Raw genomic sequence first — 54,897 nt, 5'->3', positions numbered from 1 at the left:
TCGATCCTCCCTCTGTCCAGTCTGTGTCTCTGCCACGTCCTGTTCTAGGTCTCTCTCTTTGTCGCTGTTTCACTCAGCCCGTGGAACTTTGCACGCACTTGGACTGGATTCCATCTTTCACTCCCTGTGTAACTAGCAAACTCCTATTCGTCCATCAATGCCCATTTTGAATATACTCTTCCCTGAAAGCCTTACCTAATTCCCCCAAACCGAGCCCTTACTCTGCCTTTCTGGACTCCCCCTGACCCCAGTTCTTCCTCTGGTTGGGCCCTGACCCCCAACACAGCTCTGCTCACTATCCCTCCCAGAATGTCTAACCAGGCAGTTCCTTGTGAGCTGGTGCCTTACAAACCCTTTCAGCTGTGTATCTCCAGTATCTAGAACAGACCCAGAGGTTGAGCCCCACAGAGTCCACTACTCCTAGCACACATGAAGGAGCTTCATAAACACAAGCTGTATATGGAGCTAGTTACAAGGCAGGCCTGTCTTCAAAACCCAATTCTACCTCTAATCACTGGCCTGACTTTGGGCAGGTCATGTGACCACTCTGCCTCAGTTTCCCTGCCTGTAAAACAGAGATAACAAGACCTGCCTCGCAGAGTTGCAGGAGATATTATATAAGTTAACACCTGAAAGCACTTGGACTAGTAATGTATAATGTTAGCCATTGTTGTGATTCTCATTGCTTTAAAAATGTTTATTACATGTTGATTAACCATAGATAAGGAATAAGGAGCAGCAATCAGAATAAAGAACATTGCCATCATAGTGGAAGATCTCATGGGCTCCTGTGCCTCCCCCCATGGTCCCCTCCCTCTGGAGGAAGAACTATGTCAAATTTTTTCGTTCCCCTACTTTTCCTTACAGTTTTACCACATCATTATTAGCAAACAAATACACAGTTTAGGGTTTTTTGTGTCCTTGAACTTTTTTTTTTTTTTTTTTGGTCTTTTGTCTTTGTAGGTCCACACCCACGGCATATGGCAGTTCACAGGCTAGGGGTCAAATCAGAACCATAGCCGCTGGCCTATGCCACAGCCACAGCAACTCGGGATCTGAGCTGCGTCTGCAACCTACGCCACAGCTCACGGCAATGCCAGATCCTCAACCCACTGAGCAAGGCCAGAGATCAAACCCCCAACCTCATGGTTGCTAGTCAGGTTCTCAGTGGGTTAAGGATCCAGCATTGTAGTTTGCTGTGAGCTGTGGTGTAGTTTGCAGAAGCAGCTTGGATCCCATGTTGTTGTGGCTGTGGCAAAGGCTGGCAGCTGTAGCTTGTGTTCAACCCCTAGCCTGGGAACTTCCATATGCTACAGGTGTGGCCCTAAAAACAAAAGAAGGAAGGAAGGAAGGAAGGAAGGAAGGAAGGAAGGAAAGAAAGAAAGAAAGAAAGAAAGAAAGAAAGAAAGAAAGAAAGAAAGAAAGAAAGAAAGAAAGAAAGAAAGAAATAAAAGAAAGAAAGAAAGGAAGGAAGGAAGGAAGGAAGGAAGGAAGAAAGAAAGAAAGAAAGAAAGAAAGAAAGAAAGAAAGAAAGAAAGAAAGAAAGAAAGAAAGAAAGAAAGAAAGGAAAGAAAGAAAAGAAAGAAAGGAGGGAGGGAGGAAGGAAGGGAAAGAAAGAAAAAGGAAGGAAGGAAGGAAGAAGGGGAAAGGAAAGAAAAGAACAAAGGAAAGAAAAACAGAAAAAAAAAAGTAATGTAGGCTGGCACACATGAACAGGATGGCTGGATCACTGCACACCTATACATTCAGCTTCATGAAATAACATCAACTTGGTTTTGATGTGGCTCTAGCAATTTATATCCTATCAGCACCAAATAAGCATTTTGCTGTTCCATATCCTTGCCAACATTTTGAATTATCTGGGTTTTTCGAATCGTTCCAAAGTAGAGAAAGTTAAGTGGTACCTCATTTTGGTTTTGATTAGCTCTCTGATTGCTTGTGAGGTGGAACGCATTATACGATTTTTTTTGGGGGGGGGAGTTTCTTCTTAGGGTAAAATGCCTGTTATACATTTTTTAAAATGCGACTGTCTTTTCTTACTGATTTATAGTTCTTTGTCCAAATTAGATATGAATCCTTTGTTAGTTTAATGTGTTGTAAAAATCGTGTGGCTTGTTTTCATTCTATTCATGGTAACATTTTCTGAACATAAGCTCTTAATCTTTAAAATAACTTTTTTATTTTAGAAGAGTTTTAGATGTACAAAAAAGTTACAGAGGCGCAGAGCTATAAAAGGCATGGAGCATTCCTCTATATCCTTCAACCAGATTCTTTTAATTTAACATCTTACATATGGTTACAGCATACATATGTCAAAACTAAAATATTAACATTGGCACTTATTATTAATTACATTGCAGAATTTATATTTCACCAGTTTTCCCCCAGGTGTTCTCTTTCTAGTCCAGGATCCTGCACTGCATTTAGTCAACTTATTTCCTTGGTCTCCTCTTCTCTGCAAGTTTCTTAGTCTTTCCTTATTTTTCATGACCTTGATATGTTTGAAGAGTACTGGTCAAGTATTTTGGGGGAAGCTCCTTGATTTGGATTTATCTAATGTTTCTCATTATTAGACTGGGGTTATGAAGTTTTGGGGGAAGATCACAGGGATGGGGTTCCCTCCTTGTCACATCATACCAGAAGCCCCTGATATCCATATGACATCAGAGAGGATGTCAGTTTTGGTCACCTGGGTTAGGTTCTGATGCCAGCTTTATCAACTGCCAAGTTATAGTTTTTCCCTTTCCCTGCTCTGTTGTTTATAAGCAAATCACTAACCTCAGGGAACTCACCTGCTGAATGGAAGTTTCTAGGAAGCTTTTAATTTTAAATTCCTTTTTCTTATTGCTACAAAATATACATAACAAAATTTAACATTTATGTATTTTAAAGTACACAATTCAGTGGCATTTAGTATATTTGCAATGCTATGCAACCACCACTTCTACCTAGTACTTAAGCATTTCCACCTCGCCAAAAGGAACCCCAGCCCCATTAGTAGTGCCTCCCATCCATCCCCCAGCTCCTGGGAACCGCTAATCTGCTCTCTGTCTCTATGGATTTATTTATTTATTGTCTTTTTGCCATTTCTTGGGCTGCTCCCGCAGCATATGGAGGTTCCCAGGCTAGGGGTCTAATCGCCACAGCAACTTGGAATTCAAGCTGCGTCTGTGATCTACACCACAGCTCACGGCAACGCCGGATCGGCAACACCGGATCGTTAACCCACTGAGCAAGGGCAGGGACCGAACCCGCAACCTCATGGTTCCTAGTCGGATTCGTTAACCACTGCGCCACGACAGGAACTCCTGTCTCTATAGATTTAATTTTAAGTTCTTCATCTTAGTTGATATTTTCCACTGTCTTTTTTTTTTTTTTTGAGGCGTAATTGACATGCAACATTTTATTACTTTCAGATGTATAACTAATGATATTTTTTTACAGCTGCACCTGCAGCATATGGAATTTCCCAGGTTAGGGGTCTAATTGGAGCCACAGCAACACAGGATCTGAGCCACATCTGTGACCTACACTGCAGCATGTGGCAATGCCAGATCCTTAACCCACTGAGCAAGGCCAGGGATCGAACTTATATCTTCATGGACACTATGTCAAGTTTTTATCTGCTGAGCCACAATGGTAACTCCAACATAATGATTTAATATTTGTGTACATTTTGAAGTAAGTCTAGTTAACATCCGTCATTATACACACTTACAGATTTTTTTTCTTGTGATGAATACGTACTATGTCTTGTTTAAGGAATGCTTCCCTGCTCCATTATCTTAAACATACTCTCATAGCATCTTCTACATTTTTAGAGTTTTGTCATTTAGAGTTGAGCCTTGGCCTTTCTTGGAACCAATTTGGCAGTGTGGCATGAGATAAAGTCTAATTGTGGATACTCAATTGTCCAAACTCCCTTTAATGAAACTGCCACAAAACAAGTTTTGTCCATGTATGGACTTAACAGTGGACACAGACCAACCAGAATGTATGCAGTGCTGCAGGATGTCTGCCTCACCTAAGGTCCATTCTGGCCCTCTCTTCTGTCCCAGGACTATCTATCCCTAATACAAAACTTTATACTAGGCCTTGATTATCTGCTAATAATTCTAGTCCTCCCATCTTCAGGAGCTCCTGGATTATTCTTCACTTTTTTCTCAGCTTGTTGGTTTCCATGGAGAAACTCATTTGGGACTTTGATGGAAACTGCACTGAATCTACAAATCAAATAGGAGTAGAATCAGCACTTTTTCTGATAGTGACCCTTCCAAAGTGTGAATACAATGAATGTTTCTGTTTACTTATCTTTCAGTAAAGCTTACAACTTTCTCCATATATATTTCATGTCTTTTTTTTTCAGATTTATTTCTAGATGCTTTGTGTATGTGATGCCATGAAAAAAAATGTCCTTTTTAGATGACGGGTTTTTTTTGGTCTTTTTTTGTCTTTTTACCATTTCTAGGGTCGCTCCCTCGGCATATGGAGGTTCCCAGGCTAGGGGTCTAATCAGAGCTGTAGCCACCTGGCTTGGATCCTACGTTGCTATGGCTGTGGTGTAGGCCAGCAGCTACAGCTCTGATTAGACCCCTAGCCTGGGAACCACCACAGCCACAGCAACGCAGGATCTGAGCCGCGTCTGCAACCTACACCACAGCTCACAGCAACGCCAGATCCTTAACCCACTGAGAAGGCCAGGGATTGAACTCACATCCTCATGGTTCCTAGTTGGATTCGTTAACCACTGAGCCACGATGGGAACTCCGATGACATGTTTTTTAAATTACTAGTTGTAGGAGTGTAAAATGCAATTGGTTCTAGCATCCACCAAGCTTTCTCGACCTTTTGTAAATCCAGTAACTAGATCTGCAGATTCTTTGTGTTTGTTTGTTTGTTTGTTTCGCTTTTTTTTTTTAGGCTGCACCCATGGAATATGGAGGTTCCCAGGCCTAGGTGTTGAACTGGAGCTACAGATGCCGGCTTATGCCACAGCCACATCAGATCTGTGCCGTGTCTTTGACCTACACCACAGCTCAGGGCAACGCCAGACCCTTAGCCCACTGAGTGAGGCCAGGGATAAAACCTGCAACCTTATGGTTCCTAGTTGGATTCGTTTCTACTGTGCCACAACAGGAACTCTGGTGTTTTTTTGTATACAAAGATACCATTTTCGGAGTTCCCATCATGGCGCAGTGGAAATGAATCCAACTAGGAGCCATGAGATTGCAGGTTCGATCCCTGGACTTGATCAGTGGGTTAAGGATCCGGCATTGCCCTGAGCTGTGGTATAGGTTGCAGACATGGCTTGGATCTTACATTGCTATGGCTGTGGTATAGCCCAGCAACTACAGCTCCGATTAGACCCCTAGCCTGGGAACCTCCATATGCCACTGGTGCAGCCCTAAAAAGACAAAAAAAAAAAAAATCTTCAAATAAAGACACTTTCATTTCTTTCTTTCCAGTTCTTTGGCCTTTCATTTCTTTTTCCCACACAACGGCATAGGCCAGGGACTTCAGTACAATCTCAGACACCATGGTAACTGGCATCCTTGCCTTGTTTCTCATCTTAAATTATCACTAATGTTGATCATTAAATATGATATCTGCTGTAGGTTTTTATCTTTTTTCTTTTTAGGGCTGCACCTGCAGTATATGGAAGTTCCCAGGCTAGGGGTTGAATCAGAGCCGCAGCTGCTGGCCTACACCACAGCCATAGCAACGCCAGATCTAAGCTGCATCTATGACCTATGAGGCAGCTTGTGACAATGCTGGATCCTTAAACCACTGAGCGAGGCCAGGGATTGAACCTGTATCCTCATAGATACTAGTTGGGTTCTTAACCCACTGAGCCACAGCAGGAATTCCTGCTATAGGTTTTTAACAGGAAATTAAGTTAAGCTCCACTTCTATTTCCAGTGTGTTAAGGTGTTATCATGAACAAGTGGCGAACTTTAGTAAATGCATTTCCTACAGCAATTAAGACAACTATATAAGTTTTTCACCTTTAATCCATTCATGTGAATTACATTTTCTCAACATGCTTGATGGCCATTGGTCTCTCCTTTTCTCTCTCTCACCCACACCCCATCTCCCTCCTTCTGTCAAAGCTCCTGATAAATTGGTCACTCAGATCCAATTAATTTTGAAGCCCTGATGTCCCATTTCACTCCCACCAACAGCTTGGCTCATTCCAAAACTATTTATTTGAGCTACCTCATCCCTCCCTCCACCTAATTATGCCCTACTGTCTTTCTCTTGCCCTCTCTTCTCTGTGGTTCCCTCTTTCCCTGGCTCTCCTCACTATGCATCTACATTCCTGTCTTTTCCAAACTCTCTTAGACTCTCTCTCTCTTGCTCTCCATCTCTCTCGGCTTCTGATGTCTCACTTTCTCTCCACCATCCTGTGAAATCCATAGAGAAAAATTGTTCAAAGAGGGGTGATGGGAGACAGTGCACAGTGGTGAAAAGCAGGAGTTCCCATCGTGGCGCAGCAGTTGACGAACATGACTAGGATCCATGAGGACGTGGGTTCGATCCCTGGCCTCACTCCGTGCGTTGAGGATCTGGCATTGCTGTGGCTGTGGTGTAGGCCGGCAGCTGCAGCTCTGATTAGACCCCTAGCCTGGGAACCTCCACATGCCATGGGTGCAGCCTTAAAAAGACAAAAAAAAAAAAAAAAAAGACAAAAAAATACAACACACACACACACACACACACACACGTATACAGATGCCAAAAGAGACCCCACTCCCTCCCCACCAAATGCACATACACACTTCCCTCCCAGCCATCCAAGCTCCTGGCCAACCTCAGCGGACAACTCTTATTAAAACTTGCCAATCCTCTGTTCCAGGAGCAGCTATGGAGACATGTGGGCTTTGGATAAGAAAGTTCCTCCTCCACAGCATCTGCTGAGCTCAGTTTTTTAATAAGGAACGAGCGGAGCTTCTTCTAGAGTCCCAACACAGGGCAGCACTGCTTGGTCTTCAGATAAAGTCCTAATTCTTTTTGGGTACATCCAATGTTTCTGGCACTGAGCTCTATGGAGGAGACAGATATGAATCAGATGTCAATCAATTTGTTCAGCAAACGTTTGTTGGCACCATCTGGATGCTGGGATCTACTCTTGTTAACAGCTCCCAGCAAGTGACATGGTCCCTAGCATTAGAGTTGGAAACCAACAAATAAGCATGCATAGAGGAAATTTTTTAAAAATTATGATAAAAACAGGGAGGGTCCCATGATAGAGAGATGGCAGAGGAGAGGGTAATGTCTCTTAGAGGAGGCAACACATGACCTAAGACCCAAGGGAGGAGAAGGAGCCAGGCATGGGGAGAGTGGGGGCGGGCCATTTAAGATAGAGGGCAGAGCAGATGCAAAAGCCCTGAGGTAAGACTCTGCCTGGAGTTTTGGAGGGATACCAAAGAGGCTGGTGCGATTGGAGCATAGTGAGAAGCAGGGAGAAGAACAGGGGCTATGAGAAGCCTGGGGGATATGGGGAGAGGTCTGAGATGTAGAGAGAGAAAGAGACTGAGAGAGAGACTATTATGAGAGGGAGAGATGGGACCTCAGCCCTGTGGGACAGGACATAGACCCAGCAGAACCTGAGGCTCCCTGGGCATCTTGTGGCCACTAAAGACTCACCCTCACCTAGGAACTCCTACCTAGGAACGCTCTCTGATGCCCCAACTGCACTGTGCTGAGAATGGTGTCAGAACACAGTGGGCACTCCATAAATGTGAATGAGTTAGAACATGTCAGAGGGAGAGAGAGAGGGAGGGAGTGGGCAGGAGTACAATCCACATGGGATCTCCTGGCCATAGGAAGGGTTTTCCTCAAAGGCCAATGGGCAGCCATTGGAGGGCTTAAAGCAGAAGAGGGACGTGATCTGATAATAATTTTAAGAATCCCAGAGTTTCCATTGTGGCTCAACAGGTTAAGGACCTGACGCTGTCTTTGTGAGGATGAGGGTTTGATCCCTGGCCTCGCTCAATGGCTTAAGGAACCAGTGTTGCCACAGGCTGAGGTGTAGGTCGCAAATGTGGCTTGGATCCCATGTTGTGGTGTAGGCTGGCAGCTGCAGCTCCAATTTGACTCCTGGCCTGGGAACTTCCATATGCTGCCTTTGTAGCCCTAAAAAAATAAAAAATAAAAGAACCCCTCTGAGGGTACCCAGGGGAAGAGGAATGGTTAGGGCATCTAGGCCTTTTTCAGGACCCATGGGTGTACAGAGAAGTCTTGGGTTCATTCTGGAGTCTAGTGTAGAGGACCAGCCCATAATGGGCTGGACATGTGGGGTAAGGGAAAAGAAGTGATAAGAATGAGTCCAAGGTTTAGGGCCTGAACAGATAGATAGGTGATGGTGGAGCCATCCACCATGCCAATGGATCTCAGGGTGAGAAACTGGGAGCTGTGCTTTGGACTTGCTGAATGTGATGTGTTTACAGGCACCCCACATACAGTATATTTGGATATTTGAATCTAAAGTTCAGGGTAGAGGTTGGGATGGTGATACAAATAGGATTGTCATCAACATGAGGTGGGGTGTAGACACTTGGAGCCAGGGTGTAGACAGAAGTTAAAGGGCTACATGGCTTCCAGGACCAGGATGGATTTGATGTCTACCCTCCACATTTGTCCTTCTCTGTCTGACTCCAGTCCCTGTTATCAGTGAGGCAATCAATGGTACATGCATGGAATTGAGAGAGCCCTTGGGTTTGCCCTATGCTTTCATCTTCTCCCCCTGGCAGTTCTGTTGTCAGTGACCTTGTCCTGAGGACTGGGGCAGAGTGGAAGGATGGGGAGTACTGAAGTAGATGAAGTAGCACATGCATCCCACATCTGAGGTTCTCATAACAGGAGAGGAGAAGAATAATCATGTAGTTCCTAAAGACCTACTGTGTGGTTGGCAATGTGCTGCCTGTGTGACATATGCTATTTCCCTTAATCCTCTGCAACCTGAGGAGGGCACAATGCTGTGCTCATTTTATAGATAGAAACACTGAGTTCCTGAGAAACTGGAAAGACAAGGCCGAGCTATGAAGTGAGGTTGGATCAACTCATGTAATCATTTATGCATTCAACAAACAGCCTGTATCCATACCCATGTCCATGCCACATCCAAGGTCGAGGGGTCATGCCTGGAACCTGGGAGGAGGATGTAGTGCAACAGAACCCAATCTCTAAGGTCAAAGCCGGGACAAAGGAAGGGAGATGACTAAGGGGGTTCTAATTGGAATGTTGGGAAAAGCTTCCTGGAAAAAGAGAAGCTGGAGACTGAGGAGGTCTTGCTAAGAACAGCTGGGCTTGGAAGAAGAGCATTCCTAGCAGAGAGCATGGCAAGTCAAATGCTGAGGGTGGACCTTCTGATGGACCTGGCTCTCAAGCCAGCAGTGATGAAGATAAACCAATGAGGACAATCTTGGTTTATCACCTATAAAATGGGGATTAAAAAATTGTTTCCGGAGTTCCCGTCATGGCTCATTGGTTAACGAATCCGACTAGGAACCATGAGGTTGCGGATTCAATCCCTGGCCTTGCTCAGTGGGTTAAGGATCTGGCGTTGCCATGAGCTGCAGTGTAGGTTGCAGACGCGGCTCGGATCCTCCACTGCTGTGGCTCTGGCGTAGGCTGGCGGCTACAGCTCTGATTCGACCCCTAGCCTGGGAACCTCCATATGCCTCGAGAGCTGCCCTAGAAAAGGCAAAAAGTCACACACACACACGCACGCACACACGAAGAAGAAAAGGAAGGAGGCAATTGGATTGGTCAGGAGGATGAGGCTTCGAAGGGGCAAAGAAATGGGATTGGCTCAGTTAGGATGGTGGGTGGGGCTCTGGCCTCAGAGGTAGGGCTCAGCCAAAAGTCCCCAGAGTGACCTGAAGGGGGCAGCACAGGTCCAATGGGCCATTCCAAGGCTGGCGGTCACCTAGAGCTAGGGACCTTTTCTAGGGGAGTCAATTTATTTAGCAAGTGGCTGCAGTATGCCAGGCTCTGCAGAACTCTACAATGTCCACTCGTTTAATCCCCATAATTGATTTTATGGGCAGGGAAAATGAGAACAAAATTGTAAAGTCGCATACCAAAAGTCACCCAGCAGGCAAGTGACAGAGCTGAGGTTTGAACCAAAGAGTCCCACCGGGGCACGTAACCCCTACATCCTCCAATCCCCTAAAATAATAGTTAGCTTGCTTGCTTGCTTGGCAAGGCTTCCCTCTCAACAATTATTGAACCCTTCTTTACCGTATTTAAGTGCCATCTTCCCAGATTATTTCCGTTTTACAGATGAAGAAAACTGAGGCATGAAGGAATGATTCTTGGAGCTAAGGTGTTTCTGTGCCCCATATGAGAATCTCAAGTGCTTGTGAGGTACGTCCACTATTGGGACTGGATCCAGCTCAGAGGAGGGGCCATCAGGAACCCCAAGCCTCTGCCCTCTCCACCCTCCAGGTCCCTGTTGCCCCAACAAAGCTCTTTGAGGGTGCCCCAACACGGAGCTGCACCGTCATTCATGCCACCCCTCCGAGTCCTGCTTTCCCACCCCAGACTGGCTGGAGACACCATGGGCGCATACCCAGCCTGAGAAAGGGCTGAGAACACTCTACAAAGGGCCCTCGATGATGTCATCTTTGTTTTGTTTGTTTATTTGTTTTTGTTTTTGTTTTTTTTTTTTTTGCCTTTTCTAGGGCCACGGGCATATGGAGGTTCCCAGGCTAGGGGTCGAATCGGAGCTGTAGCCGCCGGCCTATGCCAGAGCCACAGCAACGCGGGATCCGAGCCGCATCTGCAACCTACATCACAGCTCACAGCAACGCCAGATCCTTAACCCACTGAGCAAGGCCAGGGATCGAAGCCGCAACCTCATGGTTCCTAGTCGGATTCGTTAACCACTGTGCCACGATGGGAACTCCCTCGGTGACGTCATCTTTGATAGATGGGAGAATGATCAGAGATGCTAAAGCATTTGCCCAAAGTGCACAGACAGTACAAGGCACAGCTGGATTCGAAACTATGCCTCTAGATTAAGTCAGGGCTGCGTCAGCCTCCCAACCCCCTCATCCCCACCCCGACCCCCAGCCCTGTGCCCAGAGCTTCCAAGAAAGACAGGGTCTTTTGAAAATGTTTGAGATCCAGACGCATACACATTCAGCCTCTAGAATGCAAAAGGGGAACAGCAAAGTCCAAATTAATTGATGTTTAGTTGTGTATAGGAGCAGGATGTCAACTTTATTGGGGTTAAAACCGATGCATCTGGAAAACAGGCCTGGGTTTGCAATGGTCTCTCTGGGAAGACCCCAGGCAGATGGCCAACAGCTGTCCACTCTAGAGAGCTGCCTGTGGCCAGTTGATTTCCAAAGCAAAATGATAAACTACAAGAATAAAGAACCACTTAGCATGTGCTGGGGCTGGTTCGCATTGGATGTGTTTTAACTCCTTTAATCCCAACAGCGCCCCTATTAGATGATGTTGTTAATGGTAAGGGTTCAAACGATGGGGAAAATTGAGTCCCAGGCCCAGGGAGGTCGAAGAGCTGGGGAGGGACACAGCTGAGATTTGAACACCACCTGGCTTGGGGTCTGCACCCTGACTCCTGTATTGTTGTCAACCTTGAGTTTCACCGCGGCCGCGTCACTAATGGGAAGGAAGATGCCAATACAATGGTGACCACTTGACTTGGTTAGGGTCTGGATGTTAGGACACAGCACCCCTGGGGGGGTCCAGACCTGGATGGTCCCCTCCAATCCCGGCCCTCCTCCCGGGACTGCAAATCACCCAAGGTGACTTGCCTCCCGCCCTGGACTTTGACGCCGGACAGGATGCACGGTCCATCCCTAACCACGCCCCAGTGGCCACCACTGATTGGACCAGGGCCTGTATAACCACTAGGACAGTCCTTCATACAGCAGCCAGCGGCCAATGAGAGGACATACTTCGGAAGCTCTGCCCACAAGACTTTTCTTGCGCGGTGATTGGCTCCCGGTCTTCCCTTCTCTTCTTGCATCCTCTATCCAGACTGGGCTTCCCTAGATGTCTTTAATTCCTCCGACACACCTAACCTGAAGGCTTTAGCACACGCTTTTCCCATTGTCAGAAACACTTCTTTCTCTCTCTTCTCCTGTATAGGCTGATTTCTCTCCTGCTTTCAGCTGAAAAACATCCCCTCCTCTGGGAAACCGTTCCTGATCTCCACGGCTGGATATCTTTGGGCACTGGGTATCCTGTGTTCTCATACCAGTTTTCTTGTTTGTTTCTCAACCAGGCAGCAAGTTATTTAGAGGCCAGGAGGAGGTCTCCGAAAACATTGTCTCCCCATTGCCTAGCGTATAGCAAGTGCTCAAGAAAGAGATGTTGACTGGAATAATTAATGAATGAGTCTGGTATGAAAGATTAGGGAGATCTCAGCCCTCACGAAACAGTATGGACACCAGCGGGGGCCTTGCCAGTGACACAGGAATCTCTGTGTCCCCCGCTTCTTGCTTATAGAAAAAGCTTTCATCTCCTAGGCCTTCCCCAAGAGCAGACTCAAGTAGTTAATGATTCGAGTGGTGGAAAAGCAGTGACAAAGGAGAAGCAGTCAAGCAGGAAAAGGAATGATCACTTAAACAATAGGTCATCCATGAAAAGAGTCAGAGAACCCCTAGCTTCTCCTTGAGGGATATGGATAACCTTCTGACACATATTCTTAAGTTGTTTTGAAGAAATTAGTGTGAGAATTAACATGTCTCTTCTATCATGGGAAATCTTGGTTACTCCATTTTGGTTTCTGCGGAGACGCCCTCCTGTGACCCCCTCCTCTTTTTCCTTTCTCCCAGCAACAGTTTGTTTCAAATTAGCCAACGGAGAATGTGCGCCCTGACCTGACCAATGGGAAGGGGACAGGTATACCACCTGCATTAGGGATAAATAGGGAGGGTCATTTCTTCTTCTCAGGCACTTTTTGAGTACCCGCGCCCTTCTTCAGAAGTAAAGAGCTTTGGAGGTCCTGTCGTGGCTCAGTGGTTAACGAATCCGACTAGGAACCATGAGGTTGCGGGTTCAATCCCTGGCCTTGCTCAGCAGGTTAAGGATCTGGCTTTGCCGTGAGCTGTGTTGTAGGTCGCAGATGCGGCTCGGATCCCACGTTGCTGTGGCTCTGGCGTAGGCCGGCAGCTACAGATCTGATTTGATCCCTAGACTGCAAACCTCCATACGCCGTGGGAGCAGCCCAAGAAAATGACAAAAAGATTAAAAAAAAAAAAAAAGTAAAGAGCCTTGTCGAGATCTCCCCTTGCCCACGTGTCTCACTTTCCCACAGTGACGATCGGAGCCATTCTCCAACATTTAGGACCCCCACAAGATGGCAACTACTGACTACAAACATACAGACCTTAAATTGGTTGAAGGAAGAAGATTCATGATTGAGCTTCCTGAAACATCACCCTGTTACCTCACCTCCAACCTAACAGAAAAGCATCCAGGAACTGGTCATGCCCTGTGCTCTTCACCCCTAAACTTGCCTTTATTTTATTTTATTTATTTATTTATTTATTTATTTATTTATTTATTATTTTGTCTTTTTGCCTTTTCTAGGGCCGCTCCTGCGGCATATGGAGGTTCCCAGGTTAGGGGTCGCATCAGAGCTGTAGCCTCCCGCCTACGCCAGAGCCACAGCAACGCAGGATCTGAGCTGCATCTGCGACCTACACCACAGCTCACGGCAATGCCAGATCCTTAACCCGCTGAGCAAGGCCAGGGATCGAACCCGCAACCTCATGGTTCCTAGTCGGATTCGTTAACCACTGAGCCACGACAGGAACTCCCCTAATGTTGTCTTTAAAAACCCTTTCCTGGAGTTCCCGAGATAGTGTCCATGAGGATGCACATTCAATCCCTTGCCTCCCTCAGTGGGTTAAGGATCTGGTGTTGCTACAAGCTGCAGCATAGGTTACAGATGCTGCATTGCTATAGCTGTGGTGTAGGATGGCAGCTGCAGCTCCAGTTCCACCACTAGCCTAGGAACTTCCATATGCCACGCATGCTGCCCCCAAAAGAAAAACAAAACAAAACAAAACAACAACCCACATCCTTTCCTGTGACCCTGCATGGCGCATACCCCTCCAACCTCCCTGGCTCCATCTCCAGGCATCTCCCTGTCACACCACCCAGTGGCTCTGAAATGGAGTTTTAACTAAAGAACAACCCCCACCCCCCTTGGCTAAGAAGGCAGCTGCAAGCCTTTCCAGCTGTGCTCATCACTATGCCACCCTTCTTGTAATAATGTAACAACTGTGTGCTCTCTGTCCAAGCCAGCAGCCCTGCTAATTAGGTACCCAGCATTGCTTATCAGTTCTGCTTCTGTAACCTTGCTTGCTCAGTCTCTTAGGGAGGAACACTGTCTGCTTGGGGTTGGGGGAGGTCCGGGATGCTTACATGGGAAAATCAAGACCTTGTAGTGTATAAAAGTTACTGAGGACAAAGACCTGGTGCTCAGACTCTGGAGGTGACTCCTCTGAGCCCGCACCGGTGCTGAATAAACCTTGCTTTTCCATATCTCTGAGTGCTGTTTGTCTCCTTCCATTGCCACAGTGTTTGCGGTTTCCGCAACATTTTGCTGCATTGGCCGGGAAGCCGACAACCGAGCTGGCTTCTTGTGCCACCGTTGTGGGGGAACTGGGGGAGGCCACGGTCACCGGCCCGGTGACAGGTGGATAGCGCACACCGGCCATTTTGCCGGATCCAGACCCTCACTCAGGCCGTGCTGGCCTTGGCCCACACCGCTTCCCGAACGGACTCAGAAAGAGAGTGGAAACAGGTTCCTGGACAGGACATCGGACTGGTGAGTGCCCCTGTGACATCTGCCTGAGTCAGGACCCACCATACGGCGGAAGGAGAAACTGATCACCTCTCAGTGACCAAAGGGTCACTCAGTCAGGGTTTGCTCCCTTGGGATTGGGAGGCTTGTCAATTCTGGTGTGTGTGTGTGTGTGTGTGTGTGTGTGTGTGTGTGTGTGTGTGTGTGTGAGTGACTGGAGAGAACGAGAGCCCATGCTCCACCGTCTTTGGACTATGGAGCCAGAGTGAGTCCTAACCTGCAGTTCCGCGGCGACCTCATACGGCTTATGGTGGCCCTCTTCGGGGGGATCCTACGTTGGGGTTTATACAGTCCCACCTATGCTAAGAGGCGCCTGAAATATCTCCTCCGGGGGAGTGGTCAGGCGGGCGAAGCGATTGTTACCTGAGGCCTTGTCCTCAATGTTTGTCTTGCGTCACAGGCACAGGGTGGGACTTCACACAATGGGTAAATTGGCTTCCAAGCCCACTGTCTTAGAGTATATGGTTAAGAATTTTAAGAAAGGATTTTCTAGAGATTATGGTGTTAAGCTGAGTCCTGGAAAACTGTGTACCCTCTGTACCCCAGAGTGGCCCTCCTTTGGTGTTGGCTGGCCTCCGGAAGGGACCTTAGATGTGTTCACAGTTACAGCAGTATATAAGGTTATAACAGGAGACCCTGGACACTCAGACCAATTTCCGTATATTGATCAATGGTTGGAAATTGCCTATTTGAGGCCCCCATGGGTTTGGTTCTGCACCACAGACCAGTGTAGGGTGCTAGTAGCCCAGTCCAAGAAGAAAACCTTGTCTCAAAAGAGGGTGCCACCTATTTATCAAGGGGAACCTGAGGACTCACCCCCTATGCCACCACCTTATGTGCTGCTGGCCCCAGCTCCAGGAGCCGAAGGTCCCCAGATGCCAGACAGCCCACCGCCTTCTGTTTCTCCTCCTCCTTCTGCTTCTGAAGTTCCGGAGGCGATATCACCCCCGCAGCAAGATTCTCCAGAACATATGAGCAGGCATCTCCGTTCAGCTCAGGGAGCAGCCACTCCAGCATTACAAATGCCCTTACGGGAGACACAGGAACCACAGCAAGACGCCCCCGATGGGACCATACAAGAGGGGGGACGTTTTTATTATTTCCAGCCCTTTTCCACTGCCAATCTCTTCAACTGGAAACACCATACTCCCTCATATTCTGAAAAGCCTCAGGTGCTGATTGATCTCTTAGAATTCGTTTTCCAGACACACTGTCCCACCTGGATAGACTGCCAGCAACTCCTTTTTACTCTATTTGACACTGAAGAGCACTGGTGAATTGTAACAGAAGCCCAAAAATGGCTTCAGGCCAATGCGGGGGGTCGAGCAGACTTGGCAAACTGGGTGAGGGAAGCCTTCCCAGAAGAAAACCCCCACTGGGACTATGACACTGAAGAAGGGAAATGTAACCTAGAGAGGTACCAGCAGGCCTTCCTACAGGGGGCGAAAGCTGGGGCTAAAAAGCCCACTAATATAGCTAAATCAGTGAGATACTACAAGAGCCGAATGAAAGCCCAGCCAAATTCTATGAGAGACTATGTGAGGCTTTCCGAACCTACACCCCTTTTGATCCCGAGGCCCCTGAGAACCAACGGATGATAAATGCTGCCTTTGTGGGACAAGCCCAATCAGATATCCATAAAAAGCTATAGCAATTAGAAGGATTTGCAGGAGAGAATGCCACTAAACTGTTGGAAATAGCCAACAAGGTTTTTATTAACCGAGACCAGGTGGCCCGCCGTGATGCAGAAAAGAGAATGAAACAAAAAGTGACTCTTCTGGCAGCCACCCTGTCAAAACCGGTGCCCCCAGTGGGACCACCCCATAGGGGACGAGGCATAAGGCCAGGGAAAAGGAGTCCCCTGGAACATGACCAATGCGCTTACTGCAAAGAAAAGGGACATTGGAAAAATGAATGCCCCAACCGTCCTGAGAAAAAGACCAAGGCCCCACCTAGCCAGTACTGATCTGAGCCATTCAGCACCAACCTGATCGGCCTAGCTGAGTCTGATCAGGGGGGACCAGGCTCTCTCCAACTGGGCCCCTGAGAGGCTATGGTCAGAATTCAAGTAGGGGGCCACCCCATAGACTTTATGGTTGACACAGGTGCCGAACTTTCTGTGGTTACACAACCTGTGGCTCCTCTCTCAGGGAAAGAAACCACCATTGTTGGGGCCACAGGTAACCAAACCCACAGGCCCTTCTGTGGTCCTTGACGATGTCGGTTAGGAGGCCATGAAGTAATACATGAATTTCTTTACCTGCCTGACTTCCCAGTCCCCCTGATGGGAAGAGACCTGCTGGCTAAAATGGGGACCATTCCCCAGAACTAGAGACTAAATACCCATTGGTTTGGGCTGAAGGAAACCCACCAGGACTGGCAAAATGCCACGCTCCTGTCTTAATTGATCTAAAACCCGGAGCTCAACTGGTAAAGCTACGGCAATACTCAATTCCCAGAGAAGCTCGACTGGGAATCCAGGTTCACCTGAATAGGCTGCTTCAGCATGGACTGTTAATAAAATGTCAGTCCCCTTGGAACACCCCTTTACTGCCCATGAAAAAACCAGGAACACAGGACTACCACCCAGTACAGGACTTGAGAGCCATAAATAAAGTAACAGTCACATTACACCCGTCTGTCCCTAACCCATATACCCTGCTAGGGCTGATCCCCTCCACTGCTGAGTGGTTTACTTGCCTGGACTTAAAAGACGCCTTTTTCTGCCTCCAGGTGGCACCTGCCAGTCAGCCCTTGTTTGTTTTTGAATGGGAAAATCCACATACAGGGACAAAGGAACAGATCACCTGGACTAGACTCCCACAAGGGTTCAAAAACTCTCCCACTCTTTTTAGCGGCGCCTTAGCTGCTGACCTGGCTGAATTTCCTGGACAAAAACTGGGCTGTGTTTTGCTACAGTATGTTGACGACCTCCTACTAGCTGGCACCACGGAGGCTCAGTGCCTAGAGGGAACAAGAGCTCTCCTTTCCCTACTGATGGAGGCAGGGTATCGGGTATCAAAGAAAAAGGCACAAATCTGCAAAAAACAAGTCAAGTATCTGGGCTTCAACATCATGCAGGGCCAACAAATGCTGGGGACTGAAAGAAAGCAGGCAGTTTGTGCCATTCCTGTCCCTACCACCCACCTGAAGGTTCGTGAGTTCCTAGGGGCAGCAGGATTCTGCCGGATATGGATCCCTGGGTTTTCAGACCTGGCCAGGCCTCTGTATGAGGCTCTAAAAGGGCAAGAAAAGGCTCCCCTTAAATGGGGACCAAGTCAGGAGACAGCGTTTCAGACAATTAAAACCAAACTCACTGAGGCTCCAGCCTTGGGACTTCCTGATGTAACTAGAGAATTTAACCTTTTTGTTCATGAGAAAAATGGGATGGCTTTGGGAGTCTTAACTCAAGAATTTGGGCCTTGGCAGAAGCCAGTGGCATATCTGTCTAAACAAATTGACTCAGTTGCTGCCGGATGTCCTCCCTGCCTCCGAGTGCTGGCAGCTATCACCTTGTTGGTAAGCGAGGCTGACAAGTTGACCCTGGGACAAAACCTCAATGTTAAAGTCCCACACTCAGTTGTAACCCTAATGGATACCAGGGGCCACCATTGGCTCACACATGCACGAATGACTCAATATCAAGGGTTACTATGTGAGAATCCATGGGTAAAACTGGAGGTTGTACGAATTCTGAACCCAGCCACTTTTCTGCCAGATGAGGCGGGGACCCAAGACCATAACTGCCTGGAGGTACTAGATGAGGTGTTTTCCAGCAGGCCTGACTTGACTGATAAACCACTCCAAAATCCTGACCTGGTTTTATATACTGATGGCAGCAGCTTTATGGAGGATGGAAAAAGGATGGCAGGATACGCTGTGGTATCTGACTTAAAAGTGATAGAAGCAGAGGTGCTTCCTCAAGGCTGGTCAGCATGGAGAGCAGAATTATGGGCCTTAATCAGAGCACTGGAACTTAGCCAAGACCAGCTAGTTAATATCTATACCGACTCACGATATGCCTTTGCAACTTTACATGTCCATGGAGCCTTATATAAAGAAAGAGGGCTCCTCACTGCTGAAGGAAAAGGAATTAAAAACCAGGCTGAAATCTTAAAGCTCCTAGAGGCAGTATGGGAACCTAAAGCAGCTGCAGTTATCCACTGTAAAGGCCACCAAAAGGGGGATGACCCAGTGACAAAAGGAAACCGTAGTGCTGATGCAGCTGCCAGACAGGCAGCTCCGGGACAACAGCCAAACCAACCTAAGGTCTTGCTGGCCCCAGAAGTGCCAGCTGTCCCCAAATATTCTCCAGAGGAAGAAAAATGGATAAGGGAGGAAGGAGGAACTAAAACTAAAATGGGATGGTGGGTCACACGGGACCACCGAGTTTACGTTCCAGAACAGCTGGCCTACAAACTAGTCCGCCAAGAACATGAGCTAACCCACATGGGAAAAACTGCCTTAGAGACCCTACTGGGCTGGTACTATCTCATTGCTTGTCTTCCTGCACTCTGCTCCTCTGTCTCCCAAAGATACATAACCTGTTTACAGAATAATGCCCGCCAGGGGCCCCAAAGACCAGCTGGGGCACAGCACTGTGGACTGTCCCCATTTGAGGATATGGAAGTGGACTTTACTGAGGTCACCCCTAGTAAGGGGTACAAATATTTACTAGTTTTTAATCTGTACTTTTTCAGGATGGGTAGAGGCCTTCCCTACCCGAACTGAAAAGGCAAGGGAAGTAACCAAGGCACTCCTGAGAGACATTATTCCCAGATACGGAATGCCTCTGACCATCGGGTCAGAAAATAGACCGGCATTTGTGGCCAAAACAGTACAACAGGTGGCAAAAGCTTTACAGATCCGATGGAAACTACACTCTGCTTATTGCCCTCAAAGTTCAGGGAAAGTAGAACGCATGAGCTGAACCCTTAAACAGACCCTGGCAAAGTTATGTCAGGAAACTGGCTTGCCCTGGATAGACATGTTGCCGGTGGCCCTCCTAAAAGTGAGATGCTCACCCCGAGAGGGAATAGGATTCTTGCCATTTGAAATCTTATATGAAAGGCCACCTCCACTAATCAGTTTAAAAGGAAACACCAGGGAGTTGGGAGACTTGGAATTACATAAACAATTACAAGGACTGGGGCTCACTATTTCTCAGATACATAAATGGGTCACAGACAAAATATCTGTGTCCTTAGGTATAACAGAATAATGCCCGTACACCCCCACAAGCCGGGGGACCAGGTGTGGATAAAGGACTGGAAAAAGGAGTCTTTGAAGCCGGTATGGAAGGGCCCCTATACTGTAATTCTAACCACCCCCACTGCTCTTAAAGTAACAGGAATAGATGCTTGGATCCATCATTCTAGAGTAAAACCGGCTGGCACAGCTGACAACCGTGGAGAGTGGGAGACTGCCCTCCATCTGGAGAGACCTCTTCGCCTGACGATACAGAGGAGGAGACGACGATCTCAAAGCCCTGCTCTGACCACACCAGAAGCTGGTCAGTCAACGCATGGCTGAAGCTTGAGGAATCAGCTGCCTGTGAGCCCAAATGGAAGGAGGGTTTCAAAATAAGCATTTGCATTGATGGAAGAGGCCTTGACCCTGGAACTGTGCTGCATTTCCAGAGAATCACGTTTGTGCTCCAAGCTGCCTCTCACAGGGTCTTTCATTCCTTTTATGAAGAGATAAAAAACACCCCACCTCCCATTCCGGCCACAACTAAGAACTTGTTCTTAGCCCTGGCAGAAACTATTGCACAAACTCTCAAGGTCTCCTCTTGTTATGTATGCGGGGGAACGAACACAGGAGACCACTGGCCTTGGCAAGCCAGAAAACTGGACCCATTAGAGCCTCATAATGAGACTGCATACCCCCAACTCACCAATGGGGTATGGCTCCTCAGAACTGCTATTATTGGGAGAAATTGTCTTGCGAGGCGGGGAGGACAGTTTAATGTTGCAGTTAAAAGCCTAACATGTTTAGGCCTAAGGTATTATAATCTGACTGCCCAAGAGACTCAATGGTGGTCATCTTCCAATCACTCAGAGCCCAAGCCTAATCCCTTGTCTAACTTTTCCCTCCTTCGACAAGCATGGGAAGATATCAGTACTAATATCCAGTGGTGGGCACCAAAGGGATTATATTGGATTTGTGGGAAAAATGGCCTATTCCATACTCCCCCCCAAATTGGGCTGGGGCATGTGTACTGGGAACAATCAGACCTTCCTTCTTCCTGCTCCCGCTGTCACTAGGGGAGCAACTGGGAGTTCCTATATACAGGGCACAGGGTGCCCAGAGAGACCGGAGGGCTCTCCAAATTGGAGACTGGAAAGATGATGAATGGCCCCCAGAACGGATAATTCAATATTATGGACCTGCCACCTGGGCAGAGGATGGCTCTTGGGGATATCGCACCCCTATCTCTATGCTGAACCGCATCATCAGACTACAGGCGGTTTTGGAACTTATAACAAATAACACTGCAAGGGCGTTGACTATACTGGCCCAACAAAAAACTAAAATGCGCAGTGCAATCTACCAAAATCGCTTGGCCTTGGATTATTTACTTGCTTCTGAAGGAGGGGTTTGTAGAAAATTTAACTTAAGTAATTGCTGTCTACAAATAGATGACACCGGAAAGGTGGTAGAAGAAATTGCTGACCTCATGACTAAACTAGCCCATGTACCTGTACAAACTTGGAAAGGATGGAATACAGACAGTCTCTTTGGTAAATGGTTCTCTTGATTGGGAGGAATTAAGACAATGGTCGGAATAGTCATGGTTACACTCGCAGGGTGCCTACTTGTTCCCTGCCTTGTACCTCTCCTGATAAATATTATAGAAGGTTTTATAAAAACCATGGTTGAAAGAAAAACAGCCTCCCACCTGCTACTTATTAGAGGCTACCAAAGGGTTATGACTGATGATGATCTGTAAAGGGTGCAGATGCACCCTGAACATCAAGAGGGGAGAATGAAATGGAGTTTTAACTAAAGAACCTCCCCTTGGCTAAGAAGGCAGCTGCAAGCCTTTCCAGCTGTGCTCATCACTATGCCACCCTTCTTGTAATAATGTAACAACTGTGTGCTCTCTGTCCAAGCCAGCAGCCCTGCTAATTAGGTACCCAGCATTGCTTATCAGTTCTGCTTCTGTAACCTTGCTTGCTCAGTCTCTTAGGGAGGAACACTGTCTGCTTGGAGATGGGGGAGGTCCGGGATGCTTACATGGGAAAATCAAGACCTTGTAGTGTATAAAAGTTACTGAGGACAAAGACCTGGTGCTCAGACTCTGGAGGTGACTCCTCTGAGCCCGCACCGGTGCTGAATAAACCTTGCTTTTCCATATCTCCGAGTGCTGTTTGTCTCCTTCCATTGCCACAGTGTTTGCGGTTTCCACAACAGCTCCACTCAGCCATTGTGTGTGGTCTTCTCTTCCTTTGTTTTTTTGCTTTTTAGGGCTGCACTTGTGGCATATGGAAATTCCCAGGCTAGAAAGGTCAAATCAGAGCTGCAACTGCCAGGCTACATCACAGCCACAGCAAAGCCAGCTCTGAGCCACATCTGTGACCTTCACCACAGCTCACAGCAATGCCAGATCTTTAACCCACTGAGCGAGGCCAGGGATGGAACCCGCAACCTCATGGTTCCTAGTCAGATTCGTTAACCACTGAGCCATGACAGGAACTCCAGAGCAATGTCATCTTGGTCTCATTTAACCAAAGCAATATATTTCAAAACAAAAATACTCAGCACTAGCACTCTTTGCAGTAGGAGAGCAAATTGGAGCCATAACCTCCTTCCAGGAAACCCCTACTGGTCCCCTGAAAAACTCATATGTTCCTTCACCTGGAGCATCTCCAGGCCCTACCTTCCCTACCCAGCCATCCATGACTCTCTGGGGAGTCTGTGTCTGGTTCTGTTGCCGCCAGGCTGGGGACTCTTTGGGATCAGGCTGTGATGGGGTTGGCACAGAGGATTTGGCTGAGGGTGTTTGTGGAATAAATGAATGTATCAACTGCCTGGTGAACTCCTATGCACTCTTCAAAAGCCCAGCCTCAATGTTCTTTTTCCAGGATATCCTCCCTGTTTCCCCACACAGAGCCCTCACTGTCCTACTCCTGATTCCTCCAGCTCCAGGAGTATGCCGTAGCCCAGCCCTGACTCCACAGCTTGGGGATATCTGTGGCCAGCTCTTCTTCCTACAGACTGGGTCTCCTGGAGGACAAGGAGGGAGACCTCTTGGGGACACAGGAAAATTGTCAAGAAGTGAGTTTTTAAAAATTATTTTTATTTATTTATTTAAGTTTTATTGAAATATGGTTTGTTTGTTTTTTGTCTTTTTTGTCTTTTCAGGGCCACACCCGCAGCGTGTGGAGGTTCCCAGTCTAGGGTCAAATCGGAACTACAGCTGCTGGCCTACACCAGAACCACAGCAACACAGATCCAAGCCACGTCTGTGATCCATACCACAGCTCAAGGCAATGCCAGATCCTTAACCCACTGAGCGAGGCCAGGGATCGAACTCACAACCTCATGGTTCCTAGTCAGATTCATTAACCACTGCACCACGACAGGAACTCCTGAAGTATGGTTGATTTACAAGATTGTGATAATTTCTGCTGTTCTTTGAGAAGTGTTTACTAGGAGTTCCCATTGTGGCACAATGATAATGAACCTAACTAGTATCCATGAGGACTCAGGTTCGATCCTGGGCCCTGCTCAATGGGTTAAGGATCCAGAATTGCCATGAGCTATGGTGTAGGTCACAGACTCCGCTTGGATTCCTTTGTTGCTGTGGCTATGATGCAAACAGGCAGCTGCAGCTCTAATTCAACCCCTAGCCTGGCGTGGCTCTTAAAAAAAAAAAAAATGCCAAGGATGCGGTCCTGAAAAGACAAAAAAAAAAAAGAAAAAGAAAAAAGAAAAAAAGAAAGAAGTGTTTACCGAATGGATGAATGGACCAATGAATGAATAAAAGCCTATGGCAGGGCCTGGAGTCACAAACCCTGGGTTCACATCCCAGCCAGGGTGTCAGACCCTGAATCTGTTCCTTGTCTCTCCAACTTCCCCCCTTTCCCATTTATTAAATGTGTTTACTCAGAGCCTGTGCCCCAAGTTGTTGCAAGAACGAAGTGAACAAACATACAAGCATATGGCCCTCAGCCTCCCTCCTGTCCCAGATTGAGAGTGATTTGCGCCCGGGACCAGCAGCCTTGTTCCTTGCCCAGCACCCAGAATAAGAGTGTTGGTTGGCAAGTACTTAATGAACGTTGATGAACAGGGTTGGTGAGAGAGGTGGGGGAAGAAGGCAAGAAAGGCAAATATTAAAACAGCTGACATTAAAAAAGACTGAGATAGGAGTTCTCTTGCAGTGCAGCAGATTAAGGATCTGGTGTTGTCACTACAACAACTTGGGTCACAGCTGTGGCTCAGGTTTGATTCCTGGCTTGTGAGTTTTCACATGCTGAGGATGCAGCCCCCCTCTCCCCAAAAGAAAGAAATAATGCCATATGGGCCTAGAGATTCTCATACTAAGCAAAGTAAGTCAGAAAGCAAAAGACAAACACATATGATATCACTTATATGTGGAATCTAAAATATGACACAAATGAACTTATTTATAAAATAGAAACATACTCCCAAACATAGAGGACAAACTTGTAGTTGCCAAGGGGGAGGGAGACGTGGGGGAGGGATGGATTGGGAGTTTGGGATTAGCAGATGCAAGCTATTATATACAGAATGGATAAACAGAAGATCCTACTGGATAATACAGGGAACTCTATTCAATATCCTGTAATAAACCATAATGGAAAAGAATACATGTGTGTATTTTTAACTGAAAAGAATATGGAAAGTAGTATATATATGTATTTTTAACTGTACACCAGAAACTAACACAATATTGGAAATCAACTATACTTCAATAAAACAGAGTTATTTTTTAAAAGGCTGAAGCCTAAGTGTTGGTTAAGACATGCGTGGCATGCCTCCCTCACAGGCCACTTGAGAAAACAGCCTGGTGAATTCTTTTTTTTTTTTTTTTTTTTTGGTCTTTTTGCTATTTCTTTGGGCCGTTTCTGCAGCATATGGAGGTTCCCAGGCTAGGGGTCCAATCGGAGCTGTAGCTACCAGCCTACGCCAGAGCCACAGCAACGCGGGATCCGAGCCGCGTCTGCAACCTACACCACAGCTCACGGCAACGCCGGATCCTTAACCCACTGAGCAAGGGCAGGGACCGAACCCACAACCTCATGGTTCCTAGTCGGATTCATTAACCACTGTGCCACGACTGGAACTCCCAGCCTGGTGATTTCTTACCTCCTGACTCAACCATCCCATTCCTGAGCATGTACGAGGGAGAAAAGAGTATATTCCCCAAGAAACTTGCACAGAAAGGCTCAAAACGCCTTTGGGATCATCCATAATGATCCCAAACTGGAAACAACCCAGATATCCACTAACAGGTAAAATAGACAAATTGTGAAAAATTGGTACCTAGGGATTCTAATAAGCAAGAAAAAAAATCCAAGTGTTTGCAAGGATATGGAGATAGTGGAATCCCTGTACCCTGCCAGTGGGAAGGTAAAATGTTACTGCTGCTATGGCAAACAGTCTGGCAGTTCTTCAAAAGCTAAATATAGATTTACCATATATGACCCTGCAATTCCACTCCTAGGTACAGACCCAAGAGAATTGAAAGTGATGCTCGAGAAACACTTGTACCTGAATGTTTACAGCAGCACGATTCACACCAGCAAAGAGGTGGCAACAACCAAAACATCTACCAACAGATGAATGGACCAATAAAACATGAAGGAATAAAGTGGTCACACATGATACAACATGGATGCACCTTGAAAACATTTTGCTGAGTGAAGGAAGTCAGAGAGAATGGGCCATTGTTTGAAATGTCCAGAACAGACAAATCCACAAGGACAGAAAACAGGTTAGTGGTTGCTGGCGGTTGGAAATGGAAGTGACTGCTAATGGGCATGGGGATGGCTTAGGTTCTCTGGAGCTAGGTACTAGTGTCACACAAACTGTATCTAGATATTAGGGTGACACAAACTGTGAATATACTAAATATCACTGAATTATACACCTTAAAATGGTTAAAAATGTAATAATATGTTAAATTTATTTGACCACAATACTATTTATTTACTTAGTTACTTATTTACTTATTTTGCTGTTTAGGGCTGCAACCGCAGCATATGGAAGTTCCCAGGATAGAGGCTGAATCAGAGCTGCAGCTGCTGGCCTATGCCACAGACACCGCCACACCAGATCTGAGCTGCAACTGCGACCTATACCATAGGTCATGGCAACGCCAGAGCCTTAACCCACTGAGCAGGGCCAGGGATAGAACCTGCGTCCTCATGGATACTAGTCGGGCTTGTTACCACTGGGCCACAATGGGAATCTTACCACAATATAAAAAGAAAAGGATGGTACCCAAGAGTACTACGTAGCCGTGAAAAGGAACAAAATGTCTGTTCCTCACAAGGAGCAAGAGAAGCCAGAGCCAAGAGTGGACACCCCGTGTGATCTCATTTCTGTGAAGTTCAAAATCAGGTAAAACTCGCCAAAGTGATGGAGATCAGGGTCATGGTCACCTTGAGGGAAGGGAACATCAACTGGAGGGTCTCAGGAATGGACAGGGGCTGGGAATGACATAGATCCCGGCCCAAGCGTCATCACTTTCATCAACCTCCACTCCCACCGTTCGTGAACTTGACTATGCCTATGTTAACCACAACAAAAATGTTAAAAAGAGAAAAGAATTGCCAGGGGAAGGAGACAAGAACATCCAGCAGTTCTGAAGATCTAGCGTTCCATTTCCCCCCCCAAAAGCCATCACCTGACTCCTCTGGGGACTGATGACCTGGAAACAGGCATGGACCTGGGTGTGGACAAAGGCAGTGACCAGAGTCTACTGCCTGGAAATTCAGAAATGGTCCTCAGATGCTTCTTCATATCTTGGGATATGATCCCCACAATCCCCACACCAGGGTCCCCAGACTGGGGGACACTCTGGAACAGGAAAACCTCAGGACTCCAGGACACTCAGAACATTAGCTCCCAAAGCCCCTGGTAGAGACATACCTTGGCATCTCAGGGCCCTTTAAGACCAATTAGAATGAACACTAGGAGTTCCCATCGTGGCGCAGTGGTTGGCGAATCCGACTAGGAACCATGAGGTTGCGGGTTCGGTCCCTGCCCTTGCTCAGTGGTTAAGGATCCGGCGTTGCCGTGAGCTGTGTGTAGGTTGCAGACGCGGCTCGGATCCCACGTTGCTGTGGCTCTGGCGTAGGCTGGCAGCTACAGCTCTGATTGGACCCCTAGCCTGTGAACCTCCATATGCCGAGGGAGCGGCCCTAGAAATAGCAAAAAAAAAAAAAAAAAAGTCAAAAAAAAAAAAAAAAGAATGAACACTAATGATCATAACTCATAGCCTTGGGCAAGAGGAAAAGCCTAGACTTTAGGCAGAAGGTCCTAGGTTCCAGTCCTGACTCAAATCAAATAAATACACATTAAGGAATAAATGAATGAATGAGTGAACGAATGAATGGTGATGAATGAGATTTTCACTCCCATTTCTCAACCCCTTATCATGCACTTCCCAGATGCCCAGCCTTGTCCTGCAAAAGGCCAGGACCCCAGAAAGACCTCAGCCTGGTTCAGCCTCCAACAATGTCCTACCCCAGCTGGGGAGACAGAATCTGACATAGACACACCCACTCCTATTATTGCTGAGAGCAGTAATAGAAGAAATCATAGGCAGCTAGGAAACAGGGAAGAGAGCCAAGGGGCAGGGACCAGGATAGAGGAAGGATGCCAGGGCCAAAAAGAAAGGAAGTGGAGCTTTCAAATGTCAGACGTTAGCACGTGGCCAGAGACTGTTACACACTGACCAGGGAGGAAGTTCCGTTGAACAGATAAGGAAGGGCAGTGGAAGGCTGATCCCAGTTCTTTTCATTTGTCTTGATTGGTTTTGTATACCTCTCAAGATGGGGCGGTCACTCCTGAGAGAGACAACCCAGCCCTTCGTGGGTATGGGCCACGTTCAAAAAGTCTGATGCAACACGATTCTGCAAGTAATGGCCGTCATGGGTAAAAAGGGCTGAATGCGATTGTTGGGGGGAGAGAGGGGTGCCCATGTGTGCCAGTCAGTCCCTTCAGAGGTTAGATCTAGAATCGCGCTCACCTGGAATTGAATCTCTCTCTTTCTTATGGGTGTGGTAACTTCATCTCTCCAAGTCTGTTTTCTTTCCATTCCTCTGAAATAGCCGTAACAACAGCACTGACCTTAGGTTTATGCATGTATTCAGTGAGCTAATGGAGTGAAATGCCTGGTATTTGGTAGGTGCAGAATAAATAAGTGCGGTGCTCTGCTCCAGGCCCAGAGTGCTTCGGAATGTGTCCCAAATTCACAAGTACTTTCCTACCTCTAAAACTTTGCCTGGTGCTCTAACTTGTGCCTTACGTGACTGTCTGTTGCCCCGTCAACCACATCTATCACCTCAGAGATAGCCTTCTTTTTCTCTGCTTAAGCCCTGACATAGGGAACTGGGACCATCTGGGACGCGGTTCTGATTGGGCCCACCGTGATGTGATAAGTTTGCAGAGGGCAGATTCTGATTGGCATGTAGTGGGCACACAGTGAGGGTTTGTTGAATGAATGAATGAATGAATGAATGAATCAGCTGTCATTTGGGCAGGGGTGCCCAATGACATCCGAGTCCGTAACCCCCATCTCCCTAGACCTCAAAGGGTGGGGGGGGGGCAGACAACTGGCTAGGAGGGGTTTCCGGGCGGGGTCTTCAGCCCTTCCGGTCCTGCCCCCTTAAGGGGCGGGAACAGTGGGGCGGGCGCCGGGAGCGTCAGGGCGGCGCGAAGATGGCGGCGGCGGTGGCGAGGCCCGGGGCGTCGGAGGCACCCAGCTCGCTGCTGCTGGTGGTGGGCGGCGAGTGCGGGTCCCCGGGGCTGCTAGCCTATGTGCTGGAGGAGCTTGAACGAGGTCGGCCCCGCCTGGGGACGCGGGGTCCGGGAAAGGGGGCGCGATCGCCTATCTCGGCCCGAGGGCCGGAGGATGGAGCGGCCGGGGCGGGGACCCGGGGGCGGCTGGATCCAGGGGTCCCTGGGCTGCGATCCCTTACGGTTAGGCACATGGCGCAGGTAGAGGCCGTGGGTGCTCGTGGAGGAAGCAGCGTATGGGGTTGGGCTGGGCTGCCCCGCCCCGAGCGGGGTACAGACCGGGAAGGGAGGAGAACGACACAGGCTTGGGCTTTGGGACCTGCGCTATTGGGCAGCAGGGGCAGCGGCTCCGCTTCCTGCCCTCCCGGCCCGCCTCGAATCCCCGGGTCATAGCAGTATGGATATCCTGGAGGGAGGAGCTGGCCCAGAGCCCCCGGGGCCCACTTTCTGTTGCTACATGAGGATCTGCTAATTGGGGTGTTGGGGTGTGGGCGGGTGCGGCCTGCCTATGGGATTTGGCACCTGAGGAGGTGAGTCATAGGTGCACCTGCAAAGTTCACCTGCAACCGCTTGTCACGGTGGGACCGGCGGGCGTGGTGCACCCCACACCGTGGTTGGAGGGCATTCATTCATCTGCGTCTCTCAGATCAGGCCAGTAAAATGAGACGGTAGCACACGTCTCAGTTCACGTGCTTGGGGAATGTTACCTCACAGGGCATCAAGGCTAGAATGGGGACCAGCAGGTTCAGCCCTGCCCTCACAGAACTAACGGCCTAGTGGAGGGGTGGACTCAAAGTGAGGAGATGGGTCATGTTTTATGCTCAAATGATGTCGGGAGTGCTCAGAAGACTGCAAAGAGAGGATCTGAAGGGTGGGGAGGCTGGGAGAAGAGCCTCTGGGTTATGCGAACAGTAACAGTTCCATGCAGAGACTCAGAAGTGGAAGCTGTGCCTGGCAGGATGAAGGAACAGTGACGCGAGTGGGGAGGACGATGGAGGAGAGGAGATGACTGTTTAGGAGGCAGGAACTTTCTTGCCAATGTCCTGAGTCTTCTCTGTAAAATGCCTGTTATGCTTTGGCTTCCAAGATGGTAGATGCAGTGAGATCCTTTGGGTGATTGGGTGGTTCTGAAGCTCCAGGCTGCGAGGTGCAGGGGCAGGTTGAGGCGAGCGGGATGTGGCAGCCCTGCTTGTCAGATGCTAGTTAGCGAAATATTCTAGGGGCTGGGGAGCCCAACCGATTTCCCACCTCACTTCCCCATCCTCCTCACCAGGCATCCGGTCTTGGGACATTGACTCTGGCATCTGCAGCCTCAATGAGCAGCTCAAGGTCTTCGTGTCCCGGCACTCGGCCACCTTCTCCAACATTGTGAAAGGTGAGGCTGGGGACCTTGCATGCCCCACCTGCTCCCCTTCTGCTCATTCACTGGGGAGATGTTCTCTGAGTGCCAGTAGTGTGGCAGGCATGGGGATGGGTTATGGCTGTAAATAACCACAGAAATAATACAGCAGAGGTCTACTGAGTGCAGAGCAGGGCCAGGCTCTGAGCCAGAACTGACTCCCTTGGTCATCACCCCCTCACCCCATCCAAGGCAAGAACTTGTGTTTTTATCCCCATTGGACAGATGCAGCAGCCAGGTGTGGGGGCAGGGAAACCTATGAGGAGGGTCTTTTTGGATGAGAGGCAGTTGGGGCGGGTGTGTAGGGTGGAGGGAAGGGTCCGGGTGAAGGGACAGGACATTTGGAAAGTGAGGGGCTGCTGAGCAGGACTGGAAGGTGGAACATGGGCCTGGGCGGCGGGGACTGTGTCTGGTTTATGGCTGATTCCTGCACAGGACCAGGTACACAGTAGATACTTAATGGACGGGAAGCTGAGAAAACAAGATTGGGGAGGGGGTCGAGATTCCTGCACCTGCCCCATACTGCCTGTGGCTTTCTGGGGATTTTGGGGTGACCAGGGTGAACAGAGCAGCTGCTAGGCAGGGCCTTGTTGTTGCCTGCAGCTCCCCCTGCCTCAGCCAGCCTGTTGAGTCACCTCTGGGCTGCTGTAGGAGGGGAAGGAAGTGTCTGTCGCCTCATTGTCCCAGCAGTTCCTGGTGGCTTCCTGACCCTCACTTTATGGGGGGAAGGGGACTGGAAATCCTGTCTGCTCTGTGCGACCTTGGCGGCACTTCCTCTCTCTGTGCCTTAATTTCCACACCTGATGGGGCAATATCCGTATGTGATAAGAAGCCTGTGATAAACTGATAAAAGGTAACCAGCAGGAGTTGCCATTGTGGCTCGGTGGGTTATGAACCCGAGTAGTGTCCATGAGGATGTGGGTTTGGTCCCTGGCCTTGCTCAGTGGGTTAAAGAACTGGCATTGCTGTGGCTGTGGTGTAGGCCCATAGCTGCAGCCCTATTCGACCCCTAGCCTGGAAACTTCCATAGGCCACAGGTGCAGCCCTGAAAAGCCAAAAAAAAAAAAAAAAAAAAAGTTACCAGCAGTGGAGTATCCTTGCCTCTCCAAACCCAGAGCCCGGTGCTGCTTCATATTTGGAATATATCTGGGCTCTAGGGGACAGACAAAGTTTTGGATCCCAGAACCCCCTGCTCCAACCCCACCTGCCACTTCCTGATCCTCAGACACACAGAGCTCAATCATGCCTCAGGGCCCTTGCCAATGTTGTACTCTTTTCCTGGTGTCCCCTCCTTGGACTTCCCTGGGTTCAGTCTCCTTGTTTATAAAATGAAGGTGACCTCGGCATCCCCCAAGGGGCTGGCAGCTGCAGTTTGGGGCCTCAAGCAGCAGAGGCCTTGTCATCACTGGTGTTTGCACGAGGCCTGCCACAGGCGGGTTTCCTGTTCTTGCCTCATCCTGACCTGCAGCTCTCACATGCCTGTTAATCCCAGGATGACCCCCTGGCTGGGGTTCCTGGGAAACAGAGTCCTGGAGGGGCTTGTGGCTGCCTGGGGTCACATAGTGAGGCAGAGCTTGACCCCAGGACAGCCTAACCCCCACGTATGGGGCTCAGTGCCACACTCACAGGGCCTGATTCCCCCGTAGGCCAGCGGAGCCTGCACCACCGTGGAGATACCCTGGAGACGCTGGTCCTTCTGAATCCATCAGACAAATCCCTATGTGACGAGGTAGGAAACGGTAGGCTCCTGGGGGAATTGGGCTGCTGGGGTGGGCACCATTCCCTGTCCTCTGACTTCATATTGCCTGAAGTCCTGCTCCTGATACCCAGCAGCAGTGCCCCTCCCCCAGGAAGCCTCACGTGATGGCACCAGCCTCAGTTTATTCCCTTCTCAGAGCTGGTGATGGGAGCAGGTAGAATCAGAAAAGGTTGGAGTTTGGGAGGAACGGATGGGATAGGGAAGGTCTGGAGGTGGGAAGGCAAGACCTGGCTGATGTTTGCATCCTATGTGTTCCCTCTGGACCCCAGTAATTGTCTCAATTGATTTCTTAATACTTCTGACTTGTGGACATCTGCACTCTTCTCTCAGTTTTCCATGAGAAAGATGAACAAGATAGAGCCCCAGATCTAGAGATCCTTGTGCAGATTGATTCCTCTGATCAAAAGTGCTCCCTGGGAGTTCCCATCGTGGCTCAGAGGGTTAAGAACCCTACTAGTATCTGTGAGGATGTGGGTTGGATCCCTGGCCTTGCTCAGTGGATCAAGGATCTGGTGTTGCTCTAAGCTGTGGTGTAGATTGCAGATGCGGCTCAGATCCAATGTTGCCGTGGCTGTGGTATAGGCTGACTGATAGTGGTGGCTCCGCTTCGACCCCTAGCCTGGGAATTTCCACATGCCGCAGCTGCAGCCCTAAAAGGCCCCCCAAAAAAACAAAAAACAAAAAAACGCTCCCTGAAGGAGCTTTGGAGGAGACAGACTCAGACACAGTACCTTCTTCCCTGTGGCATTGGGGCTGGGCCAGTGGGAGGGGTGGGCTTGGGGCATCAGGGCTTCCAGGAGGAGGGGGCATTGGAGCTGGGCTTTCTAGATTGAGCAGGAGTTGGTGGGGGCGGGTACACAAAGACCAGCAGGATGCCCATAGGCTACAATCTCAGCTTCTAGTTTAGCACTGGCTAGGATGTTGGGGCGACAGGAGTGAGTGGTTATATATAGATTTGGGGCTGGGGACGACCCTGAAGTGGGGTGTTGGCTATCTCAATGCACAGAATATGGCCTTGAACACTTCCTCCTCCCTTAGCTCCGGAATCTTCTTTTGGACCCTGCTTCTCACAAGCTGCTGGTGCTGGCTGGGCCATGCCTGGAGGAGACAGGGGAACTGCTGCTACAGACGGGGGGCTTCTCACCTCGCCACTTCCTCCAGGTCCTGGGGGACAAAGAGGTAAGCCATCCCTTCCCCATCCTGCCTCTGATTTCTGGTTTCTCCCCACTGGGCTGAGTGGTCCCAGTCACCTGCTGTCCCCACTGAGCAACATCCCTTCCTCCCCTGTGGAATGACAGTGACAACATATGTTGTCAGAGCCCAGTCCCATTACTCACTACAGTGTGTGGTCCGAGGCTGGGCCCGTAGATCAGCAGATGTTCCAGAGGCCTCAAGGGGTACCCCAGATTCTAGGTCCCATCTGGGGCAGAACTAGATGGGGTCCCTTCTGGACCCTTTAGTCTAGGTGGGGCAAATGAGCAAAAAACCTCTGGCCAACCATGTTTTCATGTTGTAGTGAGTAATATAGTGATGGTGAAATAAGAACCAGTACACAGAGGTGAGGGTGCAAGGTGGCGTATGGAAGGCCTTCCTGGAGGAAGCTTTGCTCTCGGAGGTGAGAACAGCTAGTGCAAAGGCCCTGGGGCAGGGAGAGTGAGAGAGGATGGGGGAGGGCAGGTGGGGAACAGGTGGCAAGCAGGACCATGGCCTCTCCTGGGCTGTGGCGAGCACTGGGTTCTGTCCTGAGGGCAACAAGGGTGGGCAAAAGCTGCTCCCAGCTCCACAAGGCAGATCAGGGCTGTCTTTGCTTAGTCTCCCTAAGGGGCTGGCTGTTGCCTGGCTCCAGGTGCCCCCTTCACCATCCCCCCTTTACAGATCCGGGATCTCCTGGCCTCCACACCCCCACCTGTGGACCCGCCCAAGCTCACCATCACCTGTCCGACCTTCGGTGACTGGGCCCAGCTGGCACCTGAAGTGTCTGGCCTCCAGGGCGTGCTCCAGCTGCAGTTAAACCCTCCCGTGCACCTGCCGGCTTCCGAAGGCCTGCGTGAGTTCCTGGAGTATGTGGCTGAGTCGCTGGAGCTGCCGTCCCCCTTTGAGCTGCTCGAGCCTCCGGCCTCCGTGGGCTTCCTCCGGCTCGCCCGGCCCTGCTGCTACATCTTCCCTGGTGGCCTCGGGGATGCTGCCTTCTTCGCTGTCAACGGCTTCACCGTGCTGGTCAACGGGGGCTCTAACCCCAAGTCAAGCTTCTGGAAGCTGGTGCGGCACCTCGACCGGGTGGATGCCGTGCTGGTGACCCACGCGGGCGCCGACAGCCTCCCTGGCCTCAACAGTCTGCTGCGGCGCAAGCTGGCAGAGCGCGATGAGGCAGCTGCTGGCGGGGGCTCCGGGGACGACCGGCTGCGCAGGCTGATCTCCCCCAACCTGGGGGTTGTGTTTCTCAATGCCCGGGCGGCCGCCTCGCGGCTGGTGCGTGGCGAGGACGAGGCAGAGCTGGCCCTGAGTCTCCTGGCCCAGCTGGGGATCACACCCCTGCCCCTGCACCGCGGGCCGCTGCCGGCCGAGCCCACAGTGCTCTTCCAGAAGATGGGTGTGGGCCGGCTGGACATGTACGTGTTGCACCCACCCTCGGCTGCTGCTGACCACACACTGGCCTCCGTGTGCGCCCTGCTGGTGTGGCACCCAGCAGGCCCCGCTGAGAAGGTGGTACGAGTGCTGTTCCCTGGCTGCACGCCTCCTGCTCGCCTCCTGGATGGCCTGGTCCGCCTGCAGCACTTGGGGTTCTTGCGGGAGCCTGTGGTGACCCCCCAGGACCTGGCAGGGCCTCGGCGAGCTGAGAGCAAGGAAAGCGTCGGCTCCCGGGACAGCTTGAGGCGAGAGGGCCGGGCCACGGTGCCCTCCAGGCCTGCCCAGGAGCGCCCCGGGGTGACCCGAAAGGAGCCCCCGCGGGCCGAGGCCCCTCGCAGGGCTGAAAAAGAAGCCAGGCCCCCCCGGGAGGTGAAGAAGGACCCCAAGCTGAGTGCCCCTCGGGCAAGGGAGCCAAGGGAGGTACGCCGGACGGCCTCCGCTGTGGTCAGCAGCAAGAAGGCGGGTGCCCAAGCTGCTCCCAAGCCCCGCAGAGCACCCAACACACCACGCCCTGGTGTCCCACCGGCAGAGAATGGGCCCCGCAGCCCTCCCAGCTTCCGATGTGGAGAGGCCAGCCCCCCCACAGAAGCCTGTGGCTCCCCAGCCCCTCAGCTCGTGGCCACCCCCAGCCAGGAGAGCAGCCTGGAGCTGGGGCTGAGCCCGGTTGGGGAGGATGGCGGCAGCTTGGAGGAGAAGACACTGGAGCTGCTGCTGGCCACCAACACCCCCCAGCCGTGCTCGCCCTCTCCTGCCGGAGCCCACCAGGGCCAAACTGAGAGCTGTGGGCCACTGTCACTGAGCCCACTGCGTGGTGGAGAGGCAGGGCCAGATGCCTCCCCCACAGTGACCACGCCCTCATTACCCGCTGAGGTGGGCTCCCCACACTCCACAGAGGTGGACGAGTCCCTTTCCGTCTCCTTTGAGCAGGTGCTCCCTCCACCGCCTGCCACCTCGAGCGAAGCCGGGCTGAGCCTCCCACTCTGTGGCCCTCGGGTGCGGCGCTCAGCCTCCCCGCATGATGTGGACCTGTGCCTGGTGTCACCATGTGAGTTTGAGCACCGCAAGGCCGTGCCCATGGCACCGGCACCCGTATCTCCTGGCAGCTCCAATGACAGCAGCGCCCGGTCCCAAGAACGGGCAGGCGCTCCAGGGGCCGAGGAGACGCCACCCACATCCGTCAGTGAGTCCCTGCCCACCCTCTCTGACTCGGACCCCCTGCCTGCTGGCCCCGGAACCGCGGACTCAGATGAGGACACAGAGGGCTTTGGAGTCCCTCGCCGTGACCCACTACCTGATCCCCTCAAGATCCCCCCACCACTACCCACCCCACCCAGTATCTGCATGGTGGACCCTGAGATGCTGCCCCCGGAGCAGGCTCGGCTGAGAGAGGGCCTCAGCCGTACCCGGAAGCCCCTCACTCGCCCCAGCCCCGGCACTGCCGCCCCCAAAGCCACTGCAGGGACTGCTGCCAAAACCAAGGGGCTGGCCAGTGGGGACCGGGCCAGTCGGCCACTCAGCGCCCGGAGCGAGCCCAGTGACAAAGGAAGTCGGGCACCCCTGTCAAGGAAGCCCTCGGTCCCCAAGATGACCACTCGAGGTTCATCTGGTAAGTGCCTGGGGGCTGGAGTCCTGCACTGGGCTCCCTGCCCAAGTCCTCCTGTTCCCTACTTGCTGTGTGGTCTTAGCTACTCTTCCTCCCCACCCCCCACCCCCAGTGGGCCTCAGTTTCTCCTATCAAATGGAAACTAGCCTGACTGTTTAAGCTCTTACAATTCCAAGGTGCTCAAGCAGTACTCTCAATGGAAAAGTAATGGGGGCACATCCATCATGGTGACTCTTTCCGTAGCCATGTTAAGCTACGGAAACAGGTGAAGTTTATTTTATTTTTTGCTTTTTAGGGCTGCACCTGCAGCACACGGAGGTTCCCAGGCTAGGGGTCCAGTTGGAGCTATAGCTGCTGGTCTATGCCACAGCCACAGCCGCGCCATATCTGAGCTGCACCTGCAACCTACACCACAGCTCACAGCAAGGCTGGATCTTTAACCCACTGAGCGAGGCCAGGGATCGAACCCACAACCTCATGGTTCCTAGTCGGGTTCATTTCCGCTGCGCCACACTGGGAACTCCCAGGTGAAGTTATATTGTAATAGTATATTTTATTAAACCCATGTGTGTCGAGGTTCCCAAGACCACCCCCAGATTTTATGATTGGCTGGGAGGACTCAGTGTGTGGTCATGCTCATGGCTAAATTTAGTAACAGCAGAGGATATGGAGCAGGATCAACATAGGGAAAGGCATGGAGGGAAGCCCCAGGGAAACCAGGCACAAGCTTCTGGAGCCTTCTCCCCGTGGAATCACGTACCACGTGGTGCATTCCCTGAGATCTGCACTGTGTCTGCGACAACATGTGGAAAGGGCCATCTACCAGGGAAGCTCCTTAGAGACTCAGGGCCCAGGGTTTCTATTGGGCCTGGTCGTGTAAGCACCCTCTGCCTCACACTCACACTAGAAAGTGTTCCTGGATCCAATTTTTAGACACTAGCCAGGTAGGCCACAGTTCCCCTCAATTCTGACACTGTATGCCTGGAGACAGAACCACATTCTACAGGTAAAGGGCTCAGTCCCACGAGCGCCCTCCTCTTTAGGTGCCAATCACTAGGCCAGGTTGTTACCTGTGCTTCTGTCCAACTGACTAAATCAGAGGTTCCCATGACCCCCTCACTGGGTTTGATTAATTTGTTGGAGTAGCTGAAAGAACTCAGAAAAACCCATTTGCTCCCTAGATTACCAATTTATTATTAAAGGATATTAAAGGATAGGAACAGTGAAGAGATATATAAGGCAAGGTTCTGAACAAGGGATCTTATGTCCACATGGAGCTTGGGGCCCTGCACGGTGGCACGAAGCGTTCTGTTTCTCTGATGTGGAAGCTCTCTGCAAAAGGGCCAAAGCCTGTCCTTTGGGGGCTTTTATGGAGGCTTTGTTACATAGTCATGGTAGACTAAATGTTTGGTCTGTGGTGATTGATTCAACCTCAAGCCCCTCTCTCCTCCCCAGAAATAGAGGGAAGGCCTGAAAGTTCCAACCGTCTATTCGCACAGTTGGTTCTGGCAACCAGGCCCCAGCCTGGAGTGGGATCCAAAGTCACCTTCATTAACATAAACCCGATTATGATGGAAAGGACTTGTTTTGAATAATGAGACACTTGTGTCACCTTTTTGGCCCTGAAATGTTTTTGGTAATTGAGGACGAGAAACCAAATATAACAAAAGATGTTCCCATTGCTCTTATTGATCAGGAAATTCCAAGGGTTTGGGGAGCTATGAGCCAGGAATTGTGGAAGAAGACCAAATACATCTAAGGATGACCAAATATATCTCCTTCTTGTAAATCACAAGATCACAGTCTGCTCCCCGGTGAAACAGACCCCTTACAGCCAAACAATCATACCTATTACAGCAGTTACACTTGCAGCAACATCTGTAGAACAGAGAGAACAATTGTACCAACACAAATAGGCCTGACATTTGGAGAAGCTGGTGTCGGGTAGAGGTCGATTTAAAGAAAAATGTCATCTGCTACTTGTTCCATATGGTAAACTTGTGTGCAACTATTTAGCACAGAAATCAGTAGGTGATTAGCCAGATTCAGCTCCTCCTCAGGCCAGGCATTTCCCACAGGCATTACATCCTGAGGAGGCTTTAGCTCAGTCTCCCAGTGCATTTGATTGGCAGTATCAGTAGTATTATAGGACCCATGCACATCAGGTTGAATCTTAGCAAGGCCAAGTTTGTACTGTATTATACCATGGTCATGGTACAGTTCTGTTTCATTACAGAACAAATCAGTAAGAATGACAGAGGTGTTCACTTTGCCTTCCCAATAGAATCTGCCTTTGCCCACATCCCAGATGTTATTAAGGACAGAGGTCGTGACAGTTGGCCTCCGTTCAATTAACTCCGGGTTCCAAGGTGACCAGGGACAAAGGTGGTCACCCTGCCTCAGCTCACAGGCTTCTACCAGAGTCTGGTTATAGAAGAGTCTGTGTTATAAAGCAGGGCCCACCTCCCTCCTGTGGGAAGAACACAAGTGGTACGTAGAATATTCCTCCCCCTACTAACTGTGCTGCAGGATGTGTTCTATTTCTAGCTTTCCTGGGGTGAGGGGTGGTCAGAGTGTCTGTAAATCACAGATGCCCCCAGAGAACTTGTATAAGCCTGGGGTGGGGGGGGCCCTAACACTCTTGTAGGTGTGTGTGCCTGCCCCTGAGCCTGGCAGCTAGGATTGAGGGCTGCTGCCCCGAGGCTACTTCTGCCTCTGTTTGTTTTAAAATAGCCCAGAAGCCTTGCTGAGTTAGGGCGCAGGCAGGCCCCTTCCCAACGCTGGGATCTAGCTTCTCCAGCATTATGGACTGAGTCTGCCTGACCCACTTTGCTGAAACCTCATTCTCTTCCCCGGCGGCCTCCCTTCCTTTGCCTTCCACCTGGAAGAGAAGTGCCTCTAATCTGCCTATTCTAGTGAATCTTTTTCCTCTGAATGCTGATTCTCATTAAAAATAAATTCCACTTGGGAGTTCCCGTTGTGGCTCAGCGGAAACGAGTCTGACAGGTATCCATGAGGACCCAGGGTCGTTTCCTGGCCTCGCTCAGTGGGTTAAGGGTCCTGCGTTGCCGTGAGCTGTGGCATAGGCCGGCAGATGCGGCCCTGATTTGACCCCTAGTCTGGGAAACTTCATATGGCACGGGCGCAGCCCTAAAAAGACAAAAAAGAAAAAAAGAAAGGAAGAAAAGAATAGAAAAGCAAATTCCATTTGTCCTGGGATACCTACCAGCACCTATGTACCCTAAGGTTCTTTCTGGCTTGTGGGCCAGGCTTGTTGAATCCACCAGGGACCTTGTTGCCATTGTGTACTAATGGCCCGGGTGCATTTGGGATGCATGCTTTGCACCCCAAAATGTGGGATTCCCAGACTAGCATTGAATGAATGGTAAGCACACCTAGATGTAATTTAATTTAGACTGCATGTTCCCCGAAGCTTCCTGTGAGCTGCCTTGTGTCTGTTGGAGCTGTTGCCCATGGAAACTGAGCCACTGTGTGATGCCCCCAGATTTAATCCCTTCAGGGACCTGCTGTTTTTCCCTATTTTGATTAAAAGTTTTCCACCCACAAAAACAGGGTGACATGTGTCCATGTATACCATACTGTGGCCTGTTGGGCATGCTGCCGTTATACTTTGTCCATCATAACCAGGGACCCTTCTAAGCATTTGATCATCAAGATTTATAATTACACAGTGATTATGTAGCTCTCTCTGCTCGGAGCCATACACTGCACCCAGCGTGAAGTCCCAGTAGGAAGCAGTTCTAGGAAATTCCTTCCCAAGTGACGGTCTTTTGTAGTAGGCAGTAGCCTGAAAAATAGCAGTCAGAAGATACACATCCTTAGAATTCCATTTCATCACTAACAGTTGGTCTTGTTCATCAATATATCTTAGGACCAGAATGTCTCTCAGAGTGAGGCCCTTCAGGTTTACAGGCTGCTGTTCAACCCTGTTGGGTCCCCAAAGCAGGGCTGGTTTTCTTGGCACATTAGTCTCACTCAGCCTGGCGTCTGGTGTGCTTCTGCTAAGAGGTCATATTATTCTCTTGCTCTGAGCCTCCAGGTATTAATAAAATGTTGGCTTTCCCTCATTACATAACCCGCTTATTCATCCCTTTACCCTCGGCTGTTCTTTCTGCTTCTCTCCATTTGTCATTTCTCCTTACCCACACTTTTCTACCCTTGGAAGAGACATTGGGTTCAGCCACTGTGCTGGTCCAGGTTCCTGGCAGGAAACTAGGCTCACAGGTGCCTCCTCCTCTGTGAGCCACTTATACAGAGTAGGATTACATGGGTATAGAACTAGCGGGCCCTCTAGGCAGTCCAGCAGCATTTGCTGTCGGCCCCAACTTTGCCAGAGGGGATGAAGGCACAAACCGCCCCATCAGGCCATTGGGAATTCTCCTGTAAAGGTTAAAAGGTACAGTTACAGTTCCTTGTTTAGGAATCATCCCTGCTTCAGGGACCACTGCATCAAGGCGGAAAAAGGTGATGGGATGTGGGGAAGAATTCTGTAGTCACATCAGCATCCTTCCCAACTTCCCCACATCCTCCAGAACAATGGAGGAATCCATCCAGTGGGGGCCCTTGCCGAGTCCCCCACATGTTAAGTGTGAGCACACACTCGTGAAGGCATGTAAGGCAAGCCTCTTAGGCCTTCATCCCCCCGTTTTAGACAGCAGACATTTCAGCTGCCCATTCCAGTTTCCTGTTAAGCCATTACCCTGAGGATGATAAGGAACACAGTGTTGCATGCGTCCACGTTACCTCTAGGACCACCGTTGGAAATGTGGGCTGTAAAGCGCATTCCTTGGTCTGTAGAATGCAACTCAGTGGCTGAAATTGTTACAGTATTTTCTGTTCCAATCCTTTAATAATATTTTGAGCATTTGCATCTGCCATCAGGTATGCAACCCAGTCTATTCCTGTGAGGACTCATCTGTAGCCCCCCATTCCCATCTCAGGCTACTGGCTTTGGGCCAAGGTAATCTACTTGCCAGCTCTGTGCTCGGCCTCCCCCCTCCCAGGGAATTCCCCCCATAGCCATCTGCAGTTTCTCTCTCTTGCTGACAGAACAGTTCTTATTGGCATTTTGTGCCTTGCAGGGTGCCAGAAGAATGTATCTAAGTTTGGCCCCCTCTCTACATGGCTGCAGACCACATTTGCAACACATGCAGCCCCCCCATGCCTGCTCATTTATGGATATCAGTGGCCACCTCAAGGAGCACATCAAAACATCCACTTGATGGTTCAGTGACCTTCCAAACTTGGTTCTTCTGATGGTCTGATGGACAACCACATGTCCTCCTCTGATGCTCCGCTTAAATTCCTGGAGGGGTTTCCATAGGGCCATGCCCCATGCAGGCATCCCTTTTAATAGTCCAGGCTTCCATTGCCCATCCAGCTGACGATACAGCCAGGTCATGGGCTGCAACCCAGGAATCAGTTATAACCCAAACACAGGGCCTTTTACAACATTGCCCTGTTCTTCCACCACTGCTAGGAAAACGGCGAGCAATTTAACCCACTGAGTTGGTTTGTTCTTGCTGCCTTCAGACAGGCTGGCCATCCACGGGTCTTAATGTGACCCCTTCCCAAACAGGATACCATCCTTTCCTCTTGAAACTACCATCCATAAAGCATGCAGCTCTGTGTGGTTCCGCTGAGAGCTGTCCATAGGGCATGTCCATGTGCTAGTCAGTTCCGGCAGCTCCAAGCTCGATCCTAGAGGAAAAGAGGCTACCTGCTCAAAACACAGCAGCCCCACCCCCACCCCCCGCCGCCACCTCCATTACCTTGGCACCATGCTCCCAAATGAACCATTTCCATTTTATCATGAAACTCTTCTGGGCACTGCCTTCCTTATTAGAGTGTTTCTCCAACATCACCCAAGACATGGGTATTTTCTGTCCATCAGTCAGCGAGGTGATCTCAATGCCCAATCGCATTTATAATTGTCTCTCAAATGCCACATCCTTGCGGCAGCATCTTGGAATTCTCTGGTCCAGAATCCCAATGGTCACTGCTGGGAGGTGCCCATAGGCTTTTATCAGACGCTCCAGTCTGCAGTGTATGGGTAGCAGACACTCCCCACATCATGTCTGAATGTGGGGTCTTCAGGGCCCAAAGGCCACATTGAGAGGGCTTGCTGCCTTTCGTAATTCAGACCTGCTCTTATTCAAGTCCCCACTCAGAGCTTCCTTTCGAGTAGCCTTGCAGGTGGGAGCTAGCAGTATTCCCAGCCGAAAATCCAATTCAACCAACCAAACGCTGAGCTTCTCGTTTGGATGTGGGGTGGGGGCGGCAACAGCAGTGTATTTTTAGCCTCTTGTAGAATAGACCGCCCAGGTTCTTCCCAAGAATTTTACTGTTTGGGCAGGCCCAAGGACCTCTGCTGGATTTATTAACCCACCTCAGCTGGTCATGTGAGTCACTGTTGCTTTAAAATCAGACCTAGCCTGTTCTTTGGTTTCCGCTATCACCACAATGCAGTCAGTATAGTGTATTTTTACACTGGGGACCTGCATCAAGTACTTGTCGCTCTGACCAAATTATGACAAGTAAGCCAGTGAGTTCAGATACCGTCGTAGCAGCACAGGAAAGATAAATTGCGATCCTGCCCATGTAAAGGTCAGCTGCTGCTGGCTCTTTACTGACATCAAGACAGAGAAGAAGGGGAGTTCCCGTTGTGGTGCAGCGGAAACATCTGACTAGGAACCACGACGTTGCAGGTTTGATCCCTGGCCTCATTCAGTGGGTTAAGGATCTGGTGTTGTCATGAGCTCTGGTGTAGGTCACAGACGTGGCTCAGACCTGATGTGGCTGTGGCTGTGGTGTAGGTCTGCAGCTGTAGCTCCGATTGGACCCCTAACCTGGGAACCCCCATATGCCACAGATGCAGCCCTAAAAGGCAAAAAACAAAAATCAGAAGGCATTTGCAAGGTCTCCGCTGAGTAGCAGCCTTCTTGCATTTTCTTTGTGGTTGAAACCATGTCCAGAACTGCTGAGCCAATGGGCAATACAACCTTGCTTAAACCTTGACAGCCTACAGTTAGTGTCCATGAACCATCCACCTTTTTCGCAGGCCCGCACCATGGTACAGCAAAATTGTGGGTACCAGCACTCCAATTTCTGGCATATTATTAAATTGGTTATCTCTTTTTGCTCACCAGGTGTTCCAGATGTTCTAGATTGCTCTAAGTTAGCTGCCTATGTGTGCACAGGCAGTTCTGGCGGCTCCCATATAGTGTCCCCAATTAAAACTGGCCCGAAGGTGGGCTTCCTTGCCTCTGTTACACAGTGTTGGGTAGAGGAAGCAATCCCCAGTCAGACATCATCTCCACCCTGGCAATATATTCACGTGAAGGAGATGTGACCACAGAATCTGTTCATCCAGCCCAATTTTCACCCAGACTTTCACCTTAATCATATCCACATTTGCATCTCCAGTTCTTCCCAATCTAACCTTAGGCCCCCACTAAGATTTCACCAACAGGTGTTTGAGTCGCTATGCTTTGGGCTCCTGTATCAGGGAGTCCCAAGAAAGTTTCCTCTTCTCTCCTGGCCGTTTTATCCACTCAAGTGCATGTGGCTTGGGCCGGAATGCTGGTCCTACTTTTGTCTGTACCTTAATCTTCTTAATCATCACCCCAGAGGATTCCTGGTCTGGTTTCTCATCATAATATTTGCCTTCTGGCTTAAAAAAATTTTTTTTTATTGAACTATTGTTGATCTTTTTGGGTGTACAGCAAAGCGATTCAGTTATACATATATGTGTGTATTATATATATTATATATATATATGTAGTCTTTTTTAGATTATTTTCCCTTATAGGTTATAACAAGATATCAAGCATAGTTCCCTGTACCACAGTAGGTCTTTGTTGGTTATCTATTTTACATATAATAGTATATTTTAATCCCAGACTCCCTCATTTATCCCTTGCAGCTTTTGAAACTCCTGCAAACTAAGGTAAATAGTGACTTATTTGGGGCCCTTTAATCTTGAGGGTCACACATGTCCACCCAATCTCTGGTAGCACTGCATCAACATCCATTTCAACTCCATCAGTGTCTGCATTATTCATTCCATGTTTCAGCAGCCATCTGGGGGTTCCCTGGTGGTCTAGCGATTAAGAATCCAACGTAGTCACTACTGTGGTGAGGGTTTGATCCCTGGCCTAGGAACTTCTGCATGCTGCAGGTGTGGCAAAAAACAAACAAAAAAAAACAGCCATCTGAAGACTTCCACTCTGATAGGTCAAGTCCTTTGACTCTTCCCTGTGTCTCTCTCCATTTTCTTAATTACATTAATATTCTTTTGTGTGTGTGTGTTTGTGTCTTTTTAGGGCTGCACCCACGGCATATGAAGATTCCCAGGCCAGGGGTCGAATTGGAGCTGCAACTACCGGTCTACACCATAGCTCACAGCAGTGTGGGATCCTTAATCCACTGAGCGAGGCCAGGGATCGAACCCATGTCCTCATGGATGCTAGTTGAGTTTGTTAACCACTGAGCCATGACGGGAACTCCTACATTAATATTATTGATGTCAGTAGGACTCACAGAGGAAGTTCTAATAGCAGATCTGATAAAGCTTCTTGAACTGTTGTTCACTTTTGTAGCAGTAAAGTGACACGGGGGGCCCACGCAATAGGGGTCCCCTTAATCACAGCATTTACAGTAACCTGGGTAACAGGCATTCAGTGGGTGAATGTTGCAGTTACTGTAAAGCCAGTCCCACTTGGCTTGTATAGGAAGCACTCAGCTGCTTCATCTGGGGTGTCCCACTCAGCATTTATTGGGGGGGGTTGGGTCATCCCCCTACTCAGGGTAGACACCCTTTTCAGTGGCTCCTATCTAGTCTACTAGGCTGGCTCTTCCTTTAGGAACAACCCCCTGCATGTCTAGAACAGGCTCTGGTTGCTCAGTAGTGAGCTGTGGGTCCTGCATCAACCCAAATGTGTTCTGCTCTGCAGCATTCAAAACCAAAGGCACGGTCCCCAGTCAGTTTTGGTAAAGGTTCTGTAGGAGACAGATGATCCTGATGCACAAAATCAAAGTCAGTTTTTTCACACTGTATCCCCTGGTTTTAGATGTTTCTTGGTTTTGCCTTCCCCCTTCCCCTATATTCACTACTTTCTTGGTGATCAGAGGTCTTAGAAGTACTTCCTATTGCCTCTGCATAATTTTTCCTTCTCTGGGCTGCATTGAGGCTAATGACCAAAGCCCAGATTGACCCAAATCTGAGCTTGGTTCAGCAGCAGAGTCCAAATGAGCACTCTTTTGACTTTCATTTTGACTCTGACAGATAACAATAACCCCAGGAAACTGTATAGTTAGCATGCTGCCTGTTATTTTGCATTTCCTTATAGATCCAGTGAGCCAACTTCCTAAGTGTTCTACATTTCATTGGTAACTTTTACCTTCAGTAATCAATCACAGTTCAGCTGCAGTTTCGTACCCTGGGTGACTAATCAGAAATTCCACATTCCCTGCCCTATTATCCTTCCTCTTCAAAAACCACATATTTTTGTGAGCCAGGGCCATTCTAGCAAATCCCACTTATGACACCAATCAAAAAGTTTTCTTGGTCCTAATTCCAGTGTGTGTGTGTGTGTGTGTGTGTGTGTGTGTGTGTGTGTGTGTGTGTGTGTGTGTAAGCTTCCCTACACCAACAAGCACCTTATGCACACCAGCAGGGTGTCCATGATCAACTCAACTCTGACACTCTACCCAGAGATAGAATCATATCCCACAGGTAAAGGGCTCAGTCCCACAAGACCACCCTCTGCTTCAGATGCCACTCACAAGCCCTGGTTTCTACCTGTGCTTCTGACCAACTGGCTATAAACTGGACGTTCTAACAACCCTCTGCCACTCAGAGTCCCTATTGCAAGTCTAGTTTGTTACCTGTGCTTCTGTCCAACTGGCTGTAAACCCGTGACCCCCTCATTGGGTTTGGATAATTTGAAAGCGCACCTCACAGAACTCAGGAAGACCCATTTACTCACTAGATTACCAATTTATTATAAAAGGATATTAAAGGATAGGAATCAATAACCAGATGAAGAGATACATAGGGCAAGTTTCTGAACAAGGGATTTAATGTCCTCATGGAACTTGGGGCGCCAGTGCAGTGGCATAAAGTGTTCTGTTTCCGTGATGTGGAAGCTCTCTGCAAGAGGGCCAAAGCCTGTCCTTTGGGGCATTCGTAGAGGCTTCATTACATAGTCATGGTTGACCAAATCATTGGTCGGTGACAATTGATTCAACCTCAAGCCCCTCCCCTCCCCAGAAACTAGTACTGAAAGTTCAAAACCTCTAATCACACAACTGGTTCTCCTGGCAACCAGCCCCCACCGTGAAGGGAATCCAGAGTTACTTTCATTTACATAAAACCAGTTGTGGTAGAAAGGGCTCATTATGAATAATAAGACACCCATTTCACATTTATGGCTCTAAAGTGGGTTCAGGACCTGAGGACAGGAAACCAAGTATAACAGAAGATGCTCCCATTGCTCTTATTGGTGAGAAAACTCCAAGGGTTTTGGGAGCTGAGGCAGGAACGTGGCTGACCAAATATACATATATTTCTTATAAATCACAATATGGCATATTCCAAAATTCTAGACTCCCCAGAAAGGGCCAAACAGGTATATAGCTTAAACTACATTGCTGTACAAATAGTATAGGCTCATGAGCCACTCGTAAAATTTGGGAAATGATGGGAACCCTTCTGAAATCCAAGTTCCCAGATGGCCCCAAGGCCCAATCTGACTGTTTTCTGTGGGTAACAGTCTCAGGCTTGCTACCTTTTTTTCTTTCTTCAATTTTCAAGAATTGTGATGAGGGAGTTCCCACTGTGGCGCAATGGGATTGGCTGTGTCTTGGGAGCACTGGGATACAGGTTTGATCCCCAGCCTGGCACAGTGCGTTAGAGATCCAGCATTTCAGCTGAGGTCACAACTGTGGCTCTGATCTGATCCCTGGCCCAGGAACTCCATGTACTGCAGGGTGGCCAAAAAAGAAAAAAAAAAAAATTGTGATGAAATAAATGTAACATAAAATTTACTAGCTTTGGCCATTTTTAAGTCCACAGTTCAGTAGTATTAAGTACATGTACAGCTCTCTTTACCCTTTATCTCCAGAACTACTTTCATCTTGTGAAACTGAAACCATGCCGCCATTAAACACTAACTCCCCATTCCTCCGTGCCCCCAGCCCATGGCAACTACCATTCTACTTTCTATCTCTGAATTTACCCCTCTAGGAAACTTATATAGGGGTCCTTTTTTTAAAATTTATTGTTATTATTTTATTTATTAATAATATTATTAATGTCTATATCGATATAATTGCTGTTATTATATATTATTAATTATTAACTAATACTTTTTAAAGATTGTGTTATTATCATATTATTATTATTACACAGTACTTTTTAATTTAATTTTATTTTTTTGTCTTTCCAGGGCCGCACTCACAGCATATGGAGTTTCCCAGGCTGGGGGTTGAATCAGAGCTACACCACAGCTACAGCAACGTAGGATCTGAGCTGTGTCTGTGACCTACACCACCAGCTCACAGCAACACCAGATCCTTAACCCACTGAGCAAGGCCAAGGATCAAACCTGCATCTTCATGGATGCTACTCAGATTTGTTTCCGCTGAGCCACGACGGGAACTCCAGTACTTGTTTTTTTGTAACTGGCTTCTTCCACTTTCCTCATGCTTTATCCATGCTGTATCATGTGTGAGAACTTCCTTTTTAAGATTGAATATTCCATTGTACGAATGGACTACACACTGTTTGTCCATTAATGGACGCTCGAGTTGTTTCCACCTTTTAACTGTTGTGAATGATGCCTTTATGAATTTGGATGTACAAATACCTCTTTGAGACTCCCTCCTGCTTTCAGTTTGGGGGGGTGTATAATCCAAAGTAGGATTGCTGGGTCATATGGTAATTCTGGCCTACACCACAGCCACAGCAACATGGGATCTGAGCCGAGTCTGCAACCTATACCACAGCTCATAGCAACACCGGATCCTTAACCTGCTGAGCAAGGCCAGGGATCGAACCCACAACCTCATGGTTACTAGTTGGGTTCATTAACCACTGAGCCACGATGGGAACTCCCCAGGAGGCTTTTGATTACTGATCCTATCTCCCTAACTAGTTATAAATCGATTCAGATTTTCTATTTGTGAGTCAGTTTTGGTACGTTTTGTGTTTCTAGGAACTGTACATCTAAGTTATCCAGTTTGTTTTTGTATAGTGGTTCATAGTACTCTCATAATGCTTTCTATCTTTATAGGATTGAGAGTAACATCCTTACTTTCATTTCTTTCTTTTTTTTTTTTTTTTTTTTTTTGTCTTTTTGCCTTTTCTAGGGCCACACCTGAGGCATATGGAGGTTCCCAGGCTAGGGGTCAAATCGGAGTTATAGCTGCTGGCCAGAGCCAGAGCCAGAGCCACAGCAACGCGGGATTCGAGCCGCATCTGCAACCTACACCACAGCTCACCGCAACGCCGGATCCTTAACCCACTGAGCAAGCCAGGGATCGAACCCGCAACCTCATGGTTCCTGGTCAGATTCGTTAGCCACTGAGGCACAATGGGAACTCCTTTACTTTCATTTCTGATCTTACTAATTTGAGTCCTCTCTCTTTTTCTTTCTTAGTAAATCTAGCTAAAGATGTGTCAATTTTGTTAATCTTTTGAAGGAACCAACTTTTGGTTTTGTTGTTTTTCTTTCTATTCTTAAAATCTCTGCTGTGATCTTTATTATTTCCTTTCTTCTGCTAGCTTTAGATTTATTTTCTTTTTTTAGCTCCTTTAGTTGTAAAGTTAGGTTGTTGATCTGAGGTACTCATTGTAATAAAAGCATTTATAGCTATAAATGTTCTCTTTTCACTGCTTTCTCTCAAAAAGAATTTCTGATCAGTTTGACTATAATGTGTCTCGTGGTTCTCTTTGGGTTTATCCTAGTTGGAGTTCATTGAGTTTCTCAGAAATTTATATTCACGTCTTTTATCAAATATAGTAAGTTTCTCGGAGATCCTTGGTGGCTCAGCAGGTTAAAGACCTAGCAGTGTCACTTCTGTGGTACGGGTTCAATCCCTGGTCTGGAAACTTTTGTATGCCATGGGCGCAATCAAGAAAAAAATATATGGGAAGAGGAAGTTCCCATCATGGCTCAGCAGGACCCAACAGTTGTCTCTGTGAGGATGTGAGCTTAATTCCTGGCCTTGCTCAGCTTGTTGGTCAAGGATCTGGTGTTGCTGCAAGATATGGCATAGGTTGCCAGTGCGGCTCAGATCTGGTGTTGCTGTGGCTGTGGCATAGGCCTCAATTGCAGCTCCAATTCAGCCTCTAGCCCTGGAATTTCCATATGCTGCAGGTGCAGCTGTTAAAAATATGTATATTGTGTGTGTGTGTGTGTGTGTGTGTGTGTGTGCGCGCGCATGCGCGCTCGCGCGCGTGCATGTAGTGGAGATTTGGCCTTTTTTTTTTTTTTTTTTTTTTTCTGGTTATGCCCACAGCATATGGAAGTTCCCTGGGCTAGGGATCAAACCTGCATCACAGCAGCAACCTGAACCATAGCAGTGACAATGCTGGATCCAACACTGAGCCACCGGGGAACTCCTTGGCCATTATTTCTTGAAATAATCTTTCTGATTCTTTCAAACTCTTTTCTTTCTGAGACTCCAATAATGTGTATGTTGGTCTTTTTGGTAGTATCCCATATGTCCCTTAGACTCTGTTCACTTTCTTTTTTTTTTTTTTTTTTTGCTTTTTAGGGCCATACCCATGGCATATGGAGATTTCCAGGCTAGGGGTCTAATCAGTGCTACAGCTGCTGGTCTACACCACAGCCACAGCAACACGGGATCTGAGCTGCGTCTGCGACCTACACCACAGCTCACAGCAACGCCAGATCCTTAACCCACTGAGCGAGGCCGGGGATCAAACCCACAATTTCATGGTTCCTAGTTGGATTCTTTTCTGCTGTGCCATGATGGGAACTCCGATTTTTTTTCAGTTGGAAACTATATATTTGAATCTAATAATGTGGTAACTCTGGAGGTCCAAATTTTCCCCTTTCCCAGGCTTTGCTGTGGCTTTTTTTGTTTGTTTGTCTGGTCATCATAGGCTGTCTTTGTGCTGGGGATCAGTCTGAGATGTAAACGTAAGATGTTCTCACGTCTTTGCTGATCCTGTACCTTTCACTGGGCATATGTGGTTGCTTTCTAAATACCCCTATATATGCAGTTGTTTTTCATTGTCCTAGTTCTTAAATGTCTGGCTCCCAAAAGAGGAAAAAGGGGGAAAAAAATGAAGGGAGAAGGAAAGAATAAAAAAATGTGCAGTCCTTTACATCCCATGTTAAGTTGATTCAAACTTACAGAGAGGGGCTATCAGTACAACTGTCTAGATGGGGAGACAGAGTCCTGGATCTTCCTGCTGTACCATCATCCCTGAATCCTGCTATGTTAATTCTTTTCTGCACACTACCACATCAAAATGATATTTCAGCATGTGATCAACAGAGAAAACCACTAGATAGTCCCCTTTTCTCTTTTCCACACTTCATCCTGGGAGCCTGTTATGTGTTTTGCACTCCCAGCATGTCTTTGTTTTTTTTTTTAATTTTTTTATTTTATTATTATTTTTTTTTGTCTTTTTGCTATTTCTTTGGGCCGCTCCTGCGGCATATGGAGGTTCCCAGGCTAGGGGTCAAATCAGAGCTGTTGCCGCTGGCCTACGCCAGAGCCATAGCAACGCGGGATATGAGCCGCGTCTGCAACCTACACCACAGCTCACGGCAACGCCGGATCGTTAACCCACTGAGCAAGGGCAGGGACCGAACCCGCAACCTCCTGGTTCCTAGTCGGATTCGTTAACCACTGCGCCACGACGGGAACTCCTCAGCATGTCTTTGCTCACAGACCCTGCATTCCAGAGCTCGGTGGCCACTGCATTAGCTAGAGTGGGTTTAGAACTACCAAGGGAGGGCTGGGAGAAAGCAACAATAATGATGCTAGTAATAATAACCCTGGCTTCCTGAGCGCTTGCTCTGATCTAGTTGCCTGAGGTGGCCCTGCCTTCCAGGAGCTGACAGGCATCTCCAGCTTCTCCCCCACTGCATGGCCTATCTTCAGCTCAGCTCCTGGCCACCCTGGTCTCTTCTTCTTTTTTTTTTTTTTTTTTTTTTTTTGTCTTTTTGCCTTTTCTAGGGCTGCTCCCATGGCACATGGAGGTTCCCAGGCTAGGGGTCTAATCGGAGCTGTTGCCGCCGGCCTACACCAGCGCCACAGCAACGTGGGATCCAAGCCGCGTCTGCGAGCTACACCACAGCTCATGGCAACGCTGGATCCTTAACCCACTGAGCAAGGCCAGGGATCGAACCTGCAACCTCATGGTTCCTAGTCGGATTCGTTAGCCATGACGGGAATTCCCACCCTGGTCTCTTGAATATCTTCTAGCCTCAGTGCCTCCCTGAGCCACCACCTCTTGCGTTTCCAGGGCAGATTCCAAGGGAGGCACCTGGTGGGCCCTAGTGACCTTTGGCAGGTCAGGGGTTCCCAGCACAGTGGCAGAGAAATAGAAGGGGTGGCCCCCAGGGCCATGGACTGGCCTGGTACCTAGAGGCTGAAGGGTCATCTGAGGACCTCTTTGTCAGGTCATTTGGCCTCTTTCAAAAGCCACAATCTTTGGCCCTTTGGGATCTCCTGCTCCCTGTGCGCTAATAAACCAGCCACCCACACTGGTGTCAGCAAAGCCCATCTTAAAGGGCCAGAGGGGAAATAGTTTCAGCTTTGCAGCCCAGGCAGTCTCTGTCCCAGCGACTCAGCTAGGTGTTGTGGCACAGTTGCAGCTCAGTAAGTACCCGAATGGGCATTCTAGGGGAACTTTATTCACAAAGACAAGCAGTTGCCGTACTTGGCCCGCAGGCCATACATAGCTTGCAAGTCCCTGCCCTACCTGTGCCTTCCTGCTCACAGCTTCTGCCCATGCTCCCCTTATCTTCTCATTGCTATTCTGCCTCTCCTGCTCCTGTCTCCCTCTTGCTTTCTATGGCCATGGTGGCTCTCCCTTCCTGGGGCTCCTCTCAATCCTCAATGCCACTGTCCCCAGTTATGTGTGAAGGATGCTTACTTGCCCAAAGCTGGGGGTTTCATTCATTCCTCAAATGCCGCAGCAGCCCTCTGTTCCCACGCCCTGGTCTGGGTGACGTTTATGAACTTAAGATGCCATTTATGGTCTTAAGATGTCAAACATCTGGCGAGCTTCTGTGCCGAGGACCCAGCTATGTCCTCAATCAGTTGATAAGTTCACTGGCCCAGGAGTGGTGGCCTTGTCCCCCTTGCACAGACTCCATGTTCAGGACCATGAATAAGATCCCCAAAGCAGCTGTCCTGTCTCCAGCCAGGCTGCTGCATCCTGCATCTCCCTCTTGCATCTCCGTCCTTCCCATACCCACTCTGGCTCCCCATCACCCTTGAGTGCAAGGAGATTTCTTTGTCCTGGTCACTGCCATGTCCCCAGGGTGTGGTGCCCAGGAGGGTTTGATAAATACCTTATAGGTGTCCCTTGAGTAATTAAACAAATGGATGCTGCTGAAGCAGCAGAGCATTCCAGGTGCTGCTACTTTAGGGGCTCAAGCTCCCAAACCCTCTCTTTCAGGAAGCCCTCCCTGGTTGCCCCTTCCTCCAGGCCCTTGGGATGTCTGTGTCCAGGCACTGAGGGTCTGGCTGGGGTGTTTGCAGGATTCACTGAGTAACTGCCTCTGCCAGGGAGGGCTTGTCAACCGTAAAATGGTGAGATCAGGCCTCCTGCCAAGGAGGGAGCCACTCACTCACAGAGGTGAAGTGGAACCAGGAGCCTCATCCTGGCTCCTGGGTCTCAGCCCCTTCCCTGTCCCCAGAACTCATGACTGATCCCATTGCTCACACCCACAGGGTCAGCTGGTAGTCGGCCAGGAGGGTCAGCAGCCCCACCCGGCTCCCCTGTCTACCTCGACCTGGCCTACCTGCCCAGCGGGGGCAGTGCCCGCCTGGTGGACGAGGAGTTCTTCCGGCGGGTGCGAGCGCTCTGCTACGTCATCAGCGGCCAGGACCAGCACAAGGAAGAGGGCATGCGGGCCGTCTTGGATGCGCTCCTGGCTGGCAAGCAGCAATGGGACCGGGACCTCCAGGTGTGTGACCACCAGGAATGTCACAGTCTCAGTGACAGCAAAAAGCACTGGGACATGGGCCAGGCCCTTGGCACCAGGCAGGGTCAGGGCTTCCTAGTGTCTTTCCTTTGAGCCTGCACAGCCCTGTGAGGTCTGTGTGACCTTCGCCCACATCCGAAGAAGGAGTAGGGCTCAGGAGATTAAGCCATGTCCCCAAGGTCACATGGCAATGAGGGCAAATGTAGGAGTCCCACCCAGCTGTCAGGACTCTGTTCCTGTTATATCCGCTTCCTTGTGTGTCTACAGCCAACCTGGGTGAGGTTGCAGGCGGGGGGCTGGTGTGATCTCCCCCTGACCTCCGCCTCTTGACCTCCAGTGCTGTGAGAATTGGCCAGGAGGAGGGGTGGTGTGTGTGTGTGGTGTCTACACAGCTAGAAAACTTGAGAATTGACCCTGAGGACTGGGGTTGTCTCCGTGGGAAGGGTGACAGATGAGGCAAGTTTGGGTAGGAGGAGCCTCGCTCTGAGGGAGCATCCCGGGCAGAGGGCGATGCGCGGGCAAAGGTCAGAGGCGAGAGCGGGCTTAGTGTGTTCATGGAGCTGGGTGGAGGGCCTGGGCACAGGAAGAGGGGGGGATGGCCGCGGTGGAAAGGCAGGTGGGGAGCTTGAAGTGGTCCTGTCTCATGGAAGTCCTTTGGATGCCATGAGATAGAGAAGGGACTTCAAGGACAGGCTGTCCACTGGCTGCAGGCATCCAGGCCTCAGACAAAAGGGGCCTCAGGTGCCAGGAGGCTGGGCCAGGAGGGCAGAGGGTGCTCCCCCTCACTGTTGGTCCATCTGTCCCACCCACAGGTGACACTGATCCCCACCTTTGATTCGGTGGCGATGCACGAGTGGTACGAGGAGACGCACGCCCGGCACCAGGCGCTGGGCATCACAGTGTTGGGCAGCAACAGCACCGTGTCCATGCAGGACGAGGCTTTCCCGGCCTGCAAGGTGGAGTTCTAGCCCCGCCCCCTCTGCCCAGCATCAGCCACTGTCCTGAGATTCACCCATGTCTGAAATAAACCAGGTACTCCGCTCAGCTGTGGCCTCCGTTCCTTCTGCCGGCGGGAGACTTGGCAGCACCCTGGACAGTCATTGCTGCCATGTGGGTCCCCAGGTTGGGGGCGGGGAGCACAGCTTCTGTGGAATCCCCAGGTCTAGTATGCTCTGGCCTCCATGTCACAGATGAGAAAACCCAGGCCCAGGGGAGATGGCACCTCTCAGGTCATGACCGATGGCCAGAGATGCTCGCTGCTGACCACGGCCCTCCAGCCCAACCTAGCGACCATGATGGGCCCCTCTATAGACGGGGAAGGCAGCTACCACACCCCAGCCACACAAACCAGTTAGTGGCCAAGGTGAGATTTCAACCACAGTCTGTTTGTTCCAGAGCCTTTAAACAAAAGTTGTCCTCTGCTCTCAGAAATAATTGGCA

At 49.4% G+C, this 54,897-nt stretch overlaps 1 protein-coding gene across 2 annotated transcripts; it reads left to right on the top strand.

The window, feature by feature from the left end:
• MAP1S (microtubule associated protein 1S) lies at positions 14,484-54,501 on the top strand. 2 transcript variants are annotated; one of them, XM_021079065.1, is made up of 9 exons: positions 14,484-14,818; positions 23,000-23,134; positions 25,548-25,817; positions 30,123-30,224; positions 31,895-31,977; positions 33,046-33,186; positions 33,883-36,241; positions 53,204-53,439; positions 54,270-54,501. In XM_021079065.1, the coding sequence occupies exons 3-9, from the start codon at positions 25,763-25,765 to the stop codon at positions 54,423-54,425; spliced, it is 3,132 nt and encodes a 1,043-aa protein (XP_020934724.1). In that variant the 5' UTR covers positions 14,484-14,818; positions 23,000-23,134; positions 25,548-25,762; the 3' UTR covers positions 54,426-54,501.

This window comes from Sus scrofa, chromosome 2 (assembly GCF_000003025.6).
Source record: "Sus scrofa isolate TJ Tabasco breed Duroc chromosome 2, Sscrofa11.1, whole genome shotgun sequence".
NCBI lineage: Eukaryota > Metazoa > Chordata > Mammalia > Artiodactyla > Suidae > Sus > Sus scrofa.
This window is presented reverse-complemented; position numbering and strand designations above follow the sequence as displayed.

Bases quoted from the DNA above. Each gene is read 5' to 3' on its own strand.
- MAP1S (XM_021079065.1), top strand. From the start codon at position 25,763: ATGGGCCATTGTTTGAAATGTCCAGAACAGACAAATCCACAAGGACAG. The intron at 25,818-30,122 runs GTTAGTGGTTGC...CCTCCTCACCAG, and splicing joins TCCACAAGGACAGAAAACAG to GCATCCGGTCTTGGGACATT. The intron at 31,978-33,045 runs GTAGGAAACGGT...CTCCTCCCTTAG, and splicing joins ACAAATCCCTATGTGACGAG to CTCCGGAATCTTCTTTTGGA.